Source organism: Gekko japonicus, unplaced genomic scaffold (assembly GCF_001447785.1).
Source record: "Gekko japonicus isolate JY-2015 unplaced genomic scaffold, Gekko_japonicus_V1.1 scaffold2442, whole genome shotgun sequence".
Lineage (NCBI taxonomy): Eukaryota > Metazoa > Chordata > Lepidosauria > Squamata > Gekkonidae > Gekko > Gekko japonicus.
In genome coordinates, this window is record NW_015160906.1 from 204129 (window position 1) to 262533 (window position 58405).

A 58405-nucleotide genomic window follows, 5' to 3' on the forward strand; every position below is an offset into this window, starting at 1 on the left:
GGCCCCCGTTCGTACGAGGTCTCCAGCGAGGATGGCCAGATCCTCCACCGGCACATAGATCAGCTGCGCCGTCGCACGCTACAGCTGGACCCTGAGGATCCGGACGAGGACCCAGAGCCTGCCACATCGGCCCCACTCCCGGCACCGGATCCACAGCCGCCTCTCCGTGAGGAAACCGAGGCGCCTCCCACCGTGGTGCCAGACTGTCCTGCCTCCTCGGCGCCCTCGTCGGTCCCAGGCCCCTCGGCTCCCAGGGCCCCCGAGACCGAACCCATCGCTACCCCGGAGCCCCGACGCTCGACGCGCCCCAAGAAGCCACCCGCCTACTTGAAGGACTTCGTCTGTGGGTGCCTTCTGAACCAAGGGGGGAGGGGTGTAATGTATTCAGCCTGACATGCCCGGACTTGCCCGGGCTGGCCAGGCACAACTCTTCAATAGCTTCATGTCCAAAGACAATGGGTCCGTAGGATCCTAGCCGGCCCAATCAAAGGGCCAGCTTCTCAGCCGGGAGACCAATGGTCGCCCGGTTACTGTAAATAGCCTATCGGGAGTAGGGTGTGTGTTTAGGTGTACTTGGTGGCGGGTTTTCTGAACATATATAACCAGCCTGCGAGCTGGTCCCTTCGTCTTTGTCCTGAACTAAATAAAGGTATGCTTAGCTGAAATCACTCTCCGTCTGCATACTTTTCACTATCTATAATCACATCACCAATCCTTCAAGTTGGACATGTTGAACATTCAAGCCAGGAGCTTCTGTACGCCAAGGAAGTGCTCCGTCACTGAGCCACAATACCTCCTCTATGGTTGCTTTGTCTCAAAACAAGGACATTGTGCTGCTGAAAGCTATACAAGTACTTAACAAAGATTTGGGTCCGTGGCTCTGCTTAGCACGCAGGAAGTCCCAGGTTCGATCCCCGGCATCTCCAGTTAAAAAGGTCGGGTGACAGGTGATGAAGAAGAAGAGACTGGATTTGTACCTTCACTCCCCGAAGGTGTCTCAGAGCGGCTTACCATCTCTTTTCCCTTCCCCTCCCCACAACAGACACCCTGTGAGCTAGGTGGGGCTGAGAGATTTCTTTCCAGAACTGTCCTTGAGAGAACAGCGCCGAGAAAACTTGTGACTGGCCCAAGGTCACACCAGCAGCTGCAAGTGGAGAAGTGGGAAATCAAACCCGGTTCTCCCAGATTAGAGTCCGCGCACTTAACCACTAGAACCAAATTGATGCAAAAGACCTCAACCTGAGGCCTCCGGGGATCCATTTCCCAGTCGAAGTAGACTCACACAAGCCACACATTTTGCTAGTCTTTAAGGTGCGGTTGGACTCTGGCTCTTTTTCTACCACAACGAAAGGAAAGGAAGCAGTAACTGGGTGTTAATCATTCAGTGGAAGCTGATTTCTGAGATTATCGGGCGCCTTTCTCTAATGGTACGCTAAAGCCTTCACAAAAGGGACCAGATCCATTTGTCATGAAACATTAATTGCCCGCGCCACTCTTCCAAGGCTTTTGATGCCTGACGAACCGCCGGCTAATGAGCTAATTATTGCCACAGCGTGTGCAAGACAGACAACTGTTGTCGTCCCGACACTTGTGTGATTAGACAACAGGAGAATGAGTCGGCGTTGGCTCACGCGGTGACAGAGGAATGCTTCACTCTCCTCCGTTCATTGCAAGAAGGGAAAACAAGTCAACGAGAGGCGGGGATCGATCGTTCGGGGGAACGGTGCCACTGGAAAGTCGGCCGTCCAATGCGACCCTGCCAGCATGGGCGGAGAGCAGTGTTCCCTCTAAGCCGAGTTAGTGTGAGCCAGCTCACAGTTTTTTAGCCTCCGGCTCACACATTTTTGTCTCAGCTCAGGAAGGGAGGGCTCCAGAGCAAACTAACTGATGCAGTAGCCAAATTGCTCGCTCACAACTTTAATGCCAGTAGCGCACAAAGTAGAATTTTTGCTCACAGGACTCCACAGCTTAGAGGGAACATTGGCAGAGAGAGGAACCCGGGAGGCAGAGATCATTTCGGGGGGGATCACGGGGGATCGCAGTTTCCCCCGGGTGAGGTACGGGGGGCGAGGCACGTGACGAAGCCCCGCCCCCTGCTTCCGGCCGCCCCGCTTCCGGCCCTCATTCAGCCAGGAGGAGGCAGGAGAAGAGGGAGGGTAAGTTGCTTCCTCCCTGCCTCTCCCCACCCCTGCCTGCCTGGGGCCAGGGAGGGCCTTCGCGGGGCTTCCTTGCACTCCCGCCGGCCTTGCAGGTCCACCGCCGGGCCCCTGATGTCAGGGGGTGTGGCATATTCTAATGAGTTATGCTAATGAGTTCCCCTAGCTCTTTTTCTACCACCTCCGGGTTGGGAAATACCTGGAGATTTGAGGGGTGGAGCCTGAGGAGGGCGGGGTTTGGGGAGGGGAGGGGCTTCAGCTGGGCCGACTGCCAGAGTCCACCTTCCAAGGTGGCCATTTTCTCCAGGCGAACTGATCTCTGTAGCCTGGAGATCCGTCGTAGTCCCAGGAGATCGCCAGCCATCCCCTGGAGGTTGGGAACCTGAATCTATAACCTGCCACTCTCTGATCCTTTCCTGCCTCACTTTTCCTTCACCTGTCCTCTACTGTTTTCAGCATCGAACGCTAAAATCTCTGACTGCGCAGGTTGATAACAAGGTGCTTGTGCTTGACCGGTGGAATTTCCGACTTGCTTTCCTGTTCCACGTGAGGAGACAGTGAAAGACAGTGGGGTGCAATGGTTAGAGTGTCGGACTAGGGTCTGGGAGAGCCGGATTCGAATCCCCACGCGTACCGTGGGAACTCGCTGGGTGGCCTTGGGCCAGTCACACCCTCCCACCTAACCTACCTCACAGGGTGGTTGTGTTGATAAAATGGAGGAGAGGCCAGTGATGCGTGAGTCCTTTTGAGTCCCCATTGGAGAGAGAGAGAAAGAGGGGGGGAGGGGGGAAGAGAGAGAGAGGCAGGCAGGCAGGAAGGAATGAGGAAGGGAGGAAGGAGAGAGAGGGAGGGAGGCAGGAAGGAAGGAGAGAGAGAGAAAGAAAAAGAGGGACGGAGGGAGTGTCAGGTAACCCTGTCATGGTGTTGGACTGTGAGGGGGGTTATTCTCTCCCTCCCTCCCTTTCTCAGCGCTTCTCTGTCTAGCGTTCCACTATCTGCACATTAGCCTTGAAGATGTTTTTCTGTAATTCCCCAAGCCTGGGAAATGTAACTGCTTTGGACGCTAAATTGCTTGCTTGCTGGCAGGGCCCGCACGAGCGAGAAAATGTTATTGGCTTTGCAGGTGGGGGGGGGGGCTGTTTGAATATTCTATAACTTAGTGGCCATCTTATTATAGGTCATTCTTAACACAGGCTGTATACATGTACTTTAGCTCTGCGTTACCATAATAAACACCAATCTTCTGGAAAAGCCTGGGTGTGTGGATTACCTGCCTAAAGTTCCTGACAGGGAGGAGCGAGAAAGAAAGAAAGAAAGAAAGAAAGAAAGAAAGAAAGAAAGAAAGAAAGAAAGAAAGAAAGAAAGAAAGAAAGAAAGAAAGGGAGGGAGGGAGGGAAGGAGGGAGGGAAGGAGGAGAGAGAGAGTCAGGCAGGCAGTAAGGAAGGAAGAAAGGACGGAAGGAGGAAGGAAGGGGAGGGAGGGAGGGAGGAGGAAGGAAGGAGAGAGAGAAAGAAAAAGAGGGAGGGAGGAGCGAGAAAGAGAGAGGGGGGGGGAGGGAGGAAAGAGAGATGTAGGCAGGCAGGCAGGAAAGAGGAAGGAAGGAAGGAGAGAGAGGGAGGCAGGAAGGAAGGAACGAGGAAGGAAGGAGAGAGAGAGAGAAAGAAAAAGGGAGGGAGGAGGGAGGAGCGAGAGAAAGAAAGAAAATAAAGAAAGAAGGAGGGAGGGAGGGAGGGATGAAGGATAACATAAATGAGTCTTACCACTGTTTTCCCACAGTGTGGCTTTTTCGAGGGAGTAAAGGGCAGTGGTAGAAACGGTTAAATTTCCCCACTCCGTTCTCTTGCTTGATAAAGTAAGCCCAGCGGCCGCATTTGCAACAGGAGAAAAAAGCTTATTTAAAATATACAGGACTCCATTTCAACCTGGATTTGGAGCCGAGTTTGGGAGCAAAATGACCCTGGTTACCCTGATGGGGGGGGAGGTGTCCCTGCTGACTCTTCTGGACCTCTTGGGGGCTTTCAATACCATCAACCAGGTTATCTTTCTAGAGAGGCTGACTGGGAAAGGGAGTACCATGCTTCAGTGGGTCTGCCCTTACTTGGCTACCAGTTCCAGAGGCCGCTCAAACCCATGGCATTTCTGCTATGTGGTTCAGAGCACCGTCCTGGTCAACAACCTCTCATATTTTGAACCCACAAGAGTTTCCAGAATAGTCTCTGTGGGCAGCCCCACACCCAACTGCAGTGCAGTAGTCTAGCCCCAGCATGTGGGAAACGATCCCCGTCCTCTTTTTGCTCTCCTGCATCGCGACACAGTACCATGGCTCAGCAGTTTGGATTCCGCGCTCACAAGCCAGAGCAGATGTCGACTTCGCCTTCACTCTGTTGCTAGGCTGAATCAAACCCCAGGAGCAAATGACGTCTCCTTTCCGATCTCCTAGGTGAGCATCGCCTCTTCCTTGGGCCTCCTGGATCCCCAGGGATCCGAGCGGTTACAAGACGGCAACTTCAGCGCGGTGCCTCTTAATAAAGCCACTTCTGTCGAATCGCGAAACTGTAAACACGCATCTCATCTTTCCGTTGTTTAAAAGACGCAGAGTGCTTTGGTTCTAAACTCCCCCCCCCATCATTCTCAAAGTGGATGTTTCAGTAACAAGCACCGCAGGATAATAAAATCTTCCAAAATTGCTCGCCTAAGATTGGGGTAAATGTCATATACTCAATAATACGGCTTGCAAGCAATCTCTTCCGAAGCAACAGCTCCCATTAGCGCCGTGTTAAAAATACATGAATAGATTTGGTTGGGGTTTGTGTGTTTGTCTGACTGCATAACAGCCCGGTGACAACAGATTTCATGCATGCAACCATTCAGTCAGTACAGGGATCTGCAACCTTCAGAGCCACACACGCACAGAAAAAGCCCAACGGGCAGGTGGGAAAGGGGTGTGATTTTAAACACTACACCAGGAAAGACAAGAGAGAGAGAGAATAAAACCAACCTTACAGTGGTAGCTGCCACCAAAACATTATTTCAATCTCCCCAGCCAGTTGAATCACCAGTGACCAACCAAAAGCCCTGCTTGGGAAGGAGGAGGAGGAGGATTGGATCTATACCCCGCCCTTCACTCAGAGTCTCAGAGCAGCTTACAAACGCCTTTCCCTTCCCCTCCCCATAGCAGGCACCCTGTGTGGGGCTGAGAGAGCTCTCTGAAGGACTGCTCTGGAGAGAACAGCTCTGACAGAACTATGGCTTGCCCAAGGTCATCCAGCAGGTGCAAGTGGAGGAGTGGGGAATCAAACCCCGTTCACTACACCAAACTGGCTCTCACACCAAAAAGAAGAAGAGGAGGAGGAGGAGATTGGGTTTATACCCCACCTTTCACTACCCGAAGGAGTCTCAGAGCAGCTTACAATCCCTTTCCCTTCCCCTCCCTATAGCAGGCACCCTGTGTGGGGCTGAGAGAGCTCTCTGGAGGACTGCTCTGGAGAGAACAGCTCTGTCAGAACTATGGCTTGCCCAAGGTCATCCAGGTAGGTGGGGCTGAGAGAGCTCTTGTTAAGGACTGCCCTTTCAAGGACAGCTCTTGTCAGAACTTGTGACTGGCCCAAGGTCATCCAGCAGCTGCAAGGGGAGGAGTGGGAAATCAAACCCCTTTCTCCCAGATTAGAGTCTGCACACTTAACCACTACACCAAACTGGCTCTCACACCAAAAAGAAGAAGAGGGGGAGATTGGGTTTATACCCCACCTTTCACTACCCGAAGGAGTCTCAGAGCAGCTTCCAATCCCTTTCCCTTCCCCTCCCCATAGCAGGCACCCTGTGCGGGGCTGAGAGAGCTCTCTGGAGGACTGCTCTGGAGAGAACAGCTCCAAGAGAACTTGTGATTGACCCATGGTCACACCAGGAGCTGCCTATGGAGCACTGGGGAATCAAACCCGGCTCTCCCAGATTAGAGTCCGCGCTCCTCATCACTGCACCAAACTGGCTCTCAAGTTCCTAACCTGGCTCCACCCACTTTTAAAAAACACTTGGGGACACCATCGCGCCCACGGGACCAGGTCAGGGAGCCCTAGGCCAGCCGTTATAACTCTATTTCTTTTGAGGCCTTCAGACAACACAAGTGATGAAACCAAGTTAAATGCAAAGTAGCCTATTTTATTATTATTTTTTTAAATCATGGATTTCAAACTGGACTTTGCCATCAGCAGAAATCAACCCCTGGAAAGAAAGCTGAAAGAATTCCTATTTTGGAAAGAGGAATATAAAATGTTGGGGGTATGGGGGCTTCCCTCTGATCCTCCAGATACATTCAAGGATCTTGGTTCCTAAGCACTATGTACTGGTCTTTAGTGCCCCCTCCAGAGTATTTCCCCCCCTGTGGCCATCCAGTGGCAGAGAGTTCCCAAGATCGCTAGCTGATTCTCGCTACCTTTGGATAACATTTATTGCGGACGAGGCTCAGAGCTGTAGAGAAAAGAGGAGCAATCCCCCTTTAGCTCTTCTGGCAAAACTATTTCAGTTAGGGAAAAAGAAAAACAGAAAAGCTTGAACGCCCGTCGCTTTATTTTCACAGCGCACCAACGCGCATTAAACATGCATAAACGCTGCCGATTGCCGCACCGATCACACCTATCCATCCATCCAAACGGCGGTGCCTTTTAGCAAAGAAATAAGAGCGCACACGTCCTCCGGGTTATGAATGAAGAACGAGTGAGTCAATCGCTGAAGAGGAACTCATAGAGTCCTTTTTGGCTTTTACACCGCGAGCGAAATTAAGTCTGAACTTGGCATGACTCACAGCCGGTAATAAAAACCATGTCCTATTACGAGGATGATCATAAGGGCTCTAGAGAGAAGGAGAGAATAACTCCTGACTAGCAGCGACTTCCAGTTTTGCTTTTTCGCCTCCCTCTCCACCATCTTCAGTAGCCTCCCCAAAATGAATCTGTAGCGTGCGCCGAAGAAGAAACGCATCCAATATTTTAACTGCTTACAAGTGCAAAGCAGCCTGCCGGATCCTACCCATCGTTTGCACCATGAACGTGGTCCAATCCTTCCATCACACCCTATACAGTACCTCAGCAGAGTTCTATAGTCTCTGAGGAGGTTTCCTGTTGAGCCTCTGGGTGAGTAACTGTTCTCGGCTTCCCCTCGTTTTTTCCAGTCAGAGGAGGCACACCCAGACTAGCAGCCCATTCATCTAGAAACTGGGAGACTCCCCAAAGGGGCCAACTTTTGGGGAAGTAAGAATGGACTGCACTTCCCATTTTAATTCACATACAGAAACGGTTTCCCAATCTAGGTAGCTGGGATGACAAACCTGTGGCTGGATCGGAGATGTTCCAAACCACTCCACCTTTCCTTACCGACACCGCGAGAAAATATCAGGAGGACGCAGGCCTCAGTTTGGCTCTATTTGCTCCATCTGAGCACTTCAAATTCATAGGATCATAGAGTTGGAAGGGGCCATCCAGACCATCTAGTCCAACCCCCTGCCCAGTGCAGGACCAGCCTAAAGCATCTCTGACAAATATCCGTCCAGCCTCTTCTTGAAAGCTGCCAGTGAAGGGGAGCTCACCACCTCCCTAAGCAGCTGATTCCACCTTTGAACCACCCTGACCGTGAAAAAGTGTTTCCTAATATCCAGCCGATACCTTTCTGCATGTAACATAAACCCGTTGTTTCGGGTCCTCTCCTCTGCTGCCAACTGGAACAGCCCCTTGCCCTCCTCCCAATGACGGCCTTTCAGATATTTACAGAGAGCAATCCTGTCCCCCCTCAGTCTCCTCTTCTCCAAACTAAACGTTCCCAAGGCCCTCAGCCTTTCCTCGTAGGGCTCAGCCTCCAGACCACCGATCATCCTCGTTGCTCTCTTCTGCACCTTCTCGATTTGGTCCACATCCTTTTTGAAGTGAGGCCTCCAGAACTGTACACACTACTCCAGGTGCGGCCTGACCAAGGCAGTATACAGAGGGGCTATGGCCTCCTGCGATTTTGATGCTATGGCGGTGGCGCAGGCGGTAAAACGCCTGCTGGTAACATCAGTGAACAGCTGCTACAGCTGTTCGAGACCCACCACGGCCAGGGTGAGCTCCTGGCCCTAGTCCCAGCTCCCGCCCACCCAGCGGTTCAAAAGCAATTAATATAAGCAAGTAGATGAATGGGTACCTGCCCTTAGGTGGCAGGGGGCACCCTCCCCGTAAGGGTGTGTGTGGCAGGAGCAGTAGAAGCGACTGCAGCGGCGGCGGTGATGGTGGAAATGGCGGCGATGGAGTGGCGTAGCGTCGGAGCAGCAGAGCGAAGGCAAGCGGAGCGACGGAGGTGGAGACAGAGGCGGAGCCACAGAAGGACGTGGTGACGTGACGCAAGCGCAGCAGAGCCGTACGGACGTTAGCTAGGCTGTAAGTCGATATGACCCACATACCAGACGAGCCCGCCGAAAGAAAGAAAGAAGAAGCCGCCGGACCGGACGACCACACCAGGAACCGAGCACTGACACCCGAAGACCGCCCGGGAAGAACCACCAAGAAAAACAGCGAGCCCTGCCACCTGGGTGCCGGTAGGCAGCCCCAACCCCTGTAGACATGTGGCCTTAGCTAGGGATAAATTTGGAACAACGGCTTCAAAAGGGAATTAGATAGGCATATGGAGCAGAGGTCCATCAGTGGCTATTAGCCACAAGGTATAGATAGGGGCTCCGGGGCAAGTGATGTTCTGTCTTCTTGGTGCTTGGGGGGGGGTCAACAGTGGGAGGGCTTCTAGTGTCCTGGCCCCACCGCTGGACCTCCTGATGGCACCTGGCATTTTTGGCCACTGTGTGACACAGAGGGTGCGTTCACACGCGGCCTTTCTGCCGGCATAAACGCGATCAGACTCACCCTCCTTCTTCCGGATGCCTCCGTTGGACGCCCGCTCACATGCTGCGGGCGTCGGCGTTTGTTTTTTTTAAGCAGTTTGAGCATGCGCACAGGCAGCCATTCAGAGAATGGCGATTTTTGCGCATGCTCAAACCCCCCCCCCATTACATTTAAACTTTAAAGGTAAGGACTTACCTTTAAAGTTTAAATCCCAACCTGGCCTCCCTTAAGTCCCGGACTCCTCCGGGAAGGTAAAGTAAGGTGTTTTTTTTAATTTAAACAGACGCTCAGGGCGAAGCTTCGCCCGAGCGCATATCGCTTAGGGTTAAAATAAAATGGTGGGGGGAAGCCGGAAGCCTCAGGCTTCCGACGGAAATGCCTAGGCACCGGTGGAGAGCGATCAGACGCCGGGGTGCATCGTTTACCACCGTTGCACTCTGTATACCACAACTTGGGACCTGGTAGCAGAGTGCAACGGTGTAAAGGGCTTTACACCGGTTAGGGAGAGGAGGCAGATGTGCCCCGTCTGAACGCCGGTAAGTACATCGATTGGAACCGGCACCCTAACCGGTGTAAAGCCCCCGTCTGAACGCACCCACTGTGTAATACTGTGCATTTATCTTTGTTGGATTGCATCCTGTTTGCAACTGCCCACTTCTCCAGAGTATTCAGGTCTTGTTGAATTTTTAACTCTATCTTACAGGCTCACAGACAGCCCAATACAAACACAATATATGCCATGAGATGGCAACCAATATAAACAGACTCTTTCTTAAAAGTTACTAATGAATAATACACTGGTGCTCAATGTCACATGTTCCTTGTTATTTGTGTCAATACGACAAAGTGTTGTTATTTGTATCAATACAACAAAACACTGAAACAAGAGCAGTATGCCGTAGGAGTAATTACAGAAGTCTTCCACTTATGTAGCCTTTAAGTGTGAGGGTTCTTTGATAAAGAGAAAGAAACGGACTGAAAGTAAACCAGGAACAGAATCTTTCATAAGCTGTACTAAGCAAAAGTCTATGCTGTAAAATTTTTCACAAAGCCGTATGGAACAAAAGTGCATGCTGTTGTTGGTTATTACTGGTTATTGTAAGAAATAGACTGTGTTGTACTTCGTTGTATTGATACAAATAACAAGGATCACGTAAGTTACACTGAGCACCAGTGTATTATTCATTATTAACTTTTAAGAAAGAGTCTGTTTATATCAGTTGCCATCTCATTGGTATATATTGTGTGCTTGCTTCATCTGAGCAACCATGATGACGAACAACGCCACTCATGTATGTGTGTGTGTGCATGCATGAAAAGCTTAATTACCAAGGCATATTTACATCCTCGCATTTGGCCACTCCGTTACCATCTCTCTCTCTCGGGTTTTTTTGCGTAGTTCCGCAGACAAGTGACACTTAAGACCGGCCATTAAAGTCAGGCGCTGACACCTCATTTCACCCTAATTGCGTTTCCCAAATTGGACTGATGCTCTTTTGACATAAAAACACATTCACAAAAGTGTCATTAATCTGGGCGGGAGATTGAAGGAGGGGGGTTAATTATGATGATGAAGTGTTTTATGAAATAATTACCAGCAACTCAGCCAGACATTCATAACCTCCTCTCTTGTCTCCAAACTCCACCGCCTTCACTCCGATTACTACAAAAGATCGGAATGATCTTTCCTCTGACTGGGTATATTGTACAGGAAATATCTTCAGAGGGGACAAGTATTGTTTTGTGTTTTGTGGCTCCGTGTCAGGGCATCTGCTTGGCGTGAAGAAGGACCCAGGTTCAATCCCCGGCATCTCCAGTTGAAAGAACCAGGTAGTAGGCGATGTGAAAGACCTCAGCCTAAGACCCTGGAGAGCTGTAAAGAGGGGCTGTGGCTCAGTGGAAGAGTCTCTGCTTGGCAGGTAGAAGGTCCCAGGTTCAATCCCTGGCATCTCCAGTTGAAAGGACCAGGCAGGAGGTGATGGGAAAGACCTCTACTCTCTGCCTGAGACCCTGGAGAACTGCTGCCAGTCTGAGTGGACAATTCTGACCTTAACGGCCCAAAGGTTCATTTCCGCGTTCAAAGGGCAGCCAACGAACCATAGGCAAGCAGCCTTTGTTTGCCACTCCAGCAGGCATACATATCAGAACCTGTGGAGGGGACTGAGGGTGGAGAAACTGCCCAGACCCCTTTGGCCAGTCTCACTAGCGCCACCTGCAGTTGCCCACCTGAAATGACCACCCGATGCGCTCTAATGCACCTATAGGTGGTCTAGTCAATTTTGTAAATTTATTCACTACATTTATATCTCGCCTTTCTCCCTAGTGGAGACCCAGATGGGCTCACGTCCGCCTCCTCTCCTGCATTGTATCCTCACGACGGCCCTGCGAGGTAGGTCAGCCTGAGACTGCATGACTGACCCAAGGGCACCCAGGGCAGAGCAGGAATCCAAGCCCAACTCTCCCAGATCCTAGTTCGATACACCACGCTGGGTTCTCCACAGTGCCCTACGGCCACCTGCGGTCACCTACACAAAACGACCACCACAGATTTTAATGTATTTTCTGTACTTTATGATGGAAGGTGGCTTTAACCCCATAAGGAAGAAAGGCAACTAATATATGTTTTAAAGAAATAAACAAGAGAATGCACCTTCCGGCTCGGTTGCCAGCTCCTGTGTTGGAAATTCCTGGAGATTTGGAAGCGGAACCTAAGGAGGGCAAGGTTTGGAGAGGGAGCTTAATGGCAGAGATCCCACCCTCTAAAGCAGCCAGGCTCTACTGGTAGCAGGAGCTCCTTTGCATATTAGGCCACACCCCCTAGTGTAGCCAATCCTCCAAGAGCTTACAGTAGCCCCCGTAAGAAGAGCTCTGTAAGCTCTTGGAGGATTGGCTACACTAGGGGTGTGTGGCCTAATATGCAAAGGAGCTCCTGCTACCAGTAGAGCCAGGGGAAACTGATCTCTGTCGCCTGGAGATCCATTGTAGTCACGGGAGATGTCTAGGCCCCACCGGGAAGTTGGCAGCCCCACCTTCAGGCGGTCCCTATTTAACCACGTGCGCCTTTGACCAGCATCCAGCTTCAGACCTGTTCTTTTTTAAATAAAAAAAAACCAACCCCACTTTATGAGCATTTATTTGGTTCCGTCCCAAAATGTTGCTTGAATAAATTCACACGTGCCAAATAAATACGTCTTCGAACCTTAACTCGCACCATTCCCACCGCACACGTGTCAGCACCCGGCCTGCCGTGTCTTCGAGCATGCGCAGCAAACGGCGAGGCAGGGAGGCGCCGCTGTGCGCAGTGGCAGAGCCGCGCTTGGAGACTCACCACCATGTGCCTTAAAACTACAGCTCCCAGTGTTCTTTGCGAGGGAGCGTTTGGGCGACGAGCCTGGACACTACCCCCTATATCTATAGAGGGTGGTGGCCTGGATCTGCCCTGTTCCTCAAAGCTAGTTCCCAGGGTCCTTTGCGAGGGAGCGTTTGGGCGATGAGCCTGGAACCTGCCCTGTTCCTCAAAGCGACATCTCCCAGGGTTCTTTGCGAGGGAGCAGCCGGCTGCCGCGCCGGGACCCACTGTGTGCCTCAAAACTACATCTCCCAGGATTCTTTGCGAGGGAGCGTCCGGGCGCCGCGTCTCATTTTTGCACCCTTCCACGCGGCTGGTGGGTGGCCTCAGAACCACAGCTCCCAGGGTCCCTTGCGAGGGAGCGTCCGGGCGCCGCGTCTCATTTTTCGCCCCCTTTCCACGCGGCTGATTGGTGGGCGGGGAGCGAGCGGGGCGGGCGGTCCTAGAGCGGCCCGGCGCGCCTCCCGCAGTGGGCGGCGGCGGCGCTCTGGGCCGCGGTCTCTGTGCGGGCGCAGGGGGGCGGTTGCTAGGCTGCGCTCGGGGCCCATTAGGCCCGCAGGGGCGGCGCGACCGGCTCGGGGCTCCGAGGTGGGCCCGTGATGGCGGCGTCGCCTCCTCCCCCTGCTGCTGCCGCTACCCCGTCGCGGGGCTCGGAGGGCCCGTGCTGCGTGCTGTGCTGCGGGGAGCTGGAGGTGGTGGCGCTGGGCCGCTGCGAGCACCCCATCTGCTACCGCTGCTCCGTGCGGATGAGGGCGCTCTGCGGGGTGCGCTACTGCGCCGTCTGCCGGGAGGAGCTGGCCCAGGTGAGAAGGGGGGGACGCGGGGACCACCCTCCGCCGGGGGGCGGGGAGGAAGCGCCCCCTGGGCGGCTATTCCGGGAGATCTCCCGGTCGCGCCGGGAGCTTGGCAAGCCGAGGGAGAGAGGCGTCCGGGGAGTTTCGATTCCTGCCCGGCGCAAAGCGAAACAGAATCTCCGAAAGGCTGCCCGTGCGGAATGCGAGAGGCTCTCCCGTGGGTTTACTCGAGAGTAGGATGGAAGACGACCCCCCCCCAAAAAAAAGAACAAACCCCTCTGGTTGTAGTCAAGAGGAATTTTTATCATTGCAAGGAACTGTAACCAATGCTCCCTCTAAGCTGTGGCCTCTTGTGAGCAAAAACTCTACTTTGTGAGCTCCTGGCCTTAAAGTTGTGAGCGAGCGATTTGACTACTGCTGCATAGATTAGTTGGTTCTGGAATTAGTTTGTTCTGTTGCAAGGAATTGTAACCAATGTTCCCTCTAAGCTGTGGCCTCTTGTGAGCAAAGATTCTACTTTGTGAGCTCCTGGCCTTAAAGTTGTGACTAGTGAGCGATTTGACTACTGCTGCATAGATTAGTTTGTTCTGGAATTAGTTTGTTCTGCTGCAAGGAATTGTAACCAATGTTCCCTCTAAGCTGTGGCATCTTGTGAGCAAAAACTCTACTTTGTGAGCTCCTGGTCTTAACGTTGTGAGCGAGCGATTTGACTACTGCTGCATAGATCAGTTTGCTCTGGAGCCCTCCTTCCTGAGCGGAGATGAAAATGGGTGAGCCGGAGGCTAAAAAACTGCGAGCTCGCTCACACTAACTCAGCTTAGAGGGAACACTGATTGTAACTTGGATGCGGGTTTGAGAGTAACCCACACTTTTGGAGGGGGTATCTAGGGGGGGAGGATCAGTTTTGCGTTTGAGTAAATGCAGGGTTTTCCAAAAATTAGAGGCAGGGGTCGGCTGACTTTACGCTTTATGCAAGTTACAGCTACATCCAAAAATAATATTTGTGCGTTTTTACGAGGAACGAAGGTTTGAGTCCAGGGGCACATTGAATACCAACCAGGTTTTATTCTTCGAAGTGTGCGTGCCCACAAAAGTATATACCCAGAGTTCTTAAAGCTGATACCCAGAATAAAATTTGGTTGGTCTTGGAAGGTGCCACTGGACTCAAAACTTTGTTCTGTTGCTTCAGATCAACACGGTTGCCCCACCTGAATCTAGATTTAACTTTGTTGGTCTTAAATTAAATTAAACTTTGTTGGGCTTAAAGGTGCCACTGGACTCAAAACTTTATTTTGTTGCTTCAGATCAACACGGTGGCCCCACCTGAATCTAGATTTAACTTTGTTGGGCTTAAATTAAACTTTGTTGGGCTTAAAGGGGCCACTGGACTCAAAACTTTATTTTGTTGCTTCAGATCAACACGGCTGCCCCACCTGAATCTAGATTTAACTTTGTTGGGCTTAAATTAAACTTTGTTGGGCTTAAAGGGGCCACTGGACTCAAAACTTTATTTTGTTGCTTCAGATCAACACGGCTGCCCCACCTGAATCTAGATTTAACTTTGTTGGGCTTAAATTAAACTTTGTTGGGCTTAAAGGGGCCACTGGACTCAAAACTTTATTTTGTTGCTTCAGATCAACACGGCTGCCCCACCTGAATCTAGATTTAACTTTGTTGGGCTTAAATTAAACTTTGTTGGGCTTAAAGTGCCACTGGACTCAAACTTTGTTCAGTTGCTTCAGATCAACACGGCGGCCCCACCTGAATCTAACGTTAAAAGGGTTGTCTTACTTTCAGGGTGGTATTCCTTTTGAGTAGATATGGCCAATGAATGTTGCCAAAGACTTTCAGGTGCCAACGTTTCTGTTGTTGTTTTTAATATTGCTGCTGTCCTTACCGTATTACTAGCATATTGGCATCGCCTCGTCAATCTCTTTGCCACAGTGCCACTACTGGACCTCTGCAAATAGTTTACATTTACATATTTTTATCATTGTGATTATTATTATTATATGTCAGGATGCAGCTGACTTACGGCAACCCCATAGGGCTTTCAAGATAAGAGACGTTTGGGGTGGTTTGCCATGGCCTGCCTCTGCGTAGCAACCCTGGACTTCCTTGGCGGTCTCCCATCAGAGTACTAACCAGGGCCTGAGCTTCTGAGATCTGGTGAGACTGGGCTAGCCTGAGCCATCCAGGTCAGGGCAACAGATGAACGGAGGTGGGTTTGCCATGGCCTGCCTCTGCGTAGCAACCCTGGACTTTCTTGATGGTCTCCCATCCAAATAGTAAGCAGGGCTGACTCTGCTTAGGTTCCGAGATCTGATGAGATCAGGCTAGCCTGGGCCAACCAGGTCAGGGCAAGAGACCAACAGAGGTGGTTGGCCCTTGCCTGCCTCTGTGTAGCAACCCTGGGCTTCCTCGGTGGCCTCCTATCCAAGGACAAAACCAAGGCTGACCCTGCTTAGCTTCTGAGATCTGATGTGATTGGGCTGGCCTGGGCCATCCAGGTCAGGGCAAGAGACCAACAGAGGTGGTTTGCCATCACCTGCCTCTGCGTAGCAACCCTGGACTTTCTTTTTGCGGTTTATAATTTATTTATTTCATTTAGAAAGCCAATAGCATATAGATTTACACAGATTTCATATATACAAACTTCTTGTACAACATGTACTTTTCTTAACAACACAGAATAACAGATTCTTAAGATTTCATTTCATTTAGAACTCTTCCCTGTTTCCCCTTCATTCTTTCCATATTGGACCAATATATCTTTCTAGGAAATATTACATTCCACAAACTCTTATCAGCGTTGTGTATCTTTCATAATTGTACAAATACCCTCTCATACCTCATAAACAGTTTTCTGCAATCCATATATGGGCTTTAATTTATAGTTTTATACATACTTTTTCCTCTCTTTTTTATTTTTTATATATAAATTTCTGTTTTCCCCACCTTTTCACCACTATGTTATTTCCTTAATTTTCTACTCGGATATACATTATTCTGGTTCCTTATAGAGTATCTTTTCGATTACACACAATCAAGGCTTCTCTAGCTTAGCTCACTCTACATCTAAAGTACCAGATTCTTTTAACACAAATAAATTTTGTAAACCAAACATCAACAAATCAAACATTATTACTAGAAAAGTTTTACCCTCAGCCAACAAATATCATCACCCCATCCATTCAAAACATCCTTTCACATGATTCCCCTATATCCACTAACACCAATACTTTTGTGTTCATAATTAAATACATTAAATCACTTTTCTCAATTTTTCTCATAATTATCACAGCCATTCAATTAATTCATTTTTGCCATATCCCAATATATTTACTCCACTGCTCTATCATTCCTCATCTACTACTAACATCCTCATCCACTACTATCATCCATTATATTAAAAAAAAAAGAAAAAAAAAGAAGAAAATACAATCACTGGTACAGTATTTCATTGGTCAATAAATTTTAGTCAATTCCCTTTGATCTTATAATTATAGCTAAGCTTTTCCCTCATATAGCTTATTGTTTCTTTTAAACATTTGCAATCTACTTAACTGCCTCAACTTATCTCTATGCCTGCGCCCTTTAATCAAACTTTGCCTTCCATCTTTTCCCCCTTCAATCACTAGTCCCTCCATATCCCAAAATCTACTTTCCTTTTTAAATTTCCAAGCCCTCCGTTTTCTTCTTCTGGGTCTTCTTTTATTCTTCTTTTGTACGGGACTGAAATCTTGTCCATAGTCTTTTGATAATCCAGATTTGAAGTCACTGAGATATTCCACAGTACATATTGTGTCCCTTGGCAGGCTTTTAGAGTCTATACCTTCACTCAGCTTCTCTTTTTTTTTGCAATCGCTGCTCTTCAATTGCACCTCTTCTGGTTCTTTTAATTCTTTCTCTCCTGCACATTGATCGTGCGTTTCTGTCTGTGTCATAAATTCCTTTCTTATTTGAGCACATGCTTTTTTACAGCCTTCTTCGCAGCCTCTTGTCACCGCCTCCTCTATAGCTTTAAGGAACTGTTCCCAATCCATCTCAGCTGTTTCCGTCTCTTTATCACGTTCCTCTCCATTACCAATTATGTGCTCCGTATTCTCCATTTCGGAACAACAAAACCAGCACTTTTAAGTTCTAAATCCAAAATGTATGTCTCTTAAACGTGGGTCGCATAACTAAGCCCGTCCATAAACGCCAGCACATCTTTTCTCTCCCCCGTGCATTTCTCCGTCTGCCATTAAGTCCCGTTTAAGTTCCGGCCGCTTTACTTTACCTTTTTGGACATCGTTTTAAATTGGGGTCTCTTATCATTTCTTCAGCCTTCAGCCTTTCTGTCTCGGTCCTTCCTTTTCTTTCCTCCGTGTTGTAATTCTATTTTTCTTCGGTCTTGAAGTTAAAAACAAAGCGGATGGTCGCGTTTCGTAAAAACATGGCTGGTAGCCATGTTTTCCCTTTCAATTACTTCGGCGTCGGGGCTGTAACCGGACACCCCCCTGCACCAGCTCCCATCACCCGGGTGCCGGTCTCGCCCCCCAGACAAGCAGGGGGGTCCGAACAAAGTAAAAGTGGCTCGGGCAGGGACGGAGCACCTCGCGCCCCCGCCTGCCCGCTAACGCGCCGTACCGGAAGTCTGAGAAGCTATAATTTAACCGATCAACCCTGGACTTTCTTGATGGTGTCCCATCCAAATAGCAACCAGGGCTGACTCTGCTTCGGTTCCGAGATCTGATGAGATCAGGCTAGCCTCGGCCAACCAGGTCAGGGCAAGAGACCAACAGAGGTGGGTTTGCCTTGGCCTGCCTCTGCGTAGCAACCCTGGACTTCCTTGGTGGTCTCCCATCCAAGTCCTAACCAGGGCTGACCCTGTTTAGCTTCTCAGATCTGGTGAGACTGGGCTAGCCTGGGCCATCCAGGTCAGGGCAAGAGAACAACAGAGGTGGTCTGCCGTTGCCTGCCTCTGCGTAGCAACCCTGGACTTCCTTGGTGGTCTCCCATCCAAGTCCTAACCAGGGCTGACCCTGTTTAGCTTCTCAGATCTGGTGAGACTGGGCTAGCCTGGGCCATCCAGGTCAGGGCAAGAGAACAACAGAGGTGGTCTGCCGTTGCCTGCCTCTGCGTAGCAACCCTGGACTTCCTTGGCGGTCTCCCATCCAAGTACTAACCAGAGCCGACCCTGCTTAGCTTCCGAGATCTGGCGAGACTGAGCTAGCCTGGGCCATCCAGGTCAGGGCCAGAAATGAGCAGAGGTGGTTTGCCATGGCCTGCCTCTGCGTAGCGACCGTGGTCTTCCTTGGTGGTGGTCTCCCATCCAAAAACTAACTAGGGTTGACCTTGCTTAGCTTCCAAGATCTGACGAGATCAAGCTAACCTGAGCTATTACATCCACATATTATAATAGCTGCATGTATTACGTTGCGTATTACTGATTGTTTGTGTGTTATCTCTGTTGTTTGTCGGATGTCTTGTGCTGATTGAATTGGGGTGTGTGTGTGTGTGTATATGTGTGTGTGTGTGTGTGTTTTGACAAGTGGGAGTTACGTAAAATAAAAAATTACTTATTTCATATGTAAGGACCATGGGTACTGTTAATAGTAATGTTACCATCTTATTAGGAGCTGCGGTGGCTCAAGTGGTTAAGATGCTGAACTGCAGGCTGTGGAAGGTCGGTAGTTCAGCAGTTCGAGACCCGGGTACCGCATGACGGAGTGAGCTCCCGTCTCTAGTTCCAGCTCCTGCCAACCTAGCAGTTTGAAAGCAATAAATTGCAAGTAGATAAATAGGTACCACTTTGGTGGGAAGGTAACAGCGTTCCGTGCGCCTCGGTGCTTAGTCATGCCGGCCACATGACCACGGAAACGTCTTCGGACAGCGCTGGCTCTTCGGCTTTGAAACGGAGATGAGCACCGCAACCCTAGAGTCGGACCCGACTGGCTTTCGAGCAAGGGAATCTTTACCTTTACCATCTTATTATTTAACTGTGCTCTGTGCCACCATATGTATTATATTTGCATATCGTTGCCATTGCTGCCTTCATTGATATTATTCTTGGGGGTGTGGTCTGAGAAGAGTGGCTAGGTTTCACACCCGCTTGGAAGCCCGTCCTCCTCTTTGGCCCCCTGGCCCCAGTTGGTGTTCAGACACACTCTGGGTAGTCAAGAGTGCCCTGAGTGAAGCCTCCACGTCCAGTGGCAGTCTATCTCTGAGTGCCAACTGCTGGGGTGGGGAGCGGTGTGCCACCCAGCTGGGGTTCCCTCTTTGTCCAGCCTCCTTTCTCTCCAGCGGCATCCAAGGTGTGCACGCGCGCTTGGAAAGAAACTTATTTGGGGGGGCCACTTCCAAGTTAAACGGACGCAAGATCAGGCTGAGATTGTGGGTTGCTTGTGGGCCTGTCCAAAGCAATGTCTCAAAGCCCCGTGATTCAGTTTGGGCTAGCCAGAATCACACAAAATACGGTTCGTCTTGCCTGCATCCTCTGTGACTTGAGTACGTGAGGGTGTCCCCCTTCTATTAAAAGTTTCAAAATTGGTTTGGGGTGTCACCGGCTTTAAGTCACGCCCCGGGACCTATTCGTCGCTAAATCGGTGCAAAGAAATCAGGCCTCTGCTGAGGTAACCGCTGGATGATGTCAGCCTTTACCCTCCTCCTCTGATAATGCTCCACGTGTCGGGCGGTCTAGAGGTCAGAGGTTGAACGCTTTGCCACAAGTGTCTGCTCTTGGTAGTTAGGCCAGATCTGTGGGCTGGCTAATGAGGGTGGGTGGGTGTGGAATCCATCATCGTGGGCTTCCAGACAGATCTCTTCCTCTCTCAAAAGGTCTGGGAGTCTGGAAGACGGACAGTTTGGTGTAGTGGTTAAGTGCGCGGACTCTAATCTGGGAGAACTGGATTTGAGTCCCCACTCCTCCACTTGCAGCTGCTGGATGACCGTGGGCAAGCCATAGTTTTGTCAGAGCTGTTCTCTCAAGAGCAGTTCTCTCAAGAGCTCTCTCAGCCCCACCTACCTCACAGGGTGCCTGTTGTGGGGAGGGGGAAGGGAAAGGAGCTCGAAAGCCGCTCTGAGACTCCGAGTGAAGGGCAGGGTATAAATCCAATCTCTTCTTCTTAACTTAGTTCCCAGTTCCTTATTCGTGACTCCAACCACAAATATTGTGATGCTTGGAGAGTTGGTGCGTCTAGTTTTAGGATCTGCATTTCTTGCAGGGGGGCCACTCCGCTTTGGAACCATTTGTGCAAAAACCCCACTTTAAATCAGGTGCCCGCATTGGGTCCCTGTGTAGGGCTGAGTCCCCTAATGTGGGGATGTGTGCTGTGTGGGGGGGCCTAGGCTTGTCCTGAGGTGTAGAGCATTCCAAACGCCGTCAATCGTTGTGGTCGGATTCACGCATAAGGAACTGGGGACCAGCCTCAGCCTCCAGAGATCTGGCCGAGCATCGGTCGGGAAGGAGGGCTGGAAGGGGAACGGCTCAGGGGCAGCGTCTCCGGTTAGGGTCTCATTCTTGCCCTTAGGGTGTCCCACTGTTCTCCGCACCCCTTTTCCCCTTGCGAAGGGACTCGGACACCAGCCGGAGAGTCGGAACTGTGGCCAGTTTGGTATACTGGCTAAGGGTGGCAAATTCTAATGGAGAACTGGGTTTGATTCTCCGCTCCTCGTCCACATGCTGCCAGCTGGGTGACCCTGAGCCAGTCACGGTTCTCTCAGAGCTCTCTCAGCCCCAACCTACCTCACAGGCAATGCCCCCTCTAAGCCGTGGAGCCTTGTGAGCCAAAATCCTACTTTGTGAGCAACTGTTGTGAGCGGGCGATTTGGCTCTTGCATAAATCAGTTTGCTCTGGAGCCCGTCCTCTCTGAGCGAAGGCAAAAATGTGTGAGCCGGAGGCTAAAGAACTGTGAGCGAGCTCACACTGACTCAGCTTAGAGGGAACACTGCTCACAGGCAATGTTCCCTCTAAGCTGTGGAGTCTTATGAGCCAAAATCCTACTTTGTGAGCAACTGGCATGAAAGCTGTGAGCGGGCGACTTGGCTCCTGCATAAATCAGTTTGCTCCGGAGCCCGTCCTCCCTGAGCAAAGTCAAAAATGTGTGAGCCGGAGGCTAAAGAACTGTGAGCGAGCTCACACTGATTCGGCTTAGAGGGAACACTGCTCACAGGGTGTCCGTCGCGGGGAGAGGAAGGGAAAAGGCGATTGTAAGCCGCTCTGAGATTCCTTAGGGCAGAGAAAGGAAGGGTATAAAAACCAACTCTTCTTCCTCTTCCCGTGTTCCGCACTAGCTGAAACTCCTCGCCTCCGTCTTGATGTGCCGAGCAGTCGTGAGACAGGGACTCTTGCCAGAGGGGGAGTGTTCGGGGCTCTTGCCTCGTTGTTGTTTGCGAAGTGTGTTCGCCGCTGAGCTTCCAGCAGGGGCGTTGGCTTGAACGAACACCTTCCCATGCAGGGCAAACCTCCCTCTGCAGCGCAACCTGTTTGTCTTCACATTCCCCTTGGGTTTACCTCTGTAATTTGGGGCTGTCGGGCGTAGCAGCTGCCCTCTTCCAGGTGAGGGACTTGGCAGAGATGGCCTCTCCCCGGAGGCCTAAGATGGGAGGCGTTTCTCTTGCAGTTTCGCTTCTCAGAGCAGCTGCCGGCTGGCTCCCCAGCCAGTCCCCCTCCCACCTCTCCCTGGCTTCAGCAGACAGGCGTGCCAACCTCCAGGGGGCACCTGGAGCTCCCCCGCTTATTGCAATCGATATCCAGACGGCCGAGATCAGTTCCCTTGGAGAAAACGGCTACTTTGGAGGGTGGACTCCCTGGTATTATACCCCTAGTTTGTCCATCATCTCCCCCAAATCCCACACACCCCATACCTCCCCCCCCCAAAAAAAAAATCTCCAGATCTTTCCCATCCCAGAGTTGGCAAGACTGTCAGCAGAAGATCTCTCTTGTGTATGTCCGTGTGCAGCGAAAGTCATGTATCCAAAAAGACGTTTGGTGTATCAAGTAATCCAGCAAATGTTTCCTCCAGCTTTTGGCCCTGAACTGACTAGGCCGTCTCTTTGGCTGGTGGCACCGGGATATCAGCTGCCAGTCTTTTCTGATTTGATTTGACCGTTTTCTTTGGCAGGAGGAGGTCACCAAAGGGAGGGAAAGATGGGGGGGGGGTGTTGGCCACTCTGTGCCGAGTAATCTCACAGTGGGGGACAACATCTTCTCCGAATCCACTCTCAGTTTGAAAAGGCCCCGAGACCAGACGGGCTTTCAAAACGGCTTCTGAGCGTCCTCCTCCTCCCCGGTGAATGTAAAGAAGGTTTGGTTTCAGAATGTTTCTGGACCATTGGATCACCCAGCACCGGGAAATCAGGATTGAGCCTGAACGCAACTGACGGCCGCTTCCAGCAGGCGTGCCAATGGGGAAGTTCCAGCACGGGCGTGCCCGGAAGGTGCCCTAGGATTGCGCCAACTCTCTTGGCACGGATGGCTGTTTCCTTTGCCCTTCCTGCCCTCAGCCAGCATGCCCAAATGATGTCATGCTTGTTCAGGACGCAGAAGTGTGGGATGAGAGCTCGTCTAAGTCTTTCGTCGTCTGAGTAGATGTTGTCCCAGATTGGGAAAGTGTGAGAAGAGAAGAGAGAGAAGAGATTGGATTTATAGCCCGCCCTTCACTTGGAGTCTCAGAGCGGCTTACAAACTCCTTTACCTTCCCCTCCCCACAACAGACACCCTGTGAGGTGGGTGGGGCTGAGAGAGCTCTGACACAAACTGCCCTTTTTCAAGGACAGCTGTGCCAGAGCTTGTGACTGACCCAAGGTCACATCAGCAGGTGCAAGTGGAGGAGTGGGGAATCAAACCCGGTTCTCCCAGATTAGAGTCCGCACACTTAACCACGACACCAAACTGGCTGCAATGGGTATTCCTTCCTGGCTTGCCCGGATCTTCCCTTCCCGGTTCAAAGGCTTTGGCGTGGACTACCGGGAATTGTGCTCTAAACTGGGCAGCCCAGTCTAGCCTGGTCTCAGAAGCTGAGTGGGGCCGGCCCTGGTCAGCATTTGGATGAGAGGCCACCAAGGGAATCCAGGGTCGCCACGCAGAGGCAGGCCATGGCCAACCACCGTCATCAGATCTTGGAAAGCTAAGCAGGGTCGGGGGCAGGGCTATTTTGGGGCAGGAACGCACAGGAACGGAGTTCCGGCTGGCTCCCAAGTTGGCCACGCCCAGCAGGAACTCATTAGCATAACAGGCCACACCCAACAGCAGGAACTCATTAGGATTGGCTACAATTAGGGGTGTGTGGCCTAAAATGCAAAGGAGTTCCTGCTACAAAAAAGCCCTGGGTTTTGACAACAAACAAGGTAAACAGAATAAGAAGCAAAAGGTGGGTGTGGCTAGATGACCACACTTCTGGTAACGTGGGGGTGTGGCCTCATATGCTAATGAGCTGTGCTGTCAGGGGTGTGGCCTAATATGCTAATGAGTTCCTGCTGTGAGGTGTGGCCTATTATGCTAATGAGTTCCTGCTGGGCTTTTTCTACAAAAAGAGCCCTGGACTCGGGGGAATGGGGGAACCACTGAGGAAGTGCAGGGTTGTTACACCAAGGCAGGCCATGGCAGACCACCTTTGAACGTCTCTTGCCTCGGAAACCCCACAGGGTAACCTGTCAGCTCCAACTTCACCACACTGACACTGTCGATCTGCAGGCATACAGGAGATCTCCCGACTTGTGGGTTGGGGGGGGGGAGGCCCTTGCATTTGGCCGTTCCAGGTGGGATTTCTTCCTTCCGGGGTTCCAGCGGCTGGAAACTCCGGCTCATCAAAGGCTCCCCCGTGTGCGTGTCTTGCGAACACGCGAACGAAATCTCCATCAGTAAGCAGAGTGTGAGTCATCACACCCGGCGGTGTCTTTCTCTTCCCAGGCTCTGGCCGTTTCCCGTCTTTGCCAAAAAGCGGGGGGAAGCGTAAAATTTCCAGAAATTTTGAAGCTAGGAAAAAAACCCATTTTTTTTCCGGGGGGAAACGGAAATTTTAGGAAAACTTGAAAAAAATGCTACATTACCGCTTCTTTTTTTCTTTTCCAGACTGAAAGTCATTCTGTTACTTCAAGAACATAAAATATGACTATGGACATTTTTTCTTGGCATGAAATTATCACAACTAGGATATTAAAATATAGTGTATCCAAGCAATTATTACAAACAGAATACCCACCCACATGCAAAAACAAAACTGAAACCTTTTGAGCACCTCCTAAAGGAAGAAATGCATCTTGTTCTTGCATTGGAGAGTTCAGTTTGTAACCTAGGACTTGCTTGTCCTCAGTGCACAGATATTAGATCGGAAAAAAACAAAAAAGGCTTCTGGGAAAAAATGGTTTTTTTCCCAAATTTTTCCAGTTTTTTCCCGGGCCTTCACATGGGGGTTAAGAAACTCGACTGGGGGCAAATAGGCGTGGGACAGCCCACCAGAATAAAGGCCCCCGTCCCTGCTGGTGCAGTTGTGATTCGGGCCCCGGCCGTGGGTGTAGCCAGTGCCTCTGCTGTTAGAACCCTGCCAGCTCAAAGGAGTCCCCTTCAGAACAAAGTTTGAGTCCACTGGCACCTTTAAGACCACGTTTTCTTCTGGGGATAGGCTTTTGTGTGCACGCACACTTCTAGTTAAGCTTCGTTGGTTAGTGTTCCCTCTAAGCTGAGTCAGTGTGGGCTAGCTCATAGTCTTTTAGCCTCCGGCTCACACATTTTTGTCTTAGCTCAGAAAGGAGGGCTCCAGAGCAAACTAATTTATGCAGTAGCTAAAAACCACTCGCTCACAACTTCAATGCCAGTAGCTCACCAAGTAGAATTTTTGCTCGCAGGACTCCACAGCTTAGAGGGAGCCTCGGTTGTTGGTCTTAAACTTTGCTGGTCTTAAAAGGTGCCTGACTGGACTCAAACTTTGTCCTGCCGCTTCAGGGCAACACGGTGACCCCATCTGCGTCCCCTTCAGGTCACTGGAAACCGGCTTCTGCCACGTCTGCCCTCTCCCTCCGAGACGTAATTGTGAGTTTGCGTTTAGAGGCGGGCCGCCCATCCGCCTCCTTGTTTGCAAAGCACCAGAGCCGGTCGCGGTGATCCCCGTTATCTAATCGCTCCAGCCGCTCCTGGGAAGTGGCCCTCTGAGTTGGAATGTGGGAGAAGGAGGAAGCAATCGGGAAAGGCGGGCGGGATCGGCAGCTACTTTTCCATCCTCGGCTCCAGCACAGGCCTTTCCGAGCGACACTGTCCCGCCACGTGGTTGGAATGGATAAGACTGCCTGGAGCGTTCAGACTGAGAAACCATGCAGGGAAGACCTCGGCCAAGCCCAGAATCCAGAGCTTTGCAAGGAGTGGCTTGGGGAATCTGGTGTTTCCCAGATGAGCACGTGCCTGCCCTTTCTGGTGACAGAGGGGGGGGGGCATTTCTGTTAGCAACCGGCCTCAGGCGCCGGCTGCCGGAGAGTTCTGTCACCACATTCATTGTTCATCTGGTCCCCTCCTCTGTGACTCAGCCGGTCCCCACAGGCTTCCCTTTCCCCGGCAGGCAGGAAGCGCTACAATCCTGCTGCATGACCTGTTCCTGGTGGTATTTCCCCCCCCATCCAAGTTAAGCGACATCCTCCATTTATTCTCTGCGCCTGTGTGTCACTAGCCAGAGGCTTACATTTCATTGGAACCAGGAGCGGTGGCTCTCTCTTGAGTGTACAGGGGGAGATCTGCATCTTCCATTAATTCCAGCTGACATTTAATGCCTCGGAGAAGTGCCTGGGGAACGGGACCCTTGGTTTCCACGGTGCACGTTCCTTAATCCTCATTGTAAATTATGGGAATGTCCAGGCATGCAATAGCCAGCGGCCGCCCTCCTAAAACCCCTGAAACTCTGGCCAGGCAGTGAGATAGAAGAGGGTCAGTTGCCCGATTCGTGACCAGGTTAACGTCTTTTGACCTTCACACCAGCCCACTTTCAGACTTTTGGCTTCACCCGGGAGGACAGGCAACCAGTGTTTCCTCTAAGCTTAGTTAGTGTGAGCGAGCTCACAGTTTTTTAGCCTCCAGCTCACATTTTTGCCTTAACTCAGGAAGAGCAGCTCCAGAGCAAACTATGCAATCGCTCGCTCACAACTTTAATGCCAGGAGCTCACATTTTTGCTCGCAAGACTCCACAGCTTAGAGGGAGCATTGCAGGCCACTGCCCACTTGCCTTGAAATGCTGTTTATGCCTGGGAATGTTGCCAGCGAAAGCTGCTCCCATCCCACCCGCATGACCCTTTCTCTGACTCCCCTCTCTGTGTTCGTCGCAGGTGGTCTTTGGGAGGAAGCTGACGTCCTTTTCGACGATACCCCTCCATCAGCTGCAGCACGAGAAGAAATACGATATCTATTTTACTGATGCAAAAGTTTATGCTCTATATAGGTAAAAAGACCCCCTCCTTTGGCCGCTTCCCGTGGGTAATCTGGGTGGGGTTTGGGTTACAAGGGGGACTGATGGAAGGGAGCCGGGGGGGGGGGTATCCTTCCTCTGGAGGTAACTATATTGCCCCGTGCTGGTTTGCAGGGCTGTAAGGGCTTACCCCATAAGGACACCACCTGCTGAATCAGAGCACAGGTCCATCTAGGTCAGCATCCTGTCTCACATAGTGGCCAACCAGTCCCTCTAGAGGAGGCCTTCCCCTGAGGAGGACATCTGAAGAGCCCTGCTGGATGAGACCAGTGAGGGTTCATCTAGTCCAGCAATCCCGTCTCAGACAGTGGCCAGCCCGTTCCTCTAGAGGGCCAACAACAGGGCAGAGAGGCCGAGGCCTTCCCCTGACAAAGACATCAGAAGAGCCCTGCTGGATCTGACAGTGGACCATCCAGTCCAGCATCCTGTCCCACACAGAGGCCAGCCAGTTCCTCTAGAGGGCCAACAACAGGGCACAGAGGCCGAGGCCTTCCCCTGAGAAGAACCTCAGAAGAGCCCTGCTGGATCAAACCAATGGTCCATCCAGTCCCATATCCTGTCTCACACGGTGGCCGACCAGTTCCTCTAGAGGGCCAACAACAGGGCAGAGAGGCCAAGGCCTTCCCCTGAGAAGAGCACCAGAAGAGCCCTGCTGGATCAGACCAGTGAGGGTCTCTGTAGACCAGCGAGGGTCCATCTAAGTCCAGCATCCCGTCTCACACAGTGGGCAACCAGTTCCTCTGGAGGGCCAGCAACAGGGCAGAGAGGCCGAGGCTCTCCGCTGAGAAGGGCATCAGAAGAGCCCTGCTGGATCAGACCAGTGAGGATCTGTGTAGACCAGCATCCCGTCTCACAGAGCGGCCCGAGAGTTCCAGGTGGACAAAGGCTGTCTGGTTCTGCCCAGCCCGCACCCAAAAACTAGCTTGTAGGCGGGGATGTAAGCGAGGCCGTTGTTGTGCCCCAGAATGGGAGTTCGTGAGCAACTAAAGGAGGTTGCCCAGGAGTGCGGAGTCGGGGCCTCAGCGCCCTGCCATCGATTGAGCCGCTGCAGAGCTGTCTGCCTGACATGCAGGCTCCAGAATGCCAGCTTGTGAAAGAGAAGCTGGAGTCTTAATGGGGGGCTGAATGTGAGGGTGGGCTTCCCGCCCTGCCAGCTTCCATCCTCCTCCTTTCCCCCCTTCTCTCCCAGGAAGCTCTTGCAGCACGAATGCCCACTGTGCCCGGAGGCCAGGCCCTTCGCCACCATCGTGGAGCTGGAGCAGCACATGAGGAAGCAGCACGAGCTGTTCTGCTGCAAGCTGTGTGTGAAGCACCTGAAGGCAAGTGGGCGGCCGCGGGGGCCTCCGTCTCGCGGGTCTCCCCGAGCCCTGCCTCTCCGGCGCTTGACCGGGGCGCCTCCCCTTTTCTCTTCCAGATCTTCACGCACGAGCGCAAGTGGTACTCGCGCAAGGACCTCGCCCGGCACAGGATCCACGGGGACCCTGACGACACCTCTCACCGCGGGCACCCCCTGTGCAAGTTTTGCGACGAGCGCTACTTGGACAACGACGAGTTGCTGAAACATTTGAGGCGAGACCACTACTTCTGCCACTTCTGCGATTCCGAGGGGGCCCAGGAGTATTACAGGTTTGTGACCGGGAGAGGAACGGCGGTCCCGTCACTCGTGGGTTCCTTAACCCCCGCTTCCCCCATCCCCCCCAGTAGTTGATACTAGAAGAAGAGATTGGATTTATATCCCGCCCTTCACTTGGAGTCTCAGAGGGGCTCACAATCTTCTTTCCCTTCCCCCCCCTCCCCTCCCAACAGACACCCCGTGAGGTCGGTGGGGCTGAGAGAGCTCTGACTGAGAACTGCTCTTGAGAGAACAGCTCTGAGAGAACTTGTGACTGACCCAAGGTCACCCAGCAGGTCCACATGGAGGAGTGGGGAAATCAAACCCGTTTCTCCCAAATTAGAGTCCGTGCTTCCAACCATGACACCAAACTAGGAGACTAAGATTCTGTTCCCATTGGTGCTTAGCTGTCTGTTGAATCCACTGACATGATTTGAATGGCTAGTGCACGATTTATATTCAGATCTTGCTAAAGAGGGGAGGAAGTCCTGATCAGACCAAAGTGCCATGGTTTTGTATTTTGTTTTGGGGTTGTTTTTTTTCCAGCAAGGGGTGAGGTAGAGCACAGGTCTCCAACACAGTGCCCACGGGCACCACGACACCAACTTACACCTTCCCTGGTACCTGCCAAGTGTTTTCAAGCATGTGGGTGGGGCCAAGTGGGGGTTTTTACCCTGAAAGGCTTCTGATTGGTTGACCGGCCGTGCTGTGTCAAACTTCCAAAGGTGCCCACAGGCTCAGAAAGGTTGGGAACCCCTGGGTTACGGCCAATGCATCCTCTAAGCTGTGGAGTCTCGTGAGTAAAAATTCTACTTTGTGAGGCCCTGGCATTAAAGTTGCGAGTGAGCCATTTGGCTGCTGCAGAAATCAGTTTGCCCTGGAGCCGTCCTCCCTGAGCGGAGAGACAAATGTGTGCGCCAGAGGCTAAGAAAGCTGTGAGCTGGCTCACACTGACTCAGCCTAGAGGGTTAGGGTTAGCTCCAGGCTTCCCGTCCCTCTGGTTTCCCATCCGTTGTTTTGCCACAGTGAGCCCCCACGTCCTAAAAAGCTCGATGTGCCGCTGAGCCGATGCCTTTTCCTGCCCCTTCCCCTCGCTTTCCCGCCCCTCCCGCAGCGATTACGAATACCTCCGGGAGCACTTCCGCGAGAAGCATTTCCTCTGCGAGGAAGGGCGCTGCAGCACCGAGCAGTTCACCCACGCCTTCCGGACCGAGATCGACTACAAGGCGCACAAGACGGCCTGCCACAGCAAGAACCGGGCAGAGGCCAGGCAGAACCGGCAGATCGACCTGCAGTTCAACTACGCTTCTAGGCACCAGCGGAGGAATGAGGGTAGGGAGGACTGGCCGAGGTGGGATTTTTTTTGGGGGGGGGGTTTAGCCCCTGGCTACGGGTTGGCCCCTTGGCTCGGAATACGTTCCCCTCGAGTCAAGCCGTCTAGTCCCCTTCCAGCCGTTTGGAAGACCGGGGATTCCTTCTCGGTGCCCGAAAAGCTCAGGAGGCAGAGAGATTGGATGCAGTTTTCTGGAACTGCCTCACGAACACATGAATCTGCCTTATACTGAATCAGACCCTTAAGAACCTCAGAAGAGCCCTGCTGGATCAGACCAGTGAGGGTCCATCTAGTCCAGCATCCTGTCTCACACAGGGGCCAGCCAGTTCCTCTGGAGGGCCAGCAACAGGGCAGAGAGGCCAAGGCCTTCCCCTGATAAGAACCTCAGAAGAGCCCTGCTGGATCAGACCAGTGAGGGTCCATCTAGTCCAGCATCCTGTCTCACACAGGGGCCAGCCAGTTCCTCTGGAGGGCCAGCAACAGGGCAGAGAGGCCAAGGCCTTCCCCTGATAAGAACCTCAGAAGAGCCCTGCTGGATCAGACCAGTGAGGGTCCATCTAGTCCAGCATCCTGTCTCACACAGGGGCCAGCCAGTTCCTCTGGAGGGCCAGCAACAGGGCAGAGAGGCCAAGGCCTTCCCCTGATGTTGCCTCCTGGCTCTGGGATTCAGAGGTCAACTACCTCTGAACATGGAGGTTCCCCCAGTCACCGTGGCTAGTAGCCACTGAGAGACCTCTCCTCCATGAATCTATCAAATCTCCTTTAAAAGCTGTTTATTCCTGTGGCCATCGCACAACATCCTCTGGCAGCAAATTCTGCATTTCAATCACTCTCTGTGTAAAGTAGTATTTCCTTCTGTCCGTCCTGAACCTCCTGCCCATCGGCTTCGTTGGATGCCCTCGAGTTCTAGTCTTTGGGGAGAGGGAGAAAAATGTCTCTTCATCAGTTCTCTCCACCCCATACATCATTTTATAAACCTCTCTCATGTACTACCTTAGTAATTTCTTTTCTACACTGAAAGGACCCTTTGTCCATCGGAAGTCGCCTGCTCAGACCAGCAGTGGCTCTCCAGGGTCTCAGGCGGGGGTCTTTCACATTACCTACTGCAAGACCCTTTAACTGGAGATGCTGCCGGGGATTGAACCTGGGACCTTCTGCCTGCCAATCAGAGGCTCTGCCACTGAGCCACAGCTCTCCGAGAAAGCAGATCCCACCGCATCCCTAGGTGGGCTGTTCTCTCATAAGAACATAAGAGACGCCAGTGTTGGATCAGGCCAAAGGCCCATCCAGTCCAACACTCTGTGTCACACAGTGGCCAAAAATACCAGGTGCCCTCAGGAGGTCCACCAGTGGGGCCAGGACATCAGAAGCCCTCCCACTGTTGGCCCCCCCAAGCACCAAGAAGACAGGGCATCACTTGCCCCAGAGTCCCTATCTATACCTTGTGGCTAATAGCCACTGATGGACCTCTGCTCTGTATGCTTATCTAATTCCCTTTTGAAGCCGTCCATTCTTGTAGCCGCCACCTCCTCCTGTGGCAGTGAATTCCATGTGTGAATCACTCTTTGGGTGAAGAAGGACTTCCTTTTATCCGTTCTAACCCGACCGCTCAGCGATTTCATGGAGTGCCCACAAGGAGTTCTTGTATTGTGAGAAAGGGAGAAAAGGACCTCTTTCTCTGCCTGCTCTATCCCATGCATAATCCTGTAAACCTCGATCATGTCTCCCCTTAGTCGTCGTTTCTCCAAGCTAAAGAGCCCCAAGCGCTTTGACCTTTCCTCATAGGGAAAGTGTTCCAACCCTTTTATTGTCTCTCCATCCATTGCCCTGCGTGGGTCACCTTAGCCAAGGCCTGTGCCATCAGCTCCGTGACGGAATGCTTCTGCCTAAAATGGGGAGGAATAAGGGTCGAGTGAAGCCGTCGATCATCCTCATGTCTTCATGTCCCAGGTGTCGTCGGCGGAGAAGACTACGAAGAGGTCGACAGATACAACAGGCAGGCGAGAGGAGGCCGGACAGGACCACGTGGCGGGCAACAGAACAGGAGAGGAAGCTGGCGGTATAAGAGGTAAGGAGCAGCGTCTGTCGGGGGAGTGGTTTTTTTGCAGGTTCGGAAGCTGTTTGGCAGTGCAGTTTGGAAGGCAGCGTGTAGCAACCTGGCTGGTCAGCACACGCGCTTATGGAACAAAAATGTGCTCAAGTCCAGGCAAGAGAGACGAATGCAAAGGGGAGGGGTTTGCTCTTTTGCTCTGCCAATGTCCTCTGTCTTCCACCCCCTCCCCCCGAATCCTAAAAGAACTCCCAGCAGCATGTAGCTAAAACGATGGTACAGTGGTGTATAAAGTCATACCTTTTGATGGCGAGTTGCCTGAATAAAATGTCCGTGAAACAATGTAGGTAGGAGACAGCAACCCCGGGGGAGGCCACGTGTGGACGCCGGCGGCCTCAGCCAAAAGCCAGGCAGAACAGCTCCGTCTTGCAGGCCCTGCAGAACTGAGAAAGACCCCGCGGGGCCCTGACCTCGATGGGGAGCATGTCCCGCCAGGTGGGGGCCAGGGTGGAAAAGGCCCTGGCCCTGGTCAAGGCTAGGCGGACGTCTTTTGGGCCAGGGACCGCCAGGAGATGTTGATTCCTAGAGCGTAAAGCTCTCCGAGGCGTATACAGGAAGAGGCGGTCCCTTAGATACGTTGGTCCCAGGCCGTATAAGGCTTTGAAGGTGATAACCAACACCTTGAAAAAGGAGCTGGGGTGGCTCAAGTGGTTAAGACGCTGAACTGCAGGCTGTGGAAGGTCGGCAGTTCAGCAGTTCGAGACCCGAGTTGCCGCATGACGGAGTGAGCTCCCGTCTCTGGTTCCAGCTCCTGCCAACCTAGCAGTTCGAAAGCAAGAAATTGCAAGTAGATAAATAGGTACCACTTCGGTGGAAAGGGAACAGCGTTCCGTGCGCCTGGGCGTTTAGTCATGCCGGCCACATGACCACGGAAACGTCTTCGGACAGCGCTGGCTCTTCGGCTTTGAAACGGGGATGAGCGCCGCAACCCCAGAGTCGGACTTGACTGGCTTTCGAGCAAGGGAGACCTTTACCTTTCCCAACACCTTGAAGCGGACCCGGTACTCAAGTGGTAACCGATGCAGCTGGCAAAGCACCCGCCGAACGTGAGCCCGCACGGGCGTCGACGTCAGCAGGGGCGCCCCCGCCGCATTTTGTACCCGCTGTGATTTCCGGATCAGTCTCGGGGCAAGCCTGCGTGGAGCGAGTTGCAGTGATCGAGCCTGGAGGAGACCATTGCATGGGTGACGGTGGCTAGGTCAGGGGGGGGGGGGGGAGGGGGTGATCTGCCTAAGACGGAAGAGTGCCGATCTGGCCCCTGCGGCAACCTGGGCCTCCCTGGAGAGAGAGGCATCCACAGTGTGACTCCCAGGCTTCCAGTGTGGGGAGCCTGGTGCCCACATCCATGCCCCCTCGACCCCAGGTACGGGACCGCCGTTGTGTGGCCGAGCACATTCCCCCCGCAGCCTTTCCCCGTGAGTGCTGTGACCCAGAAACATGCCACGTTACATGAGGCTATGCAGGGCTCTTTTTGTAGCAGGTACTCATTTGCATATTAAGCGACACACACCCTAATGTAGCCAATCCTCCAAGAGCTTACAGTAGCCCCTGTAAGAAGAGCTCTGTAAGCTCTTGGAGGATTGGCTACATTAGGGGTGTGTGGCCTAATATGCAAAGGAGTTCCTGCTACAAAAAGAGCCCTGCTAGGGGGCTTGGGTCGCCGGGCTCCATCCTGAAAGCCGTGTAGCCACCACCACCCCTGCACGCACACGCTGGGAGTCCCAAACCCTTTGGCCGTGCCCATCAGCAGCAGGAGGGGGTCGTGGACAGAGAAGGGAGAAAAACACACCACCACCACCACCCCGGCTCACCGAGCTCTTCTCTGTCGCGGCGGCTGAAACCTCTGCAGGGAGGAAGAAGACCGGGACATCGCCGCAGCCGTCAGGGCGTCGGTCGCCGCCAAAAGGCAGGAGGAGAAGAAACGGGGGGAGGACAAAGAGGACGGGGGCCGGGCCAGGAAGGAGGAGGCGAAGGAGGCGGAGGCGGGCGCCTCAAAGCGGGTGCCGAATCCCCCCTCGGAAGCCCCCCCAGGTGAGCCGGAAGGGCAGCCGCGGGGCCGGTGGGAGGAGGGCGGGCGCGTGATGTCAGAGGGCGCTTTGGGCCAGGCCTGCAAACGCTGTTTCCCACCCCAGGGCCCAAGGAAGCGGCTGCGAAGGCCGTGCTGAGCCAAGAGGACTTCCCCGCCTTCGGATCGCCCGCAGTTGTCTCCACGCAAAGGTGAGTCTCGGTGATTCTGGAAAGGATCCCGCCGGAAAGAACCCAGGAGCCAGGGAGTCTTACGCCCAGTGCCCGAGTCTCTGGGCCAAACCTCTCTCCAGTCTGGCTCTCAGGAGCATGTCGGCATAAGAGTTGTCGGGTGAGCCAGTTTGGTGCTAGTGGTTAGGCACGCGGACTCTAATCTGGGAGAACCGGGTTTGATTCCCCACTCCTCCACATGCGCCTGCTGGTGTGACCTTGGGTCAGTCACAAGTTCTCTCAGAGCTGTTCTCTCAAGGGCAGTCCTCGAAAGAGCTCTCTCAGCCCCACCTGCCTCACAGGGTGTCTGCTGTGAGGAGGAGACGGGAAAGGAGATTGTAAGCTGCTCTGAGACTCCTCTGGGTAGTGACGGGTGGGGTATAAATGCAGTCTCACTTCTCCTTGTCTGATTTTCGGTGAAGCCAAGCCCTTTGTTTTTCCTGAGAGAAAACCTCTCTGCTGCCTTTGACACTGTTCCTTAGCAAGAGAGGTGGTGAGCTCCCCCTCACTGGCAGTCTTCAAACAGCGGCTGGACAAACGCTTGTCGGGGATGCTCTAGGCTGATCCTGCATTGAGTGGGGGGTGGACTAGATGGCCTCACTGGGCCCCTCCCAACTCTGTGGTTCTGCTCTGCCTCGGCTGCTTCCTTCTGCTGACCGTGGAGAGCACTCAGGGGCCATTCTCTTCCTGACTGAGCCTCAGAAAGGCTCTCAAGTCTCTTCTCTGGCCATTCCTCTTTCTCTTCACACTGTTCAGTATGCGCAGCTCTCTCCTTCCTCCTTCCAGAGTTGGTTCGCTGTTTGGCCTCCAAAAGCACTGCGAGGGGAAAGCATTACAGGGCTATTTTTGGGCAGGAACGCACAGGAACGGAGTTCCGGCTGGCTCCCGAGTTGGCCACGCCCAGCAGGAGCTCATTAGCATAACAGGCCACACCCAGCAGCAGAAACTCATTAGGATTGGCTACATTAGGGGTGTGTGGCCTAACATGCAAAGGAGTTCCTGCTACAAAAAAAGGCCCTGGGTTTGGACAACAAACAAGGTAAACAGAATAAGAAGCAAAAGTCTGAATGACCACACTTCTGGTAACACGGGGGTGTGGCCTAATATGCTAATGAACCACGCTATCGGGGTGTGGCCTAATATGCGAATGAGTTTCTGCTGTTGGGTATGGTCTATTATGCTAATGAGTTCCTGCTGGGCTTTTTCTACCAAAAAAAAAGCCCTGGAAAGCAATAACCCCGATCTCCCCCCCCCAAAAAAAGCAGCCTCCTTCCTGTCCCGTTTCCCTCCATAAACCAGAAAACCAACACGGAGTAGACTTCCCCTGCAGACGATGCTCGAATGCTGCGGGGCGGGTTTCTGTTCACGGGTCCTCTCTTCCTCACAGCCCGGCCCAGCCGGCTCCGGTGAAGCTGAAGGAAGAGGACTTCCCCAGCCTCTCTTCCGCGGCATCCATCACCGTCCCCTCTGCAATGTCCCTGTCGTACACGGCGACCGCCCAGAAGACGTCCTTTCAAGAGGAGGACTTCCCCGCCCTGGTATCCAAAGTCCGGCCAAGCAACAAGACCTTCTCCACCCTCTCCTCTGCCTGGAACAACAGCTCCGTCAAGAACGCGGTCAGAGCTGTGGCCCCGAGCTCTGCGGGCACCGGTCAGCCCGCAAAGAAGTTGGTGCCGGCCGGTGGCAGCAGAGGAAGCAAGAAGGCCAAGCCCGCCGCCCTCGACGTCGAGGATGACAGTGTTGGCGGCCTCACGAGTCAGGAGATCCGCAGCACCCCGACGATGGTGGACGTGTCCTCCTTGCTGGTGGCCCCGAACGCTCAGACTTTTCTGAAAGTGGGCAGGAAGAAGAAAGTCGGGGCGGAGAAGCAGAGGGCATCGCCGCCCCCTGTGGCACCGCAGGAGCTTCCGCCCCCTGTCCCTTCTGGAGAGAGGGAGCCAGAGGCAGAGGCCCCGCCGAGCGCCCCCACGAATGCCGCCGTAGCGGAGAGAGCGGCGGCGGTTGTGAACGGCTACTCGGAGAAGCCCGCCCCGTGCAAAGCTTCCAAGGAGCCACCTGGCCTCAGGAAGCCCCCCGCGGCCAGCCAGCCCCTCTTGCCTCAGGAAGACTTCCCAGCCCTCGGCAGCTCCGGATCACCTCGAATGCCGCCTCCGCCAGGTAAGGGCGCCGAGAGAGGTCATTCCCCTGTTCCGAACGTAACGTCAGGTCACCTGTGCGGGACGAGGCCAGTGGTCCTTCCACTCCGGCAGCTGGCTTCCGACAGCGGCTGGTCGGATGCCACAGAGGACCTCCCCACCCACCCCCCGGCTGCAGGGCCTGCCAGGAGCGGCCCCTTCCCCAGCACTGACCAAGACGATTTGAGGGTTGGAGCCCCTTCCCTAGGAGGAAAGGCTGAGGAGTCGGGGACTTTGCTATTTAGAAAAGAGGCGACTAAGGAGGGACATGATAGAGGTTCATAAAATTAGGCACAGGGTGAAGAGAGGGGACAAAGAGAACTTTTTCTCCCTCTCCCAAAAGACTAGAACTCAAGGGCATCTAGTGAAGCTGATGGGCAGTAGGTTCAGGACGGACAGAAGGAAATATGTCTTTACACAGTGAGTGATTAAAAGGTGGATGGCCTCAGCTTCTGTGCCCTGTTGCTGGCCCTCCAGAGGAACTGGTTGGCCACTGTGTGAGATGGGATACTGGACTAGAGGGACCCTCCCTGGTCTGACCCAGCAGGGCTCTTCTGAGGTTTTTATTGGGGGAAGGCCTCGGCCTCTCTGCCCCGTTGCTGGCCCTCCAGAGGAACTGGTAGGCTGCTGTGTGAGACAGGAGGCTGGACTAGATGGACCCTCCCTGGTCTGACCCAGCAGGACTCTTCTGAGGTTTTTATTGGGGGAAGGCCTCGGCCTCTCTGCCCCGTTGCTGGCCCTCTAGAGGAACTGGTAGGCTGCTGTGTGAGACGGGATGCTGGAATAGATGGACCCTCCCTGGTCAGATCCAGCAGGGCTCTTCTGATGTTCTGATCAGGGGAAGGCCTCGGCCTCCATGCCCTTTTATTGGTCCTGTAGAGGAACTGGTTGGCCCCTGTGTGAGACGGGATGTTGGACTAGACAGACCCTCACTGGTCTGATCCAGCAGGGCTCTTCTGATGGTCTTATCAGGGGAAGGCCTCGGCCTCTCTGCCCCGTTGTTGGCTCTCCAGAGGAACTGGTTGGCCACTGTGCGAGGCAGGATGGTGGACTAGATGGACCCTCACCGGTCTGACCCAGCAGGGCTCTTCTGAGGTTCTTGTCAGGGGAAGGACTCGGCCTCTCTGCCCTGTTGCTGGCTCTCCAGAGGCCCCTGTGTGAGACGGGATGCTGGACTAGAGGGACCCTCACCGGTCTGACCCAGCAGGGCTCTTCTGAGGTTCTTATCAGGGGAAGGCCCATCCAGTTCAACACACTGTGTCACACAGTGGCCGAAAATCCCAGGTGCCCTCAGGAGGTCCAGCAGTGGGGCCAGGACACTAGAAGCCCTCCCACTGTTTGCCCCCCCCCACAAGCACCAAGAGTACAGAGCAACCCTTGCCCCAGACTGAGAGTTCCTACTTATACCTTGTAGCTAATAGCCACTGATGGACCTCTGCTCTTAACATAAGAACATAAGAGAAGCCAATGTTGGATCAGGCCAGTGGCCCATCCAGTCCAACACTCTGTGTCACACAGTGGCCAAAAAACCCAGGTGCCCTCAGGAGGTCCACCAGTGGGGCCAGGACACTAGAAGCCCTCCCACTGTTTGCCCCCCCCCCACAAGCACCAAGAGGACAGAGCATCCCTTGCCCCAGACCGAGAGTTCCTGTCTATACCTTGTGGCTAATAGCCACTGATGGACCTCTGCTCTTAACATAAGAACATAAGAGGAGCCAATGTTGGATTGGACCAATGGCCCATCCAGTCCAACACTCTGTGTCACACCGTGGCCAGAAATACCAGGTGCCATCAGGAGGTCCACCAGTGGGGCCAGGACACTAGAAGCCCTCCCACTGTTGCCCCCCCCCCCAAGCATCACATGCCTCAGACTAAGAGGTCCTATCTATAGCTTGTGGGATCGCGAGCTATGGGATTGTGGAGCCGTGTCCCCCGAGTGTCACAGGCGAGCCGAATCCAGCGCCCCCAAAAAACATCTGTGCTCCAATGGAACACAGGCTCGGTGGCAGAGAACCAGGTTTGGCCCAAGGTTTGGCGCTTTGGGAGCGGGGCCGCTGCCACGATGGGAAAAGCAGAATCCCCCACAAGCGCCACCCTACGCTCCCCGACAGGCAAAGGGGAAACACGACTTCACACCTGTGGAACTCACTGCCACAAGCTGTGGTGAAAGCGGCTGGCTCAGGTGGGTTTAAAGGGGGTGGGGGACAGACTTAGGACAGAAAGGTAGCACTTGAAGGGGTCCCCCAAGGGTCATCTAGTCCAACCCCCTCCGCAATGCAGGATAGTCACAGCTACCTTCCCCCCCCCCATCCGTGAGCCCTGCTCAAGGCCCAGAGGAAGGCAAAAAATCTCCAGGATCCCTGGGCCAGTCTGGCCTGGAGGAAAATTCCTTCCTGACACCAAAGGAGCAACCGGCACCGGTGTTCCCTCTAAGCTGAGTTGGTGTGAGCCAGCTCACAGTTTTTTAGCCTCCAGCTCACAGATTTCTGTCTTAGTTCAGGAAGGAGGGCTCCAGAGAAAACTAATGGATGCAGTGGCCAAATTGCTCGCTCACAACTTTCATGCCCACAGCTCACTGACGAAGTAGGATTTTTGCTCACAAGGCCCCACAGCTTAGAGGGAGCATTGATCGACACTACCCAGGGCACGTAAGACAGGGCCACGGGCGCCGAGCACTGGCTCCACCCTTCCCGCCCGCCCGCTCACCATCTGCCTAAATTCACAGTGCGTAGTAGAATCAGCACTGCCGTCAAAGGGCCTTCGAGCCTCTGCTTTAAAAATTCCAAGGGCACATCTATGGTTGGCTGCTGGCCATGAGCGTCAGATGGCCCCCTCCATGTTCCCAGGCAGAATGCCTCTGATGGTCTGAGAAGAACCTCAGAAGAGCCCTGCTGGGTCAGACCAGGGAGGGTCCCTCTAGTCCAGCATCCCGTCTCACACAGGGGCCAGCCAGTTCCTCTGGAGGGCCAACAACACGGCATGGAGGTCGAGGCCTTCCCCTGACAAGAACCTCAGCTTTAGTGCCAGTAGCTCACAAAGTAGAATTTTTGCTCACAAGACTCCACAGCTTAGAGGGAACATGGGAGGCATCTGACGTTTGTTCTATGTGGCTCTTGCGTTATGACCCTGCTTCTCTTTGTGGTTCATCGTTGACCTTCCTTCTCCCCCCCCCCGGTTTCCAGGTTTCAACTCTGTGGTGCTACTGAACAGCCCCCCGCCCCCTCCAGGGCTGGCGGCACCTCTCAGCAAACCACCTCCCGGCTTCACCCCGATTCCGCCCGTCTCGGATCTCGCCCCCACGAAAGAGTGAGTAGGCCCCACTCTCAAGGTGGGCGGCCCTCGTGCCTTTGGTCACTCGCAGCTCCCGTGAACGCGAGAAGGGCGGGGAAGTTCCGTCCCCCCCAAACGGCTGGCAGAAACGGAACTTAAGGGAGAGGTGCTCTTTCGCGCGTTCATGTGTGTCCCCCCCCCTAAACGGTAAACTTAGGGAGGAATACGAACCACGCGCCGTCAGAGGGGAGCCCCGTCTACACACACACACACCTTCCTCTGTCTCTGCCTCAGGAGCGGCAGAATAGTGCAGATGTCGCTGGAAGGAAAGAGGCAGAAGCAGCGCTCTGTAGCACACAGCGGTGCGGCGGGAAACCTCCTTCGCATGTAGATAAATGGGCTTGTGGGGGGCAAAATATATTTAAACTAATGTGTTTCTCATATGCTGGGAAAGATTGGAGGTCAAAGAAGACGGGGACGGCAAAGGATGAGATGGCTAGACAGTGTCATAGATGCAACGAACATGAAACTGAGCCAACTTCAGAGGACGGCGGAAGACAGGAGGGCCTGGCGGGATCTGCTCCATGGGGTCGCGAAGAGTCGGACTCGACTGTGCGACTGAGCAACAAACAACAACATAGTGCAGTGGCTGTTTTTCTCACCACTCCTCCAGCGTGCCGGGGACTAAAGTTTGGGAGGGGGTGGAAAGAAGGGCTCTTTTTGTAGCAGGAGCTCCTTTGCATATTAGGCCACACCCCCTAATGTAGCCAATCCTCCAAGAGCTTACAGAGCTCTTCTTACAGGAGCTACTGTAAGCTCTTGGAGGATTGGCTACATTAGGGGGTGTGTCGCCTAATATGCAAATGAGTACCTGCTACAAAAAGAGCCCGAACAGCCTCCTTTAGAGGCTCACCTGCGCGCACACAGGTGCCAGGAGTTCTTTTGCCCTCCCCCACGAAACCCTCAGGCTTTTCCTTCTCCTCCTCTCCCCACCAGGGCCAAGCCGTGTCAGGGAGCCTACCTGATCCTGGAGAACTTCCAGCAGCGGAACACGCAGCTCATCCAGTCGATCAAGGAGTTCCTCCACCACGACGAGTCGCAGTTTAACAAGTTCAAGACGTCCTCGGGACAGTTCAGGCAGGTGAGAAGCGCCCCACGGGCTCCCCGGAAAGACTCACCTGGTTACAGGCCGCAAAAGCGTCAGGAACTAACAACCCTCAGCAGTCAATATACATACAAATACAGTCGTTAGGTTCGACTCGTACTTGTGTACGTTTAATCAGGGCTCTTTTTGTCGCAGGGACTCCTTTGCATATTAGGCCACACACACCCCTAATGTAGCCAATGCTCCAAGAGCTTACAGAGCTCTTCTTACAGGGGCTACTGTAAGCTCTTGGAGGATTGGCTACATTAGGGGTGTGTCCCAGGGCTCTTTTTGTAGCAGGAACTCCTTTGCATATTAGGCCACACACCCCCTAATGTAGCCAATCCTCCAAGAGCTTACAGAGCTCTTCTTACAGGGGCTACTGTAAGCTCTTGGAGGATTGGCTACATTGGGGGGGTGTCGCCTAATATGCAGAGGAGTTCCTGCTACAAAAAGAGCCCTGCTTTAATTATCTAAGTCCAAAACATATTACAACAAAAAGCGACTGCAAACTGTGTTGGAAACGAGCGAAAGCCGCTAACAAATGCCTCCCGTTAGCAGCTTTCACTTTGGACGGCAGGTTTAAAGTAGAGGCGAAAGTTTCCCTTGCTCGAACGCCAGTCGAATCCGCCTCTAGAGGTGCGGTGCTCATCTCCGTTTCCATGCCGAAGAGCCGGCGCTGTCTGAAGACGTTTCCGTGATCACGTGACTAGACGCCGAGGAACATGGAACGCTGTTACCTCCCCACCGTAGTGGTACCTATTTATCTGCTTGCAATTTCTCGCTTTTGAACTGCTAGGTTGGCAGGAGCTGGGACTATAGACGGGAGCTCACTCCGTCACGCGGCACTCGGGTCTCGGAACGGCCAAACTACCGACCTTCCGGTCTGCAGCTCAGCATCCTAACCACTTGAGCCATGGCAGGGTTACCTCCTGCTAAATAGATTAGGCTACATGCCCGCTTTGTAAAAACGTCTACTGGCTTCCCATTGGAATCAATTGATGTGGAGAAGCTTGACAGGTTTTTTACTTGTGGAGGGAAGTGTCTTTTAGGACACAATGGGTGCGTTCAGACGCGCCGTTTCAGCCGGCATAAACTGTACCAGTTGGAACCGGTGCAGTTTATGCCGGCTGAAACGCGATCACACTTACCTCCTGTCTGCGCAGCCCATCGCAATACGCCCGTCCACACTCGTCGTCGGTTTGGTCTTTTTTTAACTTAGTTTGCGCATGCACATAGGCAGCCATCCATAGAATGGCGATCTTCGCGCATGCGCAAAAAACCCTGTCTTACACTTAAACTTTAAAGGTAAGGACTTACCTTTAAAGTTTAAAGAGCACAGTAGCCTCCCTGAGGTCCCGGAAGCCTTTTCTTTTTTAAAAAAAACAAACGGCAGGGCAAAGCTTTGCCCAAGCGCATATCGCCGACCTTTAAAAAAAAATGGCCGGCGAAAATCGGAAGCCTCAGGCTTCCGAACGGAAGTAGCTGTGCAACGTTGGAGAGCGATCAGACGGCGAGGTACAGCGTTTACAACCGTTGCACTCAGGATACCACCACTTGGGGACCTAGTGGCAGAGTGCAACGGTGTAAACGGCTTTACAACGGTTGGGGACAGGAGGCAGATGTTTGCCGTGTGAACGCCGGTAAGTACACCGGTTGGAACCGGCACCTATTCCGTTGTAAAGCCCCCGTCTGAACGCACCCAACGAGGGACGTGACACATTTGGGAAGTCGTGATCTATACACACGGACCAGGAACGTCACACGGGACATTTGTGTCTCTCCCTTGTTTCCGATACAGTTTGTAGTTGTTTTTCATGGTGTAGCATGTTTTGGACTGAAGGTAATTAAATGTACACAAGTGCGAGTCGAACTTAGCAACTGTATCTGTATTTATATTTACCGCAGAAGTGTGAGGCCTGGCGGCAGAGTAGGAGCCCCACTGAATCTACGGACAGGGTAGAATCGGAGATCTCAAGTTGGGTCCCCGTCGTCCCCCCCCCACTAACCTAAACCTGGCCCATTCAGACTCAGCACCCGAAGAAGAAGAAGAAGAAGAAGAGATTGGATTTATACCCTGCCCTTCACTACCCAAAGGAGTCTCAGAGCGGCTTACAAACTCCTTTCCCTCCTCTCCCCACAACAGGCACCCTGTGAGGTAGGTGGGGCTGAGAGAGCTCTGACACAAACTGCTCTTCTTCAAGGACAGCTGTGCCAGAGCTTGTGACTGACCCAAGGTCACATCAGCAGGTGCAAGTGGAGGAGTGGGGGAATCAAACCCGGCTCTCCCAGATTAGAGTCCGCACACTTAACCACTACACCAAACTGGCTCCCTGTAACCGATAAAAGTCTCAGTTGGCTAGTCTCTCTCACAGGGGGGCTGTTCTGTTTTTGCTTGGATGAGCTGTTTAAGCTCCCCCCCCCCCCGCCCCCCCCGAAAAAAGACAGGGATCAGCTTGACCCCCCTGGGCATCGGCAGAACTCAGCATATTGGAGTGAAGAAGAAGAGGAGATTGGATTTATACCACCGCCCTTCACTCAGAGTCTCAGAGTGGCTTACAAACTCCTTTCCCTCCCCCTCCCCACAACAGACACCCCGTGAGGTGGGTGGGGCCGAGAGAGAGCTCTTTCCAGAACTGTCCTTGAGAGGACAGCTCTGACAGAACTATGGCTTGCCCAAGGTCATCCAGCAGGTGCAAGTGGAGGAGTGGGGAATCAAACCTGGTTCTCCCAGACTAGAGTCCGCGCACTTAACCACGACACCAAACTGGCTCTCCAGATAACAAGGGAGTGGGACCAGAAGACATGGGACTCCCATCTCCGTCCCACACTGCAGGGGTGTCAGAGAGGGCATCTGCAAGCGGTAGGCGGGGAGCTCTTGGTGATTGCTCTGGCCTCTGGCTTTGCCGATCAGCAGCGGCGGGTCCATATCCCACTCACCCCTCCCTGAATGTCTCCTTCCTCTTCTCCCCCCGGCCAGGGTCTGATCTCGGCCGCTCAGTATTACCGAAGCTGCCAGGAGCTCCTCGGTGAGAACTTCCAGAAGATCTTCCACGAACTCCTGGTCCTGCTGCCGGACACGGCCAAGCAGCAGGAACTGCTGGCCGCCCACACCGACTCAAAGGCCAAGGAGAAGCCGGCGGGTGGCTGTTGTCCCTCCTCCGGCAAGTCCAAGAAGAACCGGAAGAACGCGTGGCAGGCGGACCCGGGCCCCGACCTCGACTGCTGCGTCTGCCCCCAGTGCCCGCAGGTGCTGACCCCGCGGGATCTGGCGGCCCACAAGGCCCTCCACCTGGAGGACGAGGAGTTTCCCTCCCTGCAGGCCATCAGCCGGATCATCAGCTAGCCTCCGCGGGGGCGAGCAATAAACCCAAGTCTCCGTTCGACGGCTCGCGCATCTTGGGCGACGGCAGGGGAGCCGGGCAGAGAGGAGAGAGAGAGCAGCCAGATCCACGGAGGCTGCAAAAAGGGGGTTGTTGCGAGATTGGGAAAGGGGCAGCCGGGGTGAGTCGCGAGCCCCCGCGGGGAGCCCTCTGGGATTGCGGGGAGGTGCAGCAGAGAGCGTCCGCCGCCTGAACTCATTTGTGGGTTTTGAGCTCCGATAGAGAAAATGGGGGGGGGGGGGGGGGGGGGGGGTTGCTTTTTGTCACCGAGGGGGTTTCTGCCGCAGAAAATGCCAGACGGCAGCACTTGAGAGGCCAGTAGGGCCCTCGCACGATTTGTCTGGAGTATCGGGTCGCTCACACGGTCAAGTTGCCCGGGACACCGGAGACGCTCGGGGGCCGTTACGGGCAGGGGGACCGGGAGCGGGATGCGTGGGGGGTTTCTGCCCGCTTTGCCGGACTCCCATTTGGATCCCCGTCGAAGGCCACCAAAGCAGACAAAGACCCCCCCAGATGGAGCCCCCCAGGCCAAAAAGCTTGCCCATCCCTGTCGTACAGGAAGTTTTGCACCTAGAATGTCAGCCTTTTTTTCCCCCTTTAAAGAAACCCAGATTTGTTTTCCATTAGAACTGCGTGTAGGAAAGAACCCTCCAGGGCATTCGGAGTCCCCCCCCCCCCCCTTGCTGTAAACCACATGTTGCTATAAACCATACCCGTTCCTGGGAGAAATCGGTACTGGCTCAGAACGACGGGTGGGATGGCTCATTAAAAAATGCTGCAACCCATCCGCTCTCTCGGTCTGATGCCTTCCCCTGCTGGGGGCTGCCACCGGGGGGGGGGGGGGGGGGGCTGCCTGTTTCAGGGTCTTTCAGTAGCAGCCATCTCGACCCCAGTTGTCCAGCATCCATGTCCACCCTACGGCCCTTGATAGGCCTTCTTTCTTTCCAACGCCACCCGAGTTGTGGGGGCTGTCTCGGAGGGGCCCCCCTTGAGAGAAGTCAGCATCTCCAGCATCAGCAAATGCAACAATTTTTTTTTGTTAATGTGCCATTCTTGCTAGGCAGGCTGCCTTTGCGGGAGAAGGTGGAACGGTTGCGTGCTTAGAGTGACCCCCCAAAAAAATCTTAAAGTGACCCCCCCCCCAAAAAAAATCTGAACAGAGAAATCTAACCTTTCAGAGCAAGGTTGAGTTAGATCTCTTGTCCCTGAAACGTTCTGTGTTCAAGAAGGTGTATGGCGGGGGTATACCTGTTTGCCACATGCCAGTTAAATGCGGCAATCCATAGCAGTTTGGTCTCCTTGAAGAGCCGTCAGAGAAAGCGGCTGTAGGGTTTTTTTGCCCAAATTTTGATAAAGGGGACTCGGGCAGCTACTGTTTCTGGGAATGGATCATGACCCCTTTGCCTTCCCTCGTTCTAGGGTTCCTTTCCTCCCCAACCCCCCCCCAATGGGATTATGCTTCATCCCTCTGTAAAGTTCCTGGTCTGGTCACAATCCTAATCTGGTGTCACATCTCACAAAAAAAACCCGCCCCCCCCCCCCCCCCCCCCCCGCCACGCACACACTCACTTTTGATGGAAGGTTTAAGATAAATGTTTTGAATTGTTTATTGGAAAATAACTGTTGCAGTTGGCACACAAGACAATTAAAGGAACACAATCATAGATCGGTTGAGAGTGCTCACTCCGAAAGGTGCCGGGGTTGCGTCCTGTGGAGCCGTCCCCCCCCCCCCAAACCCAATGCTCTCCTCCCCTGCAGAGGAAAGTACTCTGAAGCGTCCGGCGTCCTGTATCTGTCTGTCTCTCATCGTTCACGTACATACAAAAAAAAAAGTTGTAAAACGTCTTTAAAAACTTAAAACTTTTCACACCGTCCACTTTTCTACAACACACGAGGGGGTGGGGGCTCCTTAACAACTGCAACTTTTTTTGTGTCACGTTCCGTATTGCGAAGTGGTTTGCTTCCGAAGAAAGGTATGCATGTTTAAGTATCATATTTAAAACCACGTAAAGAAGGCGAGATGGAACCCGAATCGCGGCCGAAGGCAGGCGCCCGAAACGAGGGCCCGAAAGCCCTTTCAGTCTTCAACCGATCTGTTAAGGTGGCGTGAAAATGAAGGCAGGGTTTCCTGTTGTGTCTATTGCAAGGGAAAGGGTTTTTCCCCCCCTCCCCCCCTCCTCTCCCCCCCTTTATTTATAAAGAAGCTGTATTGGAATAATTGGGGGTGGGGGGAAGGCGTAGCTGGACTTTCCTCTTGGAAAAGAAAGTTAACCTGTTTCTACTCCTGCAGCATAGAGACTTGGGAAGCACATGGGGGGGAAGTATTAATTCAGGAGTGGCAGTTGGGGGCAGGAGAGTGACATGGGGGCAAAGGGACCGAGGACTGGATTTGGCAGATGCTTTAGAGGTCACCTAGTCTCGCCGCCCCCCTCCCAGTCTGCTCCCTGCAGGAAATCCAGAAGTGGAGCCCCCCCCCGGCCCCCGAAGACCTCCAGTGGGAGAGAGACACCCCTGCCCCCCCCGGGGCTTGAGGTAACTGGTCCCATCCTCAAACCGCTCTCGCCGGGAGCAAATCTCTCCAAACATTCAGCCAAAAATCTCTCTTCCTTGACCTTGGCTGTCTTCGTCTTGCTTTCTGGAACAGCAAGGGACAAGGGGGTTGGGAGTGAAGTGCCACCTGGAGAACCAGCGCGGTGTAGTAGTTAGTGTCAAACTAGGATCTGAGAGACTCGGGCCCGAATCCCCACTCTGCCACAGAAGCTCGCTGGGTGACCCTGGGCGAGTCACTCTCAGCCTGACCTACCCCACAGGGCTGTTGTGAGGATAGAGGCAGGAGAACAGTGTAAGCTGCTTCAGGTCCCCACTGGGGTGGAAGGTGAGGTAGAAATGAAGTATGTATGTAATAATGAATACTTGTAATGGCCGGGAGGGGGAGGGAACGGCTATAACCAGCCTGCTCTTCAGTTCCTGCATTTTCCTACCGCGCCTTGTTCTCTAAAAGCTGCAGTGGTAACTGCTGCATTCTACCTGGCCGGCGGAAGCAACTGGGGCTTTTCCACAACCGAAGTTCACCTTTCTACGCAGTAGAAAAGAGCCAGAGTCCAGCAGAACCTTAAAGATGAACAACACTTGTGGCAGGAGATGAGCTTTCCTAAGTCTCTGCTCACTTCTTTTTTTTAAATCCCTGGAGGGATGTTTTTTATTTTTTTATAAGACTACAAAACTACAAAGAAAATATAAGGGAAGGGGATTACATCTAAGGATAAAGGATAGATAACCACACTGCACTAAAAATCCAAGAGGAGGAGATCATATCCGTGTTATTAATGAAAGTGTTAGTACAACAATATACTTGTAGAGTTGTTGTTTGTCTCGGCTTCAATGTTAGTAAGTTAGTTGTTGTGAGAACTTTCTGAGCATCTTCTTGTTATTTGCTTCAAAAGGCAATTTTCAGAGTCCTTCTGCCTTTACTTCGGTTTTCTGTCTCTGAAATCATATGTAACTTTCGTTGCGTCTGCACCTGTTTCTACAGCAGAGTCCTCATCCGTTCCAGAGGTAGCCGAGTCACTTGATTTCGATTCTTCATCTTTGGATTCTTCCTCCAATCCCAACTGGCGTCTCAAAAATTCTTTGGCTTTAAAAATGGAGTCAATCTTTTCTCTTTTGTCGTTGATTTTAAAGATGACACCTTCTGGGATCGCCCACCTGTACGAAATTCCATTGGTTTGAAGAAAAGAAATTAAGTCCTCATAGCTTTTCCTCTTTTGGCGAATTTCAAATGGATTGTCTTTTAAAGTTTTAATGTTCATATTCCCCATTTTCAGTGGAGTTGTTGAAGTTGCTTTTAAAATAGCATCTCTGGTCTGTCTTCTTGAGAATCTGACCACAATTTCTCCAGGCAGGCTATTTTTTTTTTAATATAATTGGAGTATGCTCTATAAGCAGTCTCCATCTCTTTTACTACTTCATCTGCTGTTGAACCTATTGCTGGAGCAATAATCTCGCTGAGCAGCTTCCTCAGATCCTCCTTTGCCGATTCAGGAACTCCCTGGAATCTGAGAATCATGTTGGCTTTTTCCATTTGTAGCTGTAACAAACAGTTTTCTTGGAAGTTTTGTTTTGCTTCAACTTTCCCCATTCTTTTCTTCATTTTCTTGTTTGTGGAGTCTATCTCTTTAATTCTCTCAGTCGTATGCTCCACCTTTTTTGCCGTTTCTGTCAGAGCTGCTGGGATGCGAAGTTTTGATTCAGCGAAGTCAGTTGCTGGTTAATACCATCGAGTTGCTCCATCACCGGCTTGAGCATATCCGCTAACATTTTAATGACGTTTGCTCCCTCTTCCGGTTTTGGGCTCTGACTACCCGCTGGTTCCGCTTTAAACTTTCTTTGCGAGGCCACCATTTTATACGATTGTTTACAATTCCAAACTGCTTCTCGCAGACTCGAAAAACCGTCACCTCGATGTCAGCGCTCAATTCTCTCGAAACAAAACCACTGCTTGTTTCCCCTTCGGTTACGCTTATCTGTCCGTTCGCATAAGAGGCGTCCCTCTTTGCGCTCCACTTTTCCCACGGGGGGGGGGGTAGTTCGCTTTTAAAATATTTCGTTTATTTTGAACTCACGTTCATTGTGGTCATTTCTCTGACCTCACTCACAGTAATCGATATTCTGCTCGATCTCCAGCGCTTGTCCCAGTCAAATCAGCTTGTGCCTGAGGGCCACACAGCGGCAGGACCATCAGGGCGGAGGGAAGCCTCAATTCTCCAGCAATTTAGCTGTCGAAGAGGCTGCCCCTCAAAAGCTCTATGGCCTGGAGCCTATCACAAAGGCTCCGTGTGAGTGCTACTTGTGTGCGAGTCGCTCCCCTGAGGTCCGGGGAGAACGACCGCCATCGCTGATCCACAAACCAGAAACCGTCTCTGCTCACTTCTTCAGATACAGCTAGAATGGGAGTCCATCTGTCCTTATATCTTGGATTTCAGATGCCAAGAGTCAATAGCAGGCAAAGGACAATAGCAGTTGAATGACAACAGCCAGCGTGATTGGATTAGGTGTGGTATAGAGGGGTAGCGGGCAGGGAGAAATCAGCGTCGGTAATGAGACAGGAAACCTAGATCTCAATTCAGTCCAGGAGGATGCATTGTCTTGAGCTTCATTATCAGTTGCAACTGAGAAAGAGAGACTGCTGAAGAAGTGAGCCTTGACATGGAAGCTCATCGCCTGCCAGAAATTTTGTTCATCTTTAAGGTGCTCCTGACGCTTTTCCACTGCTACAGACAGATGGGCACGGCCTCCCATCTTCATCTTTCTGTACATGCAAGCAAGAAGTTACACAGTGCAAGAGGAAAGCAAGACTGCCTCCCTGTACCACCACAACCCCCCACCAGCAGAAAGTTGTCCTCGTGTAGAACTGCCCGCACGTGCTGCTCTCTGGGAGGGGTGAAAGAGCCGAGCTAGCAACTAAGCCTGTCTCCCCCCCCCCCCCCCCCCCGCCGCCGCCCTCTTCCATTGTATAATTTTTCGTTCGCTCCTGTGCTGTTCCACAGCATCCACATCAGCTTCCAGCTGTGTGTGGGGGGGAGGCATTTAATTCTGAAAGAGCTCCAGCTAAATCTCATTCCCTGCATTGACTACATGATTCACCCAGTCACTTTGGCCAGGGGCGGGGGCTGCAGTGGGGGGGGCAGTGCCCACCCCTCTTGAGGTGAGAGGTCAGTCACACACACACACACCCGGAATCGGCTTCTCGCACCGGTGTGGAGGAGCGCAGAGGCAGGAGCTGGGCTTTTGGCACTGGAAAAGTGGTGACCGGTGGCCTGTTTTCTGCACCTCAGGCACGCAAGTCAGTGCAGTGTCGCGGTTAAGAATGCCAAACTAGTCTCTGGGTGGCCCGGGTTCAAGTCCCGACACGTGCCATGGTGACCTCAAGCCAATCACACCCTTTCCGCCTAGCCTACCTTAGAGGGTTGTTGTGAGGATAAGTATGGAGATGCTTCGGTCAGGTGGAGGAAGGCACGCCAGGGAGACTGCTTGGCACAGGTGCCAGAGACCGCATGTACGTGCCGGCGTCAGAAGGGCGGGGGCTGGGTATCTTTTTTTAAAAATCCATTCTGAAAGAGGAGAGCTTTGTGTGGGTTATCGTCCCTGTCCCGTGCGTCCCCCGTTCCGTTAAGTGGGTCAGAACATTCGGGAAGGGCCTTTTTTTAAACGCCTGTGGCTGGCACGTATTCCCGAGGCCGTCGGCTCTTTTTAACCCCTTGGCAAAGCTTTTCTTCTGCCCAGGAAGAGCGAACCAGTTTGGCTGCTGTGCAGCCCTCTGAGCTCAGCTTCCATCGACTGGTCTCTGTCGGGGGGGGGGGTTGAAGGCCCCGCCTGAGCCGTCTCCAGCTTCCTGAGGGAAGATGTGGCTGTATTTGGTTTGCAGGATGCCGGTTCTGCAGAGTTCACGCTTTCCTGGCCGCGTGCATCCCCCAAAAAAGGGGCTTGCAGGCCACGCCAAGTCCCTTCTGCCCACCTCTCTCTTTCCATCGGCAGAGTCCCCCACCGTTTCTCTTGGCAGTTGCAAATGCTTCACTGTTGGCACCAGGGCGCTGTAGCCACTGTGGACAGAAACTGGAAAAAGGTGGGGGGGACTCAACCCAAGATAATACTGCGAACCAGAAGGGTTAAGCTGACCGTGTATATGATAAAAGTACAACATTTATTAGGGGGTACACATATTAAAATATATTTTATAATATTTTTTAATATGTGTACACCCTAATAAATTTTGTACTTTTATAATATACATAGCTTGACCCTTCTGGTTCGCAGCCACTGTGGACAGGCCATGCCCATGGGAGAGCTTGCTATCCTCCAAGGTAGCCCAAAGGGCCACCGTCACTTCACAATGCAACGTGTTTTTTAAAGTTGGGCAACGTCCGAAGGAGCAGACAGGAGTTATTTGCGTCTCAGTGGTCCGAAAGAACCCCTGGTCGGCTCAAAGCGGCACCGTTTGGGCTTAGAAAACATTATCTGTGTCGCTTCTGGCCATCTTTTTGTGGCTGTGCCGAAACTGCCTTCAATATAAGGAAGACCAAAAAAACCCTGTGCTATACGCTATGATAATATTATATTGTGATTATTTTAACAATAAATATTGAACAGTGGAATAGTAGAGAAATATAGCATAATAGCAAGAAGAGTCCAAGATGTGGTGTTTGAAGCTAACGAAGTTTTCCAGACTTCAAAAGTCGTTTCAAGCACAGCTTTTTTGTCTTCCTTATATTATTCTGAGCTGTGAAACGGCCTTCAAGGCAGCGTTGTCAAGTTTCTCATCTTGGGAAGCTCTAGGAAAGCATTGCCACATAAAGCTGGGGAAGAGAGGTGTTTCCGGTAACCAAACTAGGGGTCTATTTGGGTTATCTCATGGTGACTTTTCCCCTTGTCATTCTCTGGCGGTGACTAGTTTTACAACTACACTCCCGCCCCTTACTGAGGCCGCATAGGAGTGACGGGGAAAGCATTTCTCTGGGACAAATTCCACGTGGCGGCAACTTATTTCCGCCACATTCACAAGACCGAGTGGCCACAAAAGAATTCAAAGTGAAGCATGGCTCCTTTTCCTGCCCAAAAAACGGATGGCATAAATTCTCTGATGTATTACAGAGCGCGCTCTTAAGATTTGCGACAGCTTTGGCGATATAAGACAATCCGTGCCGACCAACAAGGATGTAGACATTATTTTGACGCCTGCAAAGTATAACCGGTTGAGTTTCTGTGGATTGTATGAATTTGCCCCCTTCACCGTTTGGAAGAAGAGACACAGGGCGGATCTTGTGCAGGATTCTAGGGCAGTCTGCCCCCCCGACAACTGCGAACGGAGTCGCAAATCTTTTTTTTCCCCCTGAATCAAAATTGGAGATATGTCTTGCTCCTGCGTTCAAACTATGTTTCATTCTACACTATACAAGAGTAAGGGTCAAACGGCGCTCGGAGAAGCCTGTGCCCTACAAGCCACCAAATCCAAAGAGGCAAGTGAACCCGGAACAGCAACTCAGGCAGAGATGCAACGGGGGCGCCTCTCTGAGGATGGGCAAATGGGTAGCAGCTGTGCAGTAGAGATGTCGCCCTTGTGGAGGCTGAGGCCAGATACTCTGAGCTCGCAAGAATGTTATCTTCCGTGCCTAAAATCAAGCCCATCTCTTTTCCTGGACCCCCATTTGGGAATTACTGTCCCAGAACGTATGGGGGGGGTGGCTGCTAAGAGTTGCCACCAGTAGCCTGTTGTGCACAGATAAAGAGAGAGGAGAGGAGAGACTGGATTTCTACCCCACCCTTCACTATCCAAAGGAGTCTCAGAGCGGCTTACAAACTCCTTTCCCTTCCCCTCCCCACAACAGACACCCGGTGAGGCAGGTGGGGCTGAGAGAGCTCTGACAGAAACTGCCTTTGAGAGAGAACAGCTCTTAAAGAACTTGTGCCTGATCCAAGGTCACACCAGCAGCTGCATGTGGAGGAGTGGGGAATCAGACCCGGTTCTCCCAGAATAGAGTCTGTGCACTTAGCCACGACACCATTAGCTTCACTGGCTTGGATGGCCCAGGCCAGCCCAATCTTGTCAGATCCCAGAAGTCAAGCTGGTCAGTCCTCGGATGGGAGACCACCAAGGAAGCCCAGGGTTGCAACACAGCGGCAGGCCATGGCAAACCCACCTCTCTTCTTCTCTCGCCTTGAAGACCCCTTGAGGGGTTGCCAGAAATTGGCCATGACTCAACAGCCCTTTCCACCACCACCATTCGCTTTCTTGAGCTTCGGTGGTCCAGGCAGCACTACGGCTCCGTCCCGACTCCCGGGCGAAGCAGGCAGTACACTGAACTAACTGGGCCCATCATCCCAACTGGGCAAGGCAGCTTGCTTTGACCCCACTGGAAAAGCGAGAGACCCTTGCAGTCCCAGACTCGGCTTTGGCAAAACTGTAAGAAGGATGAAATAAAGAAGGGAGGGCCCTGAGGAAAGGTGGCCTAAAAACGTAGCTGGCCATTGCGTCTCCTGCTCTGGACGCACTGCTGAGAAAGCAGCAACTGTCTGAGCCAGGAGGTCTGAGCAGCCATCTCTGGCAGAACCCAGAGCCTCCGGGGTGCTAAGGATGGGGCAGAGCCCTGCCCATGGGTCACAGTTGGAGTGTTCACTTCCGCCAGCTGGAGTGGGACACTCCAACTGGAGTGTCTGCTTCTGCCAGCATTCACTTCCACCAGCTGGAGCGGAACGCTACAGTTGGCGCGTTTGCTTCCATCAGCTGGAGCGGAACACTCTAGTTGGAGCGTTCGCTTCTGCCAGCATTCGTTTCCATCAGCTGGAGCGGAACCCTCCAACTGGAGCGTTCGCTTCCGCCAGCATTCGTTTCCATCAGCTGGCGTGGAACACTTCAATTGGAGCGTTCGCTTCTGCCAGCTGGTGCGGAACACTCCAACTGGAGGGTTCGCTTCTGCCAGTATTCACTTCTGCTGTCTGGAGCGGAACACTCCAACTGGAACATTCGCTTCCGCCAGCATTCACTTCCATTGGATGGAACAGAACACTCCAATTGGAGCATTCGCTTCTGCCAGCATTCACTTCCACCAGATGGAGCGGAACACTCCAACTGGAGCATTCATTTCCGCCAGCATTCACTTCCGCTGGCTGGAGCAGAACACTCCAATTGGAGCGTTCGCTTCCACCAGCTGGAGCAGAACACTCCAATTGGAGCGTTCGCTTCCACCAGCTGAATTGCAAAGAAGAGACTCTGATTGAGCTCTCCACTCAACTCGCTGGGGGAGGGGGGAGGCACTAAAATGTCTCCCAGCTCTCATTTCTTTTGCAGAAAGCGCTGATTCCCTCATTGTGCGGTCAAGTCTAGGGAGGGTGGGATCGGGTTGGGAAAAATAAGAGAATACATATGTAGGCATGAGGTGCATACATTCAGAATTGTAATATATAGCACATTAACACCACTGACCAAGACAGTTTTTTTAAACCAGTTAGACAAAACGGTCACCCCCCCCCCCTTTTCTCTTTTTTACAGTTAGTACAAGGATATTCTGGAATGGATTCCTTTATAGTTTAGAAAAAATACACTGTACCAAACAGACATTTATTTCACATGTACAATCAGTTTAAGGAAACATTTAAATTTAATTATAGATTCCACCCACCCACCCTTCCCCTAAAATACTGAAACACAATTTTTTTTTTAGAATTCTTATTTTGTTGTGCTGCTAACACACCAGTGTTCCCTCTAAGGAAAAAGATATTGCTACAATTCTGCTTCTACCCTGTATTAAAACTGTCCTCTAGCCAGGACTGGGCGTATCTGGGGGTGGGGTGGGGACAAGATTTACTTCTCGCATTTGAAACCCTTGCAGCTGAAGAAAGGCTGTGCATCGGTCAATTGAGCCACCTCTGAAAATATTTCAAGGCATAGCTGATGATTCAAAGGCGTCTCTTGATGGGGAAAGCATTGCCTGCACTTGGAATAACATACGAATTTCCAGGAGACGCATAACGCTTCGGGGACTGCAAGGGGGGGGGAAACTACCGGGGGAAGGATGCAGATTTTTAGTTGCTGCCTGGGAGAACGGAAGGTTTCAGACTTTAAATATGGCAAGCAAAAATGCTTTTACCCCGATCCTGCTGAGGAGCTCCAACTGCCCGGAAAAGCTTACTGCCAGGTAAACAGGTAAGTGCACCATGCATTGCTTGCTGGATTAGGAACAGTGGGCCTAACTCTGTGTGCACCGAAGAGGATGCAATCTACCTGTCCTGAACTGTTTTGAACAGGACGTGCGGTCCCAAAAACGGGTCCCCCATCCACTGCCAAGCATGCCCTAGGTGTCAAGGCCTGTGGAGTTAAGCCAGAGTGATCAGCAAACCAAATTAACCGAACGCTTGGATATTCAGATTCGGACATTTCAGTGCGACCCCTCGCTAGGTCAGGGGTCTCCCACGGGGCGCCGGTGGGCACTGCAGCACCCGCTGGCACATGCCAAGTATTTTTAAAAAGTGGGCAGGGCTTCTGCACTGCACAGCTTCTGATTGGACCATTGGAGATTCCATTGGCTGCACAGATCAAAAGATATTCTGTTTAAAGGGGCTTTGGCCCGAAATGTTGGAGAGTTACAGCACTGTTCGAGTCACACATAGCCTCACCCCCCTGCCGTTTTGTGATTGGCTCTGCCTCCTACGGCAGCCATTTTGAAGTTGGGCCCACCGCCACGCTGTGTCAGAATTCCAAAGGTCCCCCCCCCCCGCACACACACACAGCCTGCCCAAGGTTGCCTAAGTGAAAATGCTCCCGGCAGCCACAAGGGGTCAGTAGCGGGCAGCTGGTCTCTATAGACCACCAGGGAGTCCAGGGAAGTGTACCGATACCAGTGCACTCACGCTCTGGTAGTGCATGTGGGTCTTTGCCGTTGGATCGGGACCCATTTTTCTGAGATTTATCCTGGAGTTTGGTCCCGATTTTTCGTGGCCACTCCGTCAGCCACCACTACCAAATGCTTGTTCTTGCCGAAACTGACTCTGCAGTCACAAGAGGCAGTGCCTAAATCCAACAAGGTGAGCTAGAATAGTTTGGGGCTTTTAAAAACATGATTAGGCCTGAAAGGAAGATGCAAAAATACCTTTAAGGCAAGAACAGGCATAATATGCTGCTGCCGTTGGGGTCAGCATTTAACGAATACATATTTTTAATTTTATCGGCAGTCCTGTGGTTTTCGGTTGTGGTCATTTATGTATTTTTAAAATTATATTATTACTTATTAAATGTATCAGTCGCCCCATCCCAGCTGAGGCTGGGCTCTGGGCGGTGTTTTCATCACCGTCGTTTTATTTGCATCGCACGCCACCTTGCATTCGGCATGGTAGGACGGTGGCCGATAAAGTTTTTAAATAACTAGCTGAGAGAAGAGGGCGCTCGATACCATTTTGAAGAGACGGCCCACCCCCTTTGGAAAGGAGCCAGGCAGTGAAGTCTACACTTCTGCCCACTATCCCTGCCGCTTGCTCTCTCTCTCGCTCTCTCCCCCTCTGCCTTTTCTCCCAACTCCCACACCCAACCCTCCTTGGCTTTTACCTTCTGGCATCGTAGGTGTGGCCAAACAGGTGAGCCAAACCACACCCCTCAGAGGACAGGTAAACCTCTGGGGCCCTGTCAGCTGCTAACCCATTTTATTTTTTTTAACCAGGTCCCCCCCCCCCCTTTCGCGCTTCTAAGAGACCTCTTTACCCACCGTTGCCCCGTCTCTTTTTCGGACCACGACGACTTCCTTCGACTCTTAAAGCGGTATGGAATGGTTTCCATTCCAAAGCGCTCTTGAATAACCCCCACCGGCGCTCGGAGCCACTGCAACGCTAATCTGCGCATTCATTCCATAGGGTACATCCAGGGCTCATTTCCTGCCAGAGCGCAGCAGAGCAGTGCTTCTGCGGTAAGGAGCCCAGGGGGCGGTCACATGCAGCAAGCCCCGCCCCCTGCTCCCAGCAGCCCTCGGTCGGGCCACAAGGAGCAACAGACCTGAACTCTGAATAGCCTAAGCTAGCCCGATCTTGTCAGATTTCGGAAGCTAGGCAGGGTCAGCCGTGGCCAGGGCTTTCTTTGTAGGAAAAGCCCAGCAGGAACTCATTAGCATAATAGGCCATACCCAACAGCAGGAACTCATTAGCATATTAGGCCACACCCCTGACAGAACAGCTCATTTGCACATTAGGCCGCACCCCCATGTTACCAAAAGTGTGGTTATCCAGCCACACCCACCTTTTGCTTCTTATTCTCTTTACCTTGTTTGTTGTCCAAACCCAGGGCTTTTTGCATGTCAGGCCACACACCCCTAATGTAGCCAATCCTGATGAGTTCCTGCTGTTGGGTGTGGCCTATTATGCTAATGAGTTCCTGCTGGGCGCGGCCGACTTGGGAGCCAGCCGGAACTCCGTTCCTGTGCGTTCCTGCCCAAAAATAGCCCTGGCCGTGGCTAGTGTTCGGATGGGAGACCTCCAAGGAATACCAGGGTCGTGACGCGGAGGCAGGCAAGGGCAAACTGCATCTGAACGTCTCTTGCCTCGAGAACCCTACCAGGGGTCACCATAAGAGAGCTGTGACTCTCTTTCCACCATCACACCATAGTCAACCAGCTGAAACTCTTTACATCCCCCCCCAGGGAACCCTGGGAGCTGTAGTTCTGTGAGGGTGGACAAGGATCCCTAACCGAGGAGTCCCATCATCCCTGCCGGACTCCAGTTCCCAGTGTTCCTTGTGGGCGGCCACATGGGTCAAAACATTCGCGAGGCCTCACGATGGTCTTGCCGTTTTTCTGCCCTGTCGTCAGGGCGGAGGCAGGCAAGGGCCTTGGAAATCCTACAGGGCCGCCGTATGTCAGCCGTGCCTTGACGACACTTCCCACCGTATGTACGCAACGTAGGGGGCGTTCAACTCTGGCAAGTTCCTCACAACGCCCTTTTCTAGGGCAGCAGAGGAACAGGAAATGGGGAGCAGCCCAAAGGTGAACAAAACTCATGGAAGCCGAATTCTGGGCTGGCCCTGGAAGCACAAAATGAGCCGTCCGCTCGTCCGGCTAGCTCGTCCGCTTACGGCAAAGAGCCCACCCCGCCGGCCTGAAGCTCACGAGATGGGAGTAGCAAACTTCCTGGGGTTTTGCGCTTAGAGAGAACACTGGGGCCGTTTCTGGATTTGGATTCCCCCCCCCCTCATTTTGTTTCATATATATCTATCTATATATATAAAATACCCTTGGACAGGTACAGACGAGAACCAATTCACTGTACAGAGTTCACTGCACAAAACTAGCTAAGAGCAAAGTTTCACTCGGCACGTTTAACTTGCCACATCTGAGGGAGGGGAGAACGGAGCGGGTACTTTTGAATACATCGGCAACCAGCGGCGGGACCTCGGCTGTGCCACAGAAGAAGACGCGGCCGGTTTTCTCTGGGAGGGGTCGATGGGGGGGTCGTTCCTGTTTCCGATGGCGGCCCCCCCGCCCTTCAGTACGCTGGCACCTGGTAGCCTTTCGGACTGGTGTTCAGGGTCTCGGTGAACGGGGGGCTCTGGTAGGTTTCCGTGGTCTCCACGCCGCTCCCCGTGGGGTATCCGGGATACCCGGCGTTGGGGTCGGTGGGAAACTGATCCGTGGCGAAGAGAGACATGTCAGTCCCCAGGCGGTATCTTTGGAGGGCCTTTACCGTCAGGGCGACCTGGAACCAGAAAAAGGAAGAAGAAGAAGAGATTGGATTTATACCCAGCCCTTCACTACCCAAAGGAGTCTCAGGGCGTCTGACAAACTCCTTTCCACCCTTCCCCTCCCCACAACAGACACCCTGTGAGGTAAAAGAAGAAGAAGAAGAGATTGGATTTATACCCCGCCCTTCACTACCCAAAGGAGTCTCAGTGCGGCTTACAAACTCCTTCCCCTTCCCCTCCCCACCACAGACACCCTGTGAGGTAAAAGAAGAAGAAGAAGAGATTGGATTTATACCCCACCCTTCACTACCCAAAGGAGTCTCAGAGCGGCTTACAAACTCCTTTCCT

General features: G+C 52.8%; 1 protein-coding gene across 1 annotated transcript; it reads left to right on the forward strand.

Moving 5' to 3' along the window:
• The first annotated feature begins 12821 nt into the window (after window positions 1-12821).
• On the forward strand, window positions 12822-44077 carry ZNF598 (zinc finger protein 598). Its single transcript, XM_015424117.1, has 12 exons — window positions 12822-13165; window positions 26448-26560; window positions 27777-27906; window positions 28002-28213; window positions 29314-29531; window positions 31483-31600; window positions 33492-33673; window positions 33775-33859; window positions 35265-36034; window positions 39234-39357; window positions 40318-40462; window positions 43446-44077. Exons 1-12 carry the CDS (start codon window positions 12962-12964, stop codon window positions 43809-43811), a joined length of 2667 nt encoding a protein of 888 aa, XP_015279603.1. The 5' UTR covers window positions 12822-12961; the 3' UTR covers window positions 43812-44077.
• The last annotated feature ends 14328 nt before the right edge of the window (window positions 44078-58405 follow it).

Excerpts from the sequence above, each read along its gene's own strand:
- ZNF598 (XM_015424117.1), top strand. The coding sequence starts at position 12,962 with ATGGCGGCGTCGCCTCCTCCCCCTGCTGCTGCCGCTACCCCGTCGCGG. Across the intron at positions 13,166-26,447 it reads GCCGGGAGGAGCTGGCCCAG|GTGGTCTTTGGGAGGAAGCT; the intron begins GTGAGAAGGGGG and ends TGTTCGTCGCAG. Across the intron at positions 26,561-27,776 it reads AAAGTTTATGCTCTATATAG|GAAGCTCTTGCAGCACGAAT; the intron begins GTAAAAAGACCC and ends CTTCTCTCCCAG.